Below are 70,952 nucleotides of genomic sequence, written 5' to 3' on the forward strand. Positions count from 1 at the left end.
GACAGGCAGATTGCAGATTCAAGGACAGCTTCAGCAATTTAGAGAGACCCTCAACAACTTAGCGAGACTCTGTTTCAAAATAAAAAATAAAATAGGACTGGAGAGTATAACTCAGAGGTGGAATGCCCCCGGGTTCAATCCCCAGTGCCCCTTCCCCCAATCTAAGATATAAACCCAAGATTTGAGGTTTAAGTTACAGTTTCTTTTACAATTCTTCTTTGGGAGAGGGGGATTTTAGGGAAATGAAATTGCAAAATCTAAAACTCGTCTGGACATTGTGGTGCCTGGCAGTAATCTCAGTACTTGGGAGGCCGAATCAGAAGTTTTGAAAGTTTTGAGGCTAGCCTTAGCAAGTTAGCAAAACCCCATTTCCAAATAAAAAATAAAATAGGACTCAGGGTATAGCTTGGAGGTTGAATGTCCTTGAGTTCAACCCCCAGAAGCAACCAACCAACCAACCAACCAACCAACAAACAAACAAACAAACACACTAAACTTGTGCTTGCGCTGACCTCTCGCCCTGCAGGAGCTGCAGGTATTATGTAAGTTTCCAGCTCCTGATTTCTTTGGTGGTCTGGGGGAAGACAGCACCTGTGAGACGGGGGCCTCCTCTCAGCTGCCCTCAGGGTCTGAACGTGTTTCCAGGAAAGCTCCTCTAGTGTTTCTTCCAAACTTGCCTTTGAGGTAAGAGGTGAGCAGTAGGTGCCATTTCAATTAACCAACAGACTTATCCCATGCTCGACACTGTCAAAGCAAGGCTTCCGGCTCGGATTCTTATTTAAACTTGAGATTCGTGTGGAGTTGTACACACAAAACTATGAACAGAGATCCCTACACAGAGTCGGCCAAGGCCAGCAGGCCACCACCCTCCCTCCCCCTCGCTCTCCTGGGGCCCCGGGGAACCAGCGGAGACCAGCGGGGACGCTGTCACTGAACCGATTTTAATCCTTTGATGGTGCGGTATTCGCTGACAAGGGGTCTGCTTCTCTAAGGCTGACAAGCCAATTTTGTGTTATGTTTTATTAAAAGTAATAGGCTTCAGGGCGCATAATCCTGTGCTTGGGAGGCTGAGATAGGAGGATGGCAGGTTCGTGGCCAGCCTCAGCCACTTAGTGAGAATCTCAGTAACTTAGACTCTGTTTCCACAAAAAGAAGAAGGAGGAGGAAGAGGAGGAGGAGGAGGAGGAGGAGGAGGAAGAGGAGGATTGAGTGTGTAGGTCAAAGGTAGAATGCCCCTGGGTTCAATTCCCAGTAACACACACACACACACACACACACACACACACACACACACGCATAATGGGTTTCTCTCACATAAACTATCACTTTGAAATATGTTTTGCTAAGATATTTTGCTCTAAACCAGAGAATATTGTAGTCTGGGGGAGGGGTAAAAAATTGGTTTAGGGAAGGGCCCAGGTAACGGTTGAGTGAGCACCAGGTTCTTCTGATAGACTTTTTTTTTTTTTTTTGCGGGTCTGGGGATGGAACCCAGGGGCATTCTACCTCCGAGTTACACCCCCAGCCCTATTTTTTATTCTTTATTTTGAAACAGGGTCTCTCTGAGTTTCAAAGGGCCTCACCAAGTAGCTGAGGCTATCTGTGAACAGCGATCCTCCTGTCTCAGCCTCTCGAATGCTGGGATTACAAGTGTGCGCCACCACACCTAGCTGATAGAATAATATTTTAATAAAGCATAAAATTTCACCAAAATTTTGGTCGGGTGTGGTGGCGCACACTTGTAATCCCCAGCATTCGGGAGGCTGAGACCGGAGGATCGCGGTTCACAGACAGCCTCAGCTACTAAGCTAGGCCCTCTGCAACTCAGTGAGACCCGGTTTCAAAATAAAGAATAAAAAATAGGGCAGGGGGTGTAGCTCGGAGGTCGAATGCCCCTGGGTTCCAGACCCAGACCCACGCATACAAAAAAAAATTCACCGGTTTTATCCTTGTTTCAGTAAGTAACACCTCTCACCTTTCTGTGCTACAAGCGCAGCACACAGGTTAGGGTCAGAAGAACCGGAAGATATCAGGATTCTGTAGATATTTTTAAGAGCTACATGCAACTGGGAAGGGCAGCGACAGATGGCCAGAGAGCCCCTCGTGTCCTGGGGAGCCGAGCAGATGAAGATGTACATGGGAGAATATTTTATGATGCCCAGTTCCCAAACGATGAAGAACATCCCAAGCTTCATCCTAACACATGTTCTCAAGACCAAGCCTTCTAAAAGGAACCGGGTCTTGCTCAGGTGCTGAGGGCTTTGCTAAGTTGCTGACGTTGGCCTTGAACCTGTGTTCCTTCTGTCTCAGCCTCCCAAGTACTGAGATTGCAGACATGCGCCACTGTGACCTGCAGAGAGCGCCCCTGTTCTTAACTCTGGCCCAGCTGCTCCAAGAGTAGCTCCTCCCCTGCTCACCCCACTTGCCTCCCCAGCCCACCACCTCCTGTAATCAACGCAGGGTGTGCCTCTGCTCTGTGTGGACACAGGGTCCAGCTTCCAAAGAGCTGGCTGTTTATGAAGTGCGCATGGGTCCTTCCTCCTCCTGTCCCCTCGGGTTACCTCTAAACCTCAACCACTGCTTGGATTGTTTGACTTAACATCAACAGAAAAAAAGAAAGAAAAGAGAACCCCCGAAAATGGTATTGATGAACATTGTTAAGTTTGGATTCTGATGTTTGTTTTGTCATAAACGTCATCTGGGTGCACTGAGATCGTTAGCCCCAGTGCAGTGGAGCATCCTTTTCCCAGCTAGGGGTGTGGGTGTTTGGGAGCACAGAAACCAGGCCCGGGGCCTGGCATGGTGGCATAAACCTGTAACCCCACGACTTAGAAGGCTGAGACAGGAGGATCAAAGATTCAGTTGAGGTCAGCCTCAGAAATTTAGTGAGACACTCAGCAACTTAGTAAGACCCTGTTTCAAAATAAAATAGTGCTACAAGCCAGGCATGGTGGCACGTGCTTGTAACTCAGAATTTGGGAGGTTGAGACAGGAGGATCATGGTTCAATGGCAGCCTCAGCTACTTAGTGAGGCCCTGTTTCAAAATGAAGACTAAAAAGTAGGGCAGGGGGTGTAGCTCAGAGATAGAATGCCCCTGCATTCTACCTCCAGTACCGCTCAGTGGCTCAGAGGTAGTATGCCTCTGGGATTAATCCTCAGTGATACACAGAAAGACAGAGGGAGAGAGAGAGAGAGAGAGAGACAGACAGACAGACAGACAGAGAGACCAGGAGTTCCAGAGATGGGACTCAGGTGCACAGCAGCAGTATTGAAGTAGTATTCCACTGAAAGCATGGGGGCCTGTTCTAAGCCCACCCTGCTTTTGACATTCCGGCAGTCTTCCCAGAGCCATGTCAGTGGAAGCTGGGCGCTCAGAAGAGCAGCTTCTCAGCTGAGAGAGTTGTGAAGCTTTAGCACCTTGGGGAAGACATCTTTTGGCTTTCTTGGTGGTGTGATCCTTCTCCCTGGCTTTCCTGGCAGTTCTTCCTGGCTCTTTGGGGCTTCAGATCTCCAACACATGAACTCAACAAGTATTTTTTTTATTTATTTTTTATTTTTTATTGGTGCACTCGGCTCGCTGCCCACCGCTCCTCTCTGGAGCCTGGTGGGCTGTTGAGTGCGTTGGTCTGTAGCCGTAGCCGTCCGGTGAACTCGCTGCTGCCGCCGGCAGTAAGGCGCTGCTGCTGCGTCCTCGGGCGTGAGGCCAGAGTATCTCCTCTGTGGCTCTGAGCTCCGTTCTGAGTCCCCCTCCTCTCTGGGGCTGGTGATTTTTTTGTTTCTCTGGTGATGGTGTTTTCTGGCTATGAAAGGCACTGATTTTGTGGTAATAGAGATTGGTTGTTAGCGGGGCTCTTAAGCCCCGCTTTTCTCGGTCGCCATCTTCCCAGAAGTCTCTTAACTCAACAAGTATTATCAGAAGGTCTTGCTGGGACCACGAGCCTACTAAAAACTTGGGATGCAGCCGTGAAGGATGCAGGACCAGCTTTGGCCTGATGGAGCTTGCACGTGACTGGAGATGGTCTTTATAACAATTATTGTAGACTGGGGGGCTTAAACAGATGCGTACTTATGTCCCATAATTCTGGAGGCTGGACGCAGGGGCTTGGGTGTTGGCAAGGTCAGCTCTTGTCTTCTTGGTCTCCGCATCACTGTGTCCTCACGTGGCCAAGAAAGGGGCAATTAGAGACCTTCCTCAGAGTTCTGACAAGAACACTGGCCTCATGCCGGCTTCTTTCATCCTGAAGACCTCAAATGGACCCACACTTCCCAAAGGCCTCACTACCAACCAAGCACCTCCACACTCAGTATCAGGACTCTGGGGGAACACAGGAACTCAGTCCATAGCTGGGCGGAGGGGAAGGCAGAGGAGGAGGGAGTGGAGAGATGCAAGAAAAGACCTAATTATAAATTGTGGTTAATGTTACTGAGAACTGAAGGTTCTACTGTGGCTCTGTTAAAATCCAGGAGACCAAGTTTGTGGAGGAAGCCAGGGTATTCAGAGCTTCCCTTGAACCTGTAATCCTAGCTAATCTGATCCTCTTCTCAGCAGGAGGATTGCAAGTTTGAGGCCAGCTTAGACAACTTAGCAAGACTCTGTCTCAAAATAAAAAATAATAAAAAGGGATAGGAATGTCACTCACTGGAAGAGTGCCCTGGGTTCACCCCTCAGTAATACAAAAAGAAAAAACAAACAAAAGTCAGCCTTGAGAAAGATAGAGACCCCCCCCCTTTTTTTTTTTTTTTGGTCTCAAATCTCTTTCTTTGGAGCTGGGCTTGGTGACACATGGCTATAATCCTAAGACTTGGAAAGCTGAGACACAAGGATCGCAGGTTCAAGGCCAGCCTCAGCAACTTAGGTCCTCTGCAACTTTGTGAGACCTTATTTGAGAAATTAAAAACAAGTCGGGCATAGTGGCACATGCTTGTAATCTTAGTACTTGGGATGCTGAGATGGCAGGATTACAGGTTCAAAGTCAGCCTTGGCAACTTAGTGAGGCTCTCAGCAACCTAGTGATACCCTGTTTCCAAATAAGATATTTTAAAAATCGGGCTGGGGGTGTATCTTGGAGGTAGAATCCTCTGGGGTCAACCAATAAATAAAGGAATAAGTAAAATTTAAAAAAAAATAGGGCTGGGGCATAGCTCAGAGCTATGCCCCTAGGTTCAATCCCCAGTAACAGGCACACACATACACACACTTTCAATCTTTGGGTGACCCTAACAGCTTTTCTTTTTTTCTTTTTCTTTTATATTTTGGTACTAGAAACTGAACCCAGGGGCATTCTACCTCTGAGCTCCACCCCCAGTCCTATTTTAATTTTTATTTTGAAACAGGGTCTCGCTAAATTGCTGAGAGCCTCCCTATGTTGCTGAGGCTAGCCTTGAACCTGCGATCTTCTTGTCTCAGCCTCCCAAGTTGCTGGGATTGCAGGTGTGTGCCACTGTGTTCAGCACTGAGCAGCTTTGCTAAGTGGAGGGGGCACCGGAGATACACATTTGTAGACTAGTTGGACTGTGCTAATCACAGACATGCTGCAGTTTGTTACCCTGGCTCCTGCCCAGGCCAGGGAGCGGAAGGAAGCCCCGGATGTAGAAAGGCGGGTAACAGGAAGTTGCTTTTATTTTTAAAGGGGCTGTGTTTCAGAGAGTGCTTTCAGTGGGAAGGACAGCAGGTCTTGCAACAGAAGATCAGGGGGGCTGTATGGGGATTGGGGGAGTCTGGGGTGCCTCTTCAGGAACGAGCCTTCTCAGCCAGGACTTGGGGTACACTAACAGTGAAATCACGTCAGATGCAGGAAGCAGCATGTTTGAAGAAGAGCTGTTTCCAGACAGGGTGTGAGGAGTAGCGGAGGCTGTCCTGGGAGGCCTGACCAGGAGGGAGCGAGCGGGCTGGGCTGGGCAAGGATTCCAGATTCTATTCTAATGTGCAATGGGAGCCCTGGAAGAGTTCCCCGCCCCCACATCCTTTCCCTATCATTAATCCACAGGAAAAAGATAATTTACACTTCCAACTTAGTCTGTTTTCTGTTGCTATAACGTAATACCTGAGATGATATCATTGATGAGGAAATTTTCTCTCCCAGTTGTGGACGCTGGGAGTCCAAGGTCCGAGGTCAAGTTCAAGGTCCACACCTAGTGAGCTTGCTGGTCCTGCACACTCTGCAGAGAGGGAGGGGAGGGGCTCGCAAGAGACCACCCAAGTGGCTCGTGCTCATTTGTCTCAGAAAACTCCAGAGGAGGTGCTGTGGGTGGGGCACTCCAGGCTCGGAATCCTGCTTTCTTCCACTGCGTTCTGAATCTCCATTTCTTTGTCCAGAAAATAGAAAACCATTGTGTCTATCCACTCTTGTGATAGCTAGCCCACTCCCTTGGTCACCCTCTGTGTGGGCTTGCCAGTGCTGTGACAAAACCCCAAGAGAATCAACTTGAAAGGAGGAAAAGCTTATTATTTATATTATTATTATTATTATTGTTGTTGTTTATTATTATTTTGGTGGTACTGGGGGTAGAATTCAGAGGCTTTCTACCTCTGGGCTATACTCCAAGATCTATTTTATACTTTATTTGGAAACAGGGTTTCACTGAGTTGCTGAGAGCCTCACTAAGTAGATGAGGCTGGCTTCGAACCTGTACAATCCTCCTGTCTCAGCTTCCCAAGTGTGGGGAATACAAGCGTGCGCCACTACGCCCGGTGAAAAGCTTATTTTGACTCAGTCTCAGAGGTCTTAGTCCGCGGTGGCTTGGCTCTGCTGACCTTGGCCCACATAGGCAGAGCACCGTGGCCCTGAGCAGGCCGCAGAGGAAACTGCTGTCCCATTGTGACTGGAGCGCAGAGAGAGCGAAGGGGTCAGTCCCACGTCCCTCGAGGGCATGTCCCCATGGCTAACTTCTACCACTAGGCCCCACCTAAAGGTTAAAGGTTAAAGAATACCCTACTTCCCAGTAGCACCAGAGGCCAGCAGACAAGACTTTTGAGTTTATGGCTTCTGGGGGACATTTAACATCCATACCATAATGCCCACTGACCCATTAATCCTTTAATCCATCAGTGGGCTAATCCTTCATCATGGCAGAGACCCCAAGACCCAGCCACTTCCCAAGGCCCCCCTCCATATACCATTCACGTATGACTTTTCTGGGGGTGTAGCTTTGTGGTACAGCCCTTGCCTTGCATGTGTGGGAACCCTGGTTTGATCCCCACCACGACTAACAAAACAAAACCTATGACTTTTAGAATTAAGTTTCTAACAGATACATTCTGGTGGACAAATATTTAAGCCAGCGCAGCCCCTACTTTTGTTTTTGTTATTTTTTATTTTTGTGAAACTAGGGATTGAACCCAGGGGCATTTTACCTCTGAGCTACATCCCCAGCCCTGTTTGATTTTTCAGTTTGAAAAACTAGGGTCTAAGTTACTGAGGCCAGCCTTGAAGCTGTGATCCTGTCTCAGCCTCCCAAGTATTGGGATTATAAGGCACCTGCCATGCCCGGCTCAGGAGCCCTACCTGTAAACATTATAAATCTGTGTTAAAGTGTGAAACAATTCTGAAACAACGTGTCTTCCAATTTGTAAACAAAGGAACAGAGTCTCAAACAAAGAGAAAGAGGGAAGGACCAGGATTCAGAGCCAAGTGTGCCCGGCCTGCCACACCTGCTCTGGACAGGGGGTGATTCCTCCCAGATGCCCAGCTTTCTTCATCAGGAGCCTCAGGGGAGAGTGTCTGGTGGATTTGAGTCCATCCTGGCTCCTGGAAGCAGGAATGAAAGGCCTAAAAGAATGGAGGGAGATTGGGGATGGAGGTCAGGGGCTTTGGGCACAGAATGCCAGGTAGCTCCTATCTAAGCAAAATTCAAATTTGTCTACTGGGGAATTTGCATACAATTGGGAAACGCAGGCTTTCGAGAAAAAAAAAAAAGAAATATTTTATTTGGAGTTTCAGGCCAGTGGATTTTGGAGCTTTATAGGACCAAGCCCCTTACCATCATTGCTGGCTTGCAGTGGGCATCTGAATGGATCCATCCCTCGTCCCCCAGGGTATCTCTGCAGGTTGGGCGGTCTTCTCGGTAAGCTGGGACCTCGCTCAGGCTGTTAGGTTTTATGGTCTGTCATCTTCTTAGTATGTGATTGTCCCTCACACACTAAGGAAATTGCACAGGGACGCCCAGCTTCTGTCCGGCTGAGCCCTGTGTTAGGTTTGTGAGCCAGATGCTGGCTGGCTGTGCATGTAAGTTCAGGCTGCAGCTAAGCACTTTGGCCAGCAGTCAGCAGGGTGTTTATTTGCTCACGGCCAAGTTTCAGCCCAAGCTTCCGTGGTGACTAATGTATTTTGTTCTAGCGCACTGCTTTTTATTTGACAAGCCCCAGACACTTTCTGCGTCAGTCCAAAGTGCCACCTCCAGGTAGCTTCCAGCTTCCAGATCTGCCCCTTCGACAGCACTTCCTTACGCAGAATCAATTAACCCTTCTGTGGAGGTCTAGGACCCGGGTTTCTGATGCAAGGATTTGTTGTCTGCTGCAGGCACTCCTTACTAAAATGTTTTTTTTTTACCGGCGCTTCAGAGATTGAACACCAAGCATGATGTTTTGGGAACTCAGTTTCTCAAAGCCTGGATCAAACCAGGAGAATGTCGATCAACAGCTGTAAATCGGCCCCAAAGGCACTGCGGGAGACGCACCATCAGCAGCAGTAGCTAAGCACTGCTTATATCAAGCACTTATACACAGAACGCTTTGAAAACTGAGAGTTGGGCTCTGGTTAGCCTTTAAAGGCAGCAGTTAATATGAATGACTTAGAGCAAAAGGAGGTGCTGGGGATGCAAATCTGAGCTCACCCACTAACAAACCTAGCAGGAGAGTAGGCGGCTCTCCCTCAGGGAGTCTGTGAGCTCTGGGGACGCACGTATTCTTCAGTGAGCGTGACGACGCACCTGCTGTGTGCAGTGAGCTGGGCCAGATCCATCCACTGGACAGCTTTTATCTAGCCTTCTGTATGTGCTGAAGGTTCATTGACTATCCAGATGGATGTCGTCTCCTATAGGCAGATGCTGGGCCTCAAAGATGGCCAGACAGAAGTCCTGGCCTGGACCACCATCCCGTGCCTCCTGACGATGCTCATCAGGTAAGCACCGCTGCTTACCCAGACTGTCCTAAACAAATGCTTGTTGACTCGCTGTCCCCTCACAGTGGTCCCACGAGGTAGGCACTGTTAAGATCTGTTTCACAGATCACAGACAGAAGCACAAGAGGGTCGTGCTGTTTGTCCAAGTCACACCGACAGTGATTAGAACCAGGTGGTGGAGAGCTATAGAGTCTCTTCCTCTGCTGACTGTCAATTAGGATGAAAGAACCCTCAGTTTAGGGAAGAGGTGCTCTGCTCCGAGAGAGCTTGGGGGAGAAGACTGTAGGGATTCCCAGTGCAGAGAGGGCTCGGGGAGCGACAGAGAGGTGGGACTCCGGTCCTTTCCCCCATTCTGACAGGCGGCAGTCTCTGCTGGGAGATGGGAGAAACTCTCAGCTGCGCTGGGGCTGCTCTAGCCCAAGGTAAGGGAAACCAGCAGTTGCTTTGGCACCGGGAGACCTGGCTGATAGGCAAGTCTCTGCCCTGCCGAGGGTCTCGGTTTCCTCAGCAGTAAAATGAGTATGCTGGGCAACATTGTTTTCTATTCTGAAATCCCAGCTGAGCAGAGGCTGGGCCTCCATGCATTCTGAGCAGGGGTTTTTGGCCAGAGACAGAGATGCTTGACGCAGAGGCAGGCGAGGCAGCCATTCAGCTTTCCAGAAGGGGCAGGCAGTGTTTGGCTGTCTGCATTTCGTCATGGGCCCACCCCAGTGCTTGCGTAGGCCGCGTGTGTCTACATTCCTTTCTTTGTGGGCAGAGGGGCGGGCACAGTGCTCTGGGGTTCAAATTATATGGTGCTCTCTCTTGAGAGAGAGAGAGAGGGGGAGAGATATTGAGAGGGATTGGCTGACTTTTATTTGCTTTGAAATTCTTAGTGATTGATCAAATGCTTCCAGATCCCCAAAGTTGATGAGTGTTAATGGAGCTTAAAAGTGGCCAATAATCATTGTGGCTTCATGTACCTACAGGATATTCTCCAGAGGGGACTGTCAGTAGTTTTCTGGTGTGGCAGAGGCATACCAGATGGAGCTTGTTTTCCAGATTAAGTTCCTTAACAAATTGAAAACAGAACAAGAAAAACAGAGGAAAAACCTCCTAAAATGTGGATTTTTTAAATTTTGGCACTGAAGATTGAATTCAGGATTATTCTACCTCTGAGCTGCATGCTCAACCCTATTTTATTTTATTTTTTATTTTGAAACAGGGTCTCGCTAAGTTGCTGAGGCTGACTGCAAATCTGGAATCCTCATGTCTCAGCCTCCCAAGCAAATATGTGGATTATGCAGTTGAGAAAGGAGGTCCCCATTTGAGTTGACCAATCATATGTGTCCCTGGGCAGCTCTATGATATTGAAAAAACTCTTGGCATGAACTTTCTGTTAGACTGCTGTTGGAATAGGTTAGTCCTGCCTCGCCATTCAATTTGAAGCATAACGGGGGCATACTGTTCACATCCTTAGCTTATCCCTAGATAGCTGAATGGTTCATGTCAATGCAAACAGCGTAACTGTCATCATCACTTGCAAAACTCCTCCTCTGAGAAGGTTGTGGGTTAAATTCACCAAAATGAATGTGATTTGAGAAGTAGCTTCTTCTTTTCTTCTTCTTCTTTTTTGTTCTCTCCCCCAATCCTCTCTCTAGAATCCAGGGGCATTTTATCTCTCAACTACACTCCCAGCCCTATTTAATTTTTTTATTTTTTTATTTTATTTATTTATTTTTTTAAAGGTGTCGCCCTGCCTAGGCCCTCCCTGAAAAGCCTGTGGCCTCCAAACTGTTTCTCCAGAAAAGGTTTGGAAGAGGAGTGTTGGTTTCCTGGGTCATCAGGGGAGGTCAGGGGTGTCCAGGCGCTGGGGTCAGAGAGCCCCCACCCTGCGCTCTGTCTTGGTGCATTCTCTGCCACATGTCTCAGCCTCAAGATCTGGGAACTTAAATATGCTCTCCGATGGCCTGACAGAGGGTCAGAACAGCCCTTTAAATTTATTTATTTATTTATTTATTTATTTATTTATTTATTTATTTATTTATTCTGGGGATGGAACTCAGGGGCATTCGACCTCTGAGCTCCACCCCCTCCCCTATTTTTTATTCTTTATTTTGAAACCGGGTCTCACTGAGTTGCAGAGGGCCTCACTAAGTAGCTGAGGCTGTGCGCGAACCGCGATACTCCGGGTCTCAGCCTCCCAAATGCTGGGGTTAAAGTGAGTGTGCCACCACACTCGGCTTTAAATTTATTTATTTATTTTTTTAATTTTATTTTATTGGTGCACTGTATTCATACATCATAGTGGGATACAAACTTTTGTAGACATACATGCACACATTGCCCAGTCAGCCCCCACCCGATCCCCACCCCATTCTCTCCCCATCCCTCCTTCCCATGCTTGGCTTAGTGGTTGACATCTAGTATTATAGCAATTTATCCAAAATTAAAAATGATAATCTCACATAACAGTTTCATTTGTCTGATACCAAGTGTTTGATGATTTAAAGATAGCATTTCAATATTTCTTTTTGCTTTCTTTCTTACTAGAGCATATTTTTTTCTGGTTTTTTAGGTGAAACTATCATATATTTATATATTTATTTTTCAGAAAAAAATCTATCCTAATATGGAATATGAATTCTAGATACCCAAAACGATCTTGAAAAAGAACAAAGCTAGCAGATATATATTTTCTGATTTCAAACCATATAAAGCTACAATAATTGAAACAGTGTAGTACTGTTCTAAAGGCAGATATATAGACCATTGAAGTTAAATACAAGCCTAGAGCTAAATTCTTCCCTATATTGTCAAGTTATTTTTGACAAGGTTTCCACGAACATTTGGTGGTGGAAATAATAATATTTTAACTAAATATTGTTGAAAAATAATAATTACATGGAAAAGAATAAAATTGGACCTTTACCTAATCCCATATACAAGTATTAACTCAAAATAGATAAAAGACCTAAATATAAATCTTAAGACTATAAACTTTTAGGAGAAAATCTGGGTCATAAAACCTCACAACATTGAAATTGGCAGTGATTTCTTGGATATGATTTCAATGGCACAGGCAACAGAAGAATATACAAACTCCCTAAAAAATAAAAGAAAATATTGTATATCCAAAGACAATGTAAACAGAGTTAAAAGTTACTAATAGAATTGGATAAAATATTTCCAAATGTTATATCTGAAGGTATATTAATATTCCAACTAGAAATCCTAAAAATTAACAACAATAAAGGCAAACAATACAATTTAGAGATAGGTAAAAGACTAACATAAATAATGAATCTCCACAGATAACCAATCTTAATTGTCTGTTGGATGGAAAATCTTGTTTCTCTGGTTCTGGTGAGTGTTACCTATTTCTTCTTTGTAGTTAATCTCTTTGAGTATTTTCTCTAGCGCTGGTTTTGAAGACATAAATTCCTTCAGTTTCTGTTTGTCATGGAAGCTTCTTATTTCTCCATCTGATAGAAAGTTTTGCTGGATAGGAAATTTTTGGCTGGAAGTTGTTTTCTTTCAGAGTTTGGAATATGTTACTCCAAGCCCTTCTGGCTCTCATGACTTGGTTTGGGAAGTCTGGAGTGATTCTAATTGGTTTGCCTCTGAATGTCAGTTGGCCCTTTGTTTTTGTTGCCTTTAAGATTCTCTGCTTGGCTTCCACAGTGGTCATTTTGACAATTATGTGGCGTGGGGATCCTCTTCTCGGATCCTGTCTAAAGGGAGTTCTATAAGTTTCCTGGATCTGTGTATCAACCTCTTGCTCTAAATTTGGAAAATTTTCTGCTATTACTTCCTTGAAGAGATTGTTGATCCCTTTGGTTTCACTTTCTTTTCCCTCCTCTATTCCAATTATTCTTAGGTTAGCTCTCTTAAGATGGGCCCATATTTCTTCAATGTCAGATTCCTGCTGTTGGATATTTTTTTCTAGATTAGAAACTATGCATTCATTTTTGGATTGCTCATCTTCTAAGAGTGAGATTCTGTTCCCCATGTGGTCTAATCGGTTGTTTGTGCTTTGAATTGAGGCCTTTACTTCATTAATTGCATCCTTTATCTCTTTTTGGCTCTCTCTGAGTTCTTTTCGAAGCACCTCTATTATTTCTACAGTTATTTTCCTGATTTGATCTTCTAGAAATCTCTGATTTTCTGTTTTATCAGGTTCTGATGTTGTGGGGTTGTGCACATTCATTACTCCAGTGTTATTCCTCTTTCCCATGATTTCGGAGGTTTGTGCCTTCTCTGGGTTCTTCCCTTGGGTCACTATGGCTTCACTTAAGGTGCTCTGGATCTCGAGTCTGTATTATCTCAGACCCCACTACTCCTTTACTGGGTTGTATCACAGAGTCTCCGACCCAGGGAGTCGATAGAGGCTGCTTTAAACTATGGGGGGTGCCAGGTTGCACGTTCTCCTATGGTGTGATATCTCTGCCACCACCACTCCCTCACTGGGTCAAGTCCCAGGAGGCCCAATACTGCGATTTCTCCTCTGTGGCCCGCAATTTGACTCACTGTTCTTGAGTACGCAGATGTAGCTGTACTGTATTCGGTGAATTCACTGCTGCTGCCGCCGCCGGTGGCAATATGGCGCCTCTGCCACGCCCTCGGCCATGAGGCTGGCGTATTTTTTCTTCTCTGGTTTTGATTTCCACTCTGAATCCCTGCAGCGTGTGCTGAGCTCAGCCACTGGGAGCTTTAAATGCTGTCTGCGCCGAAAGATCCCGCCTGGCTGTTCCGCAGCGGCTCACCTGGCTTGCTGTAGCCGTCCGTTGAGTTCGCCGCTGCCGCCGGCAGTATGGCGCTGCTGCCGCGTCCTCGGGCTCGTGTGTCTCCTCTGTGGCCCTGAGCTCTGTTCTCAGTCGGCTTTCTCTCTGGAGCCTGGTGGTTTTTTTTTGTTTTTCTGGTGATGGTGTTTTCTGGCTATGAAAGGCGCTCTTTTTGTGGTAATGGAGATTGGTTGTTAGCGGGACTCTTAAGCCCCGCTTTTCTCGGTCGCCATCTTCCCGGAAGTTCTCGGCTTTAAATTTCTTAATTTTTTAAAAAAATATCGTCTTACTAAGTTGCTGAGACTAGCCTCAAACCTGTGATCCTCCTATCTCAGTCTCCCAAGTACTGGAATTACAGGCATGTGCCACCATGGCCATTGAGAAGTAGCTTCTCAGAGGAGAATCCAGACACTATCTTCAGCAGTTATGGATATGTCCTCAAATTATGCTGGGGGTTATGGTCAAGTTGATGGAGCCAGAATGTTCTAACTGATATTTTGCTATCTGGATAATATCAACTCTGAGTTGAGCAAGCGCCTACTTGAGGTAGGCAGGGAATAGTGGTTTTAGCTTATTTAAATTTGATAAGTAAACTGCCAATCATATATTCCAGTTATCCAGGACTGTGATGGACAGAATGTTCTGGAAGTCCATACTGTGCATGACATGTTAGGGCTTTGCTGTAGATGTTGCTGGTTTGACTTTAGCAGAAGGCTGTTCCTTTAGCAGAAAGGGAGAGATCAGTGGTTCCCTTGGTAACTGTTTGGGAAAGAGTGAAGTCCACCTGTCATCAGAAAACCTGCGGGTGGGAAATCAAAATTAAAACACTGCTAGGAGCCGGGCGCAATGGAGCACATTATAATCCCAGTACTTGGGAGGTTGAGACAGGAGCATCACAGGTTTGAGGACAGCCTCAGCTCCTTAGTGAGGCCCTCTGCAACGTAGTGAGACCCTGTTTCAAAATAAAGAATAAAAATTAGATAGGACTGAGGGTGTAGCTTAGAGAGCTTGGAGGTAGAATGTCCCTCCCTGGGTTCAATCCTCAGTACCGCAAACAAAACAACACCAAAAACAAACAAACAGAAAACCACTGCTCAGAGCCCAGTGTTGTGGTGCATGCCTATAATCCCAGTATTGGGGAGGCCGAGGAGACAGGAGCATCGCAGGTTCAAGGCCAGCCTCAGCAACATAGCAAGACTCTCAGTAACCTAGAGAGACCCCTATTTCAAAACAAAAAATAAAAAAGAGTGACTCGGGAATCTCAGTAAGCCTCAGCTGGCGCCGCATCGCCAGCCCCCTGCCATGGCCACTACAAGCCGGTGCTGATCTGGCACAGTGAGAGTGCCTGGAACCTGGAGAACTGCTTTAGTGGTTGCTATGACGCCGACCTGAGCCCTCTGGGCCACGAGGAGGTGAAGCACACAGGCAGGCGCTGCGAGAAGCTGGGTATGAGTTTGACATCTGCTTTACCGCAGTGCAGAAAAGAGCAGTCCAGGCGCTCTGGTCAGTGCTGGAGGCCCTTGACCAGACCTTGCTCCCAGCAGTCTTGGCGCCTCAGTGAGCGACATTCTGGGGGTCTGGCTGGTCTAAACAAAGCAGAAACTGTTCCCAAGCACGGTGAGGCCCAGGAAAAGCTCTGGAGGTGCTCCTGTGATACCCCACCGCCTCCGATGCAGCCCGATCTTCCTACCTATAGCACTGTTAGCAAGAATGGCAGGCATGCAGACCTCACAGATCAGCTATCCTCCTGTAAGAGTCTGAAGGAATCTGCCCTTCTGGGATGAAGAACTCGTCCAGGGCAGCAGCCTTTGGGGCAGCGTGAAACATCTGGAGGGTGTGTCTGAAGAGGCTGGCGTGGAGCTGAACCGGCCGGCTGGTATTCCCCTGTCTATGAGTTGGATAAGAACTTGAAGCCCATCAAGACCACGCAGGTCCTGGTGGATGAAGAGACTGTCCATAGAGCCATGGAAGCTGTGGCTGCCCCAGGAAGGCCAAGAGGTGGCAGCGACAGGAGACTGTCCCGAGGAACACCCTTTCTCCATTCCTCTGCACTTCTCCTGGGCTTGCCATGCTCACCACCTCTGTAGACATCTTAGGCTGTAGCTGCCGATGGGGACCCGTGGCTCCCATCTGAATTTTATTTTTTTGTGTGTGGTACTGGGGTTCCTGGAAGCCCTTCTACCTCCGGGCTACACTCCCAGACCTATTTTTACATTTTTATTTGGAAACAGGGTCTCCTAAGCCAGCGCGCGCAGCTGGCTCTGAAACTGCGCGATCCTCCTGTCTCTGCCTCCCAAGCGCGGGGATTACAAGCATCCGCCACGCCCGGCTGAATTTTAAATAGTCCCTGTATTCACCAGAAAGTAAATCATTCCTCAGATGTTTACTGGGTAAGCTCCTTGGCCTCTCCCTACGGGCAGGAGTGCATCCTGCTGTGTATTTTACTGTCCCTCCTCTGCCTTGTTTTGCCGCGGTGAGATGCGTCTTGATCATAGCCATGCGCCTTTCACTGTATCTGGTTTCTGAATCACGATCCAGTGGTTTGGTCCTGCCACATGGGACCAGTGCCCATTTTAAGCATAACTGTACTAAATCTTCTTTTCCAGATCAGAATTATAAAGGATTAATGTGCAATAAAATTAAATAAATAATAATTAAGGGCTGCAGGTGTAACTTGGAGATAGAATGCCTCTGGGTTCAATCCCCCAAATAATAATTAAAAAACAAGCAAAAATTACAGTGCTCAGGGTCAGAAGGTTACACAGAGGCAGCTGAGCTGCAATATAAGATCAAGGACATGTTAGAATATTTGTAATCATGAAGCATTTCTTCAATATAGTTTTGCTTGAGATTCTTGGATTAAAAACAAAAACTACGCCGGGTGTGTTGACGCACGCTTGTAAACCCCGCGCTTGGGAGGCAGAGATAGGAGGATCGCGCAGGTTCGAAACCAGCCACACTGGCTTAAAAGACCCTGTTTCCAAATTTTAAAAAAGTGTAAAATAGGTCTGGGAGTGTAACCCAGAGGTAGAAGGGCTTCCAGGAACCCCAGTACCACCAAAACAAACAAACAAAAAAACAAAACAAAACCTACTCGAGAGTTGGCTTCGTTGACTTTTGCCCTGTACTATTTGGGGGAGTTGTTGGTTTTTCACTTTAGATTTCTTCTTTCAAACCGGTCCGTAAGTGGATTGCCTCCTCCTGAATCAAAGATAAAATAAACCTGCTCCCACCTTAAGCCCATAAGGTTTGTCTCGATATTTCACCAAGCCAGGGTGAGCTTTTGACTTATTTCTGGGTGTGCAGGAAGCGCCTGGCCTCTGGGGTGAGTGGTTTTTGTTGTCGTTGTTGTTTGGTGGTACTGGGGGTCCTGGAAGCCCTTCTACCTCCGAGCTACACTCCCAGACACCTATCTTTTATATTTTTATTTGGAAACAGGGTCTCTTAAGCCAGAGAGGCTGGCTTCGAACCTGCGCCATCCTCCTGTCTCCGCCTCCCAAGCACGGGGATTACAAGCGTGCGCCACCACGGCCGGCAAGTGGGTTTGGTTTTAATGAACCATCCTTTAGTTGAAGGGGCGCTCAGCATTTTCTTTCTATGCCAATGGGATCTTTGAGTTAAAAGTCCTCAGTTCAAGGTACTTGTTGAACTCATCCTCTAATGAACGCAGTGGGTTTCTGTGTTATAGCAGCCGCAGTCCTGCGAGGGGAGGGAGAGGCCTGTGGCGAGCTTCCTGGACCGGACGTCTCCTCCTGCTCTGCTTCCAGTCATACTGGCCTCAGACAATCACTCACCCTCTTGGGCCTCAATTTTCTTTTGTCTAGAATGATTATATCAGTCAAAACGTTGGGCAAGGTTGTGCCACGGTGACAGGTCATGCAAAAACCTCAGCAACTCAAACAGCTGTGGCTTATTTCTGGCTCACACTGTATCTATCCATCACAAGTATGCACGAGGCACCCTGCGCTGGAGTCGTGTGTGGCCTGGGCTGACGGGCAGCCACTGTTTTCCATAATGCCAGGAGAAACAGAGTCACCCATAGGTAAATGGCACACGGGGCTCTGAAGCTTCCCAAGTAACTCCGTGTGCTTGGGCCCACATTCCAGGAGTCAGGGCAAGGAGGGAGGGAAGGGCAGTCATCGGGCTCCTCGGAGGAACACCTGAGCTGTTTAAATGTCACAGGTGGCCTTCCAGGAAGGGGTGGGAAATTCTGCACAAACTTTTATTGGTCAGTCAAGTTTGGTCTCATAAGCCACTCCTTCCTGTGAATTTAAAATCATTGGCCTTTTCTGGGGCCACCAAGATTCCTGAGCAGCAGACTGTTTGAGAACTGACATCTCAGGATGGGGAAAGAGACTGGGGAGAGAGAAACTGGAAGGGGCTGAAGCAGATGAACTGGGCCAGATTCCAAAGCTGGCCTTGCTTTGCTTTACATTTCCCCTTGTTTCCAACTTATGCACAGAAAGCATCCGCAGCAGAAAAACTTGCAGAATCGCCGGACTCCATCGAGCTCACTGTTTAAAAATAAAGAAAAAAAAATTAAACCTTGGATTGTGACTCTTAAGTAGCACCTGCTACGTCCTCAAAGAATGCTTTCTGGAATCGGAATCAGATCCACTTGGAATTTTATCTGCTGCTGTTGCAACACCAGTTTATGGGAACTGTGCCGTTTATTTTGCAACACATTTAAGAGAATGAAACAAGGTCTCGCTAAATTGCTACGGTTGGCCTTAAACCTTCAGTCCTCCTGTCTCAACCTCCCAAGTATGTTGTTAAAGAATGCTTTCTGGAATTGGACTCAGATCCCCTTGGAATTTTATCTGCTGGTGTTGCAACACCAGTTCGCGGGAAGCGGTGTCATTTTTTTGCACACGTTTAAGAGGTGAATGGTGGTTCCCATCCATTGGGCATCTTAGAAAAGAGTGAAACCCGCCGGGCGTGGTGGCACACGCTTATAATCCTAGTACTTGGGAGGCTGAGACCGGAGGATCACGGTTCGCAGACAGCCGCAGCTACTTAGTGAGGCCCTCTGCAACTCAGTGAGACCCTGCTTCAAAATAAAGAATAAAATTAGGGCTGGGGGTGTAGCTCAGAGGTAGAATGCCCCTGGGTTCCATCCTCAGAACCCCAGTACCCCAAAAAGAAAGAAAGAAAGAAAGAGAGAGAGAGAGAGAGAGAGAGAGAGAGAGAGAGAGAGAGAGAGATTAATCAGAAGGCCAGTGTGGTGATGGGGAATGATTTTCTTGAGATCCTGCTTCTTGGGCCAGCTCTCAGCAGTTAGAACAGAGGCCAAATTCTGTGGGCTTGTCCTGGGAGCAAACAGCAATGTTCATCCTCGAGGCAGGGGGGCCTCTGCACTCGGGCACTGCTCAAGAATTTTGCACAGAACAAAGCAGTTCTTGCTAAACTGGACTGTGCTTGTTTTCCCCAAGGGCAGACTGAGGCGATGTCTGTTCGTGTGGTGGGGTGTATTCAAAGAACACACCAAATAAGGGACGCCATGCTGGGTGGGTGCAGAGAACGTCTGGCCACTACTTGTGTTTCTGAGGTATTCGGAGTCTGTATTCCTCTGTGTGTCTCAACTGAAATGCCCTAAGAAAGAGGCTCTGAGCACGTGTTTCTGTTATCACCTACTGCAGAGGGTGCCCGGTGGCGCAGACGCCTCAGTGATCGCTGTGACCGGGGCCCAAGGGTGCCCTCGGAGAGTGGGACCCACGGGGCCCTGCATTTCCCCTTCCACGCGGGTCCCTTCACTCAGGCCCGTCTCCCTGCTCTGCTGCAGCTCTGAGGGCACGGAGCGGCCTCGCTTTCCTCTCCTGTACAGCAGCAGCATTTGACTCTGCACTGGAGATGAGAGCGAAGATGGAAAGATTGACAGTGACCGAGGATCTGCTGCATGCAGCCCAGGCCTAGACACGCGTGAACGCGATCCTGCCAGCAACACGCTGAGGAGGGATTCTCGCTTTGAGGAGATGGAGGCGAGAGAGGCCGGCAAACTTGCTAGTAACTGGTTAAAATGACTTATAACCTTACAAAGACTGATCCTCCTCCTTCTCCTCCTCCTCCCCTTCCTCCTCCTCCTCCTTCTTCCCCTTCCCCTCCTCCTCCTCCTTCTTCCCCTTCCGCTCCTCTTCCTTCTCCTCCTCCTCCTCCTTCTCCTCCTCCTTCTTCCCCTTCTTCTTCCTCCTCTTCTTTTTCTTCATCATCATCTTCTCCTCTTCCTCCTCCTCCCCTTCCTCCTCCTCCTTCTTCCCCTTCTTCTCCTCCTCCTCTTCCTCCTCCTCCTCCTTCTCCTCCTCCTCCTTCTTCCCCTTCCCCTCCTCCTCCTTCTTCTTCTCCTCCTCCTCCTCCTCCTCCTCCTTTTTCTCTTCCTCCTCCTCCTCCTCCTCCTTCTCCTCCTCCTCCTCCTTCTCCTTCTCCTCCTTCTTCTCCTCCTCCTTCTTCTTCTCCTCCTCCTCTTCCTCCTCCTCCTTCTTCCCCTTCCCCTCCTCTTCCTCTTCCTCCTCCTCCTCCTTCCCCTTCCTCTTCTTCTTCCTCCTCTTATTTTTCTCCTCCTCCTCCTCCTCCTCCTCCTCCTCCTCCTCCTCCTCCTCCTCCTCCTTCTCTGGGAATTGAACCCAGAGACATTCTACCTTAAAGCTACACCCCAGCCCTTTTTGTTTTTTATTTAGAAACAGAGTCTTGCTAAGTTGCTAAGGTTGGCCTCAAACTTTTTGTCCTCCTGTCTCAACTTCCCAAGTACTGGGATTACAGGTGTGTGCCTCAGTGTGTCCCTGTTTCTTGCAGCAAGGAAAAAAAAAAAAGCTAGCAGCCACACCAACAGCCCCTGCACACAGGCAGCAGGAGTTCCCTCCTTGCTAACTTGCTAACAGTCGGGGTTGAACTCAGCTGAGGACGGCTCTGGAGTCCTGCCTCTGACCCTTATGTTATCCTGCCTGGCACAGTATGCGTGAGGCGTCAGGTCAATGCAGTGCTCGTCCAAGTGCTCAAGGTCTCTGTCATCATCTCTGCCCTGCGGGGCCCCTCAGAGCAGGCTGGCCGTGGGCAAGAGCTCAGCCCACCTCTGCAGAAGGAATGAGCAAGGTCACAATACCATGAAGACGTTTCCACGGCCCCTCAGGTCAGGAAGGGTACAATGCTGTCTGAGGACTTAGCTTCTGGAGGCTGCTAGCAAGGCACTCGGATTTGCTGGGGCGGGCCAGGCAGGCAGGGTCAGGACAGGGCTTCACTGAGAGCCTCTCTCGGGCTCCGGGAACTGCCCGGGTGCAGAGCGTCCTAACCGCAGCGTGGCACCGAGTTCCGCCCTGTAAAAGGAGAAGCAGGTGGAGCAAAGCCCAGTGAGTCGGTCAGAAGTCAGCTTGTGCAGCTCAGAAGAGGACCTTGGCGGTGACAAAGAAACACAAGATAAAGGTTAAAAGTAAAAAGATAAAGCGAATGCTGGGTGGTGCATGTGGGTAATACTTGACTCTCTTGTGTTTTGTAGTACTGGGAACTGAACCTAGGGGCATTATACCACTGAACTACACCTCTGGCCCTATTTTACTTTTTATTTGGCAACAGGGCCTCACTAGCTGAGAACCCCACTAAATTGCTGAGGCTGGCTGCAAACCTCCTGTCTCAGCCTCCCAGGTATTACAGATGTGTGCCACCATGCCTAGCTGATACTTGACTTTTTTCTCTAAACTTTGCTGCTTTTAATTTCAAACTTTCTATAGTTACCAGGTATTGTTTTTATACTTAGAAAAAAAGTTATTAAAACATAGAAAGGACATCTGGCGAATATGTTCTATAAAATGGTTTTTATCTCAGCATCTCCATCCTGAGGAACGTACAGCTCCTCTCAGGGTGCGTTGGGGTAGTGGAGAGGAAAGAAAAGCCGGGGATTGCAAGTTTAAGGCCAGCCTCAGCAACTTAGGTAGGGCCTCAGCAATTTAGCGAGACCCTGTTGTTTCAAGATAAAAGATAAAATATGATTGGGGGCATAGCTCAGAGGTAGAATGCCCCTGGGTTCAGTCCCCAGTACTGAAAAAAAAAAAAAAAAAAAAAGAAAGAAAGAAGAAAGAAAGCCAGAAAAAAGCGGAGTCCTTGAATTATTACTGTCTAATATAGTACATTTGCCTATTACAAGGACACACTTGCAAAATGTTTTCTTAATACATTTTACATTGGTGACATATGAAATAATATTTGAACATATTGAGATAAATATCCTAAAATTAATTTCACATACCTGAAACCCTAGTACTTGGGAGCCTGAGACAGGAGCTTGGCAGGTTCATGGCAAGCCTCATCAATTAAACAAGACCCAATTTCCAAAATAAAAACAAAAAGTAAAAGCAGCTGGGCGGTGGCACATGCTTGTAATCCCAGAACTTGGGAGGCTAAGACAGGAGGCTCTCCAGTTCCCCGCCAGCCTCAGCTACTTAGTGAGGCCCTCCAGAACTTTAGTGAGACTTTATTTCAAAATAAAGAATACAAAATAGGGCTGGGGTGTAGGTTGGGGGTAGAATACCCCTGGGTTCAATACCCAGTAAAACACACACACACACACACACACACACACACACACACACACTTATTCTTACTTTTATTTAATGTGGCTACCAGCAAATAAAAAATTCCCATAGGCTTATATTTTATTTCAACTAAGCAATATTTTCTACTGTCTTATAGAATTACTCTCTCCTTTCTCCTTTTTGCCTTTCACTGTCTGCCTCCCTCAGCCCTCCCTCCGCTTCCGTCAGAGTGGCTCTTCTGGTCGGTTAGTCCTGAAGCTCCAACTGCAAGATTAGACTTGGGTACCAACTCCACAGGGAGCCTACAGAGCTGTCTTACCCCGGGGATTTTCTTACCCTGGGAATTAATTAAACCTCTGGGGGCAGATCAGAAAGGGCCGGTATGGCGGTGCACACCTGAGGTCCAGCTCTCGGGAGGCTGAGCCAGGAGGATCAGTGGAGCCCAGGAGCTGGAGACCAGCCCGGGCAAGGCAGCCAGACCGCATCCAAAGAAAACAAAACACGCCCGAAAGACCGGAGGTGGAGGAGGTGCCTTCTGCACCGCCCCCTCCGCACTGCCAGGCTCCACCCTCTGCTGTGCTGGCCTTAGCCCCTCCGCATCTTGGCGGCCTTACTCCTCCACCTGGGGACTGTCATTCTGCAGTGGGCCTTAGCTTGTCCACCTTCATGGCACCGTCTGTGTTCAGAGATCTATGGATTGTTTTTAGCTCAACAACAATCATTTTAAACTCTCGGAGGTCTTTTTTATCTCTCGGAAATGTATGGACTTTCCTACCGGAGTAAGGAATGCAGCAGTTGAAATAAGGCCCTTCTGCTTCCAGGATCATTTCTCAACACACAAAGATGACCAAAGAAGTAACTTAAGGAGCTTTGTTGTTGTTACAAAGAAAGCAAATTGGTGCAATTTGGAAATAATTTGGACAAACCCAAGGTATTTGTAATACTCAAAAGTCTTGGGTCTGCGATCCTGCCCAGACTGGAGGCTCAGCACGTGTGTGAGGTTTCAAGGGTTTCTGCAGAGAGGCCTCTGCTGGGCATCAGGCACTGTGAGCTCCACCCCAGTAGCCCAGTTGTGTCCCCAACTCCACACAGGGCCCTCGATTCCCCTCCCTTCCCCGTGGTGCCTGCATAGAACAGATTTATGAGGTCTATGGAGCTCCATGGCTCAGCCCGAGGGCAGTAGTGACCAAGACACGACCACCCCCAGGCTCCTTGGCTCCGGTCACCATGCGAGACCTCATTTTATACCATTTTGTGTTAGGCTCTATCCCATCAACCCAACAGTTCCTCTGTCCTCAATTCTGGTTCTGGCTTAGAGGATGCAGAAACCTCCAAACCCAGGTAAACTTTATATAAAAGAATACATCTTTCCATCTCAATCCCAAGCTAGGATTGAGGCACATTTTTGCTTAAAAAGAAAAGCCAAGCATTGTTGTGCATGACTGTAATCCTAGTGCTTGGAAGATGAGACAGAAGGTTGAAGGCCTGCTATAGCAACTTAGACCCTCAGTGACTTACCAAGACCTTGTTTCAAGATAATAAATAAAAAGAGCTCAGAGGTAAAATCCACTCAGTCCTCAGTACCAAAAAATAATAACAATATTAGTAATAATAAAAATAACTATGAAGCTGAGTGTGTTTACGCACGCTTGTAATCCCAGCATTCGGGAGGCTGAGGCAGGAGGATCGCGGTTTGAGGACAGCCTCAGCTACTCAGTGAGGCCCTCTGCAACTCAGTGAGACCCTGTTTCAAAATAAAGAACAAAAAATAGGGCAGGGGGTGTAGGTCGGAGGTCAAATGCCCCTGGGTTCCATCCCCAGACCCGCAAATAAATAAATAAATACTTAAGACTAAAACATAGGATTGGGGGTGTATCTCAGAGATGGAATGTCCCTGGATTTCATCCCCAGTACCACACACAAAAATAACTATGAAGTTTTTCTAAGCAAGAGTTGGAAACCTTTTGTCACTTTCTCTAGCAATGTAAAAACACAAGCAAACGCAATTAAATTATGGTGTGTGTGTGTGTGTGTGTGTGTGTGTGTGTGTGTGGCCATGTGGCTGGGGATTGAGCCCAGGGGCATTCTACCTCTGAGCTACACCCTCAGCCCTTTTTATTTTTTTTAATTTAATTTAATTTAATTTAATTTTTGCAGTACTGGGGATGGAACCCAGGGGCAGTCTACCATCAAGGTACATCCCAAATCCTATGTTTTATTCTTTATTTTTTTGAAACAGGTTCTTACTGAGTTGTAAACGGCCTCACTAAGTAGCTGAGGCTGTCTAGGAACCATGATCCTCCTGTCTCAACCTCCCAAATGCTGGGATTACAAGTGTGCACCACCGCGCCCGGCCTTTTTATTTTAGTTTGAAACAGAATCTCACTAAATTGCTGAAGCTCTCACTAATTTGCTAAGGGCTTTGCTAAGTTGTTCAGGCTGGCCTTGAACCTGTGATCCTCCTTTCTCAGCCTCCATAGTACTGGGGTTACAAGTGTGCTCTCCCACGCCCAGCTGTTGTATATTTTTAATGCATCTCAGATTAAAGTCATAATAAGCCTTGCTTTCCGTGCTCTGAGTAGAGAAACTGCTGGGACGGGGGGCTTTTGCTTGTTTGATGATTTCCTTGATGTCCTCAGGGGCTGCTCTGAGAGGCAGGGGTCGCGGAGCGCGGGCCCTGCGTGCCTATTTCCCTCCTGCCGAGAAGACACAGGTGGCCCAAGATGAAGTTGGGGAGAGTGACTGCTTGCTGCTTTGACTATGGAAAAGAGGGGCCACGATGAGATGGACGTCGCCCCATCCGATGCACACTCCCACATTAAGTTGCTGAGGACCAACCGGGAGCTCCTGGTCACTCACATCCGAAACACCCAGTGTCTGGTGGACAACCTGCTGGAGAACGACTACTTTTCTGTGGAAGACGCAGAGATCGTGTGCGCCTGCCCCACCCAGCCTGACAAGGTGCCGCCCCAGAGGGACTCAGCCACTTCTCCCTCTTGGCTGGGAGTTGAGTCTGCTGGGGTCTTGCCAGGACAAAAGTGCCTTAGTTACTGGCTTCTCACATAGTGGAGCCTTTGCTTCTGCATTGGTGGCTGGAGTAGGCTTTGATCTTGGCTCTCATGGTTGAATATTGGCTCTCAGACAATTTTTTTTTTTTTTTTTTTTGGTGCTGAAGGTTGAACACAGAAGCATTCTACCTTCAAGCTACAGCCTAACTCCTTGTTTTCTTTTTATTCATTTATTTATTTATTTATTTATTTATTGCAGTACAAGGGATGGAACCCAGGGACATTCTACCTTTGAGCTACACCTCCAGCCCTATTATTTATTCTTTATTTTGAAACAGGGTCTCACTAAGTTGCGAAGGGCCTCACTAAGTAGCTGAGGCTGGCCTTGAATGGTGATCCGATCCTCCTGTCTCAGCCTCCCAAATACTGGGATTACAAGCGTGCGCCACCACGCCCGGCCCTCTTATTTTCTTTTTAAGTTTTGAAACAGGGTCTTGCTAATTTGCTGAGGCTGTCCTCAATTTTGTGGACCCGTACTACTCCTGTCTCAGCCTCCCGAGTACTGGGATTACAGGCGTGCATCCCCATAGCTGGCTCAGACAATTTATTCTTAAATCCGCTGTAAATAAGTGGGAGGGAAGAAGAAAAGGAGCCTAAAACACCAGAAGTAGTGGTCATCCAGGCTCTAAACCCAGGAGCTCCTCGTGGCCAGCCACGACTCAGTGTGGGCCTTGCCCTTTGCTTTAAAAATCACTGCAGTTCCATCCCCAGTACTGAGAAAAAAAAAAGACTGCAGCCCGAGGTGGGTTCTTGATGAAGACTTTTCCAGCGCCACTGGAATTCCACGGGTGGCCCCTTTGTCTCTAGCTTCCTGGAAGCCCCCTGGCTTCTTTGAGCTGCGCAGTGTCATGTCTCGCGAGGGAGGTGCATCAGAGCTCCGCGGTCTCTAACTCATCAGGTGCACGCGGGCTGGGCAGGTGGTCAAGGTGCCGGCCTTAGTACGCGCTGCACTGAGCCCACTCGGGGTCTTTCTGGCAGGAAGACCCCTCACACCAGCTCATGGCCTTGTGCTTGTGCCACCGTCAGGTCCGAAAGATCCTGGACCTGGTCCAGAGCAAGGGCGAGGAGGTGTCCGAGTTCTTCCTCCATGTGCTGCAGCGACTCAGAGATGCATACGTGGATCTCAGGCCATGGCTGTCCGAGATCGGCTTCTCCCCGTCTCCGCTCATTCAGAGCAAAACTGTCGTCAACACCGACCCAGGTAAGAGTCACCCCAGGGTGGGTGGGGGCTGCAGGAACCTGCAAGGAAGGCCGGGCTTTGGAAATGGTGTGGTGCTGGGGCCCGGGCAGGCATAAAAGCCACCCTCATGTACAGCCACAGGGCATGGCACCGGCTAATAAAAAGAGCTTCATTCTTGCTGAGTGTGGTGGCGTGTAAATAATCCTATTTATTTGAGAGGCTGAGGCAGGAGGATTGCAAGTGTGAGACCAATCTAGGCAACTTAACAAAACTCTGACTCAAAATAAAAAATAAAAAGGGGTGAGGTGAGCGGGCATGCTTGTAATGGTGCACGCTTGTCATCCCAGCATACGGGAAGCAGAGACTGGAGGATCCAGGTTCAAGGACAGCCTCAGCTATTTAGCAAGGCCCTTCGCAACTCAGTGAGACTCTGTTTCAAAACAATATAAAGACTAAAAAATAGGACGGGGGTGTAGATAGGAGGTAGAATGGCCCTGGGTTCCATCCCCAATACTACAAAACAAAACAAAACAAAACAAAAAAACGGGGGAGGGGGTGAGGTAAGATGTAGTCCCATGGTAGAACACCACTGAGTTCGATCGCAGCACAGCATCCCCCCCAAGATTTTACAATATTGTTCACTCTAACAGGAAGATACACAGAAAGGACCACATCCACATTGTATGATACAGTTTATATGAAATGACAAGGAAAAGAAAAACAATTTTTTTGGTATGTGATACTGGGGATATAATTTCAGTATTTGAACCCAGAGGCATTCTACCTCCCAGGGGCTTCACCCCCAGCCCCATTTTTTATTCTTTTGTTATTTGTTTATTTATTTATTTATTTTTGGTGGTACTGGGGTTCCTGGAAACCCTTCTACCTTCGGGCTACACTCCCAGACCTATTTTATAGTTTTATTTGGAAACAGAGTCTCTTAAGCCAGCGTGGCTGGCTTTGAACCCGCGCGATCCTCCTGCCTCCGCCTCCCAAGCACGGGGATTACAAGTGTGGGCCACCACGCCCGGCTCCTATTTTATATTTTGAAATGGTCTTCCTAAGCTGCTGAAGCTGGCCTCAAACCTGTAATCCTACTGTCTCAGCCTCCCCAAGTACTGGGATCAGAAAAACCAAATTTATACAGAAAGAAAGACCAGGAGTTGTCTCAAGTCCAGGGTGGGTGTGGGGAGTGCTGCAGGTAGACCTCAGAAAACCTCAGGAGCATGGGGGAGATGTTCTAGGACCGGATTCTGCTGTTTGCACACTGATAGTGAGCTCCGTGGCACGTAAATTATACTTCAATAAAGCTGTAAGTAAAATACAATTCACTTGGCAAATTTTTATCAGGCAACCAAACTGGACTAGGTTGATGGGAAAAGAAATTCTAGATGAAGCACGCCCGGGGATCCGAATTTTGCTAATTGAATGATAATTAGAGCTATTTTAAAGGCGTGCGTGGAGCAGACTTCTGTGTCGGGAAGAACACCTCCCTTGAGTTTAAGTTGCGTGTCACCCAGGTTCCCTGGGAGCGTGGCGCCCAGGTTAGGGTTGTTTCTTTCTTAACAAGAAGCCCTTCAGTGGGGACTGGCTTGTGCCATTTGAACGGGGCTGTGGGCGTCGGGCAGGGCAGGAGGGATGCCTGGCCTGGGGCTTCAGGCAACACTAATAGCATTCAATGTCCAAGGAGCCCCGACCCAGACCCGGATCCCGGTTGAAGTATGTCGCCCTCTCGTGGGCTGAACCTGAAGTGAGGCTCCGGGAGCCAGGGCTGGGGAGAGGGCGCCGAGCATCCCTGTGGGTGTGGTCCCTGTTGGACGGGTTTCCACCTGTGCCCCTCTCTGCCTCCGCCTCTCTCTCTCTCTGTCCAGTGAGCAGGTACACCCAGAAGCTGCGGCACCAGCTGGGCTGCGACTCCAAGTTCATGCTGTGCTACGCCCAGCAGGAGGAGCTGCTGCTGGAGGAGACGTACACGGACACCATCATGGAGCTGGTGGGCTTCAGCAACCAGAGCCTGGGCAGCCTGGGCGGCCTGGGCGGCCTCCTGGACGATAGCTCGGGCGTCCTCAACGAGCACGGCGAGACGGTGTTCGTGTTCGGGGACGCGGGCGTGGGCAAGTCCACGCTGCTGCGGCGGCTGCAGAGCCTCTGGGCCTCGGGCCGCCTGGCGGCCGACGTCAAGTTCTTCTTCCACTTCCGCTGCCGCACGTTCAGCTGCTTTCGGGAGGGCGACGCGCTGCGCCTGCAGGACCTGCTCTTCAAGCACTACTGCTACCCGGAGCAGGACCCCGACGAGGTGTTCGCCTTCCTGCTGCGCTTCCCGCAGGCGGCCCTCTTCACCTTCGACGGCCTGGACGAGCTGCACTCGGACTTCGACCTGAGCAGCGCGCCCGACAGCTGCTGCCCCTGGGAGCCCGCCCACCCCCTGGTGCTGCTGGCCGGCCTGCTCAGCGGGAGGCTGCTCCGGGGCGCCGGCAAGCTGCTGACGGCGCGCACGGGCGTCGAGGTGCCGCGCCAGCTCCTGCGCAAGAAGGTGCTGCTGCGGGGCTTCTCCCCCGGCCACCTGCGCGCCTACGCCCGGAGGCTGTTCCCCGTGCGCGCCGTCCAGGACCGCCTGCTGCAGCAGCTGGAGGCCAACCCCCACCTGTGCAGCCTGTGCGCCGTGCCCCTCTTCTGCTGGATCATCTTCCGGTGCTTCCAGCACTTCCACGCCGCCGTCGAGGACCCCCCGCAGCTGCCCGACTGCACCGTGACCCTGACCGACGTCTTCCTGCTGGTCACCGAGGTGCACCTGAACAGGACGCAGCCCCGCAGCCTGGTGCAGCGGGACACGCGCAGCCGGACCGAGACCCTGGCCGCCGGCTGGCGCACGCTGCGCGCCCTGGGCCGGGTGGCCCACCGCGGCACGGACAGGAGCGTCTTCGTGTTCAGCCAGGCCGAGCTGCGGGCGGCCGAGCTGCAGGAGGGGGACCTGCAGCTGGGCTTCCTGAGGCCCGTGCCCGAGCCGGGCCCCGAGGGCGGCCAGGCCTACGAGTTTTTCCACCTCACCCTGCAGGCCTTCTTTACGGCCTTCTTTCTCGTGGTGGACGACAAGGTGGGCACCCGCCAACTGCTCAGGTTCTTCCAGGAGTGGGCGCCCCCTGGGGAGGCGACAGCCACGTCCTGCCACCCGGCCTTCTTCCCTTTCCAGTGCCTGGGGGGCGGCGGCCTGCCAAGGTCTGACCCCTTCAAGAACAAGGATCACTTTCAATTCACCAACCTCTTCCTGTGCGGGCTGCTGTCCAAAGCCAGGCAGAAGCTCCTGCGGCACCTGGTGCCCGCCGCCAGCCTGCGGAGGAAGCGCAAGGCGCTGTGGGCACACCTGTTTGCCAGCCTGCGCACCTACCTGAAGAGCCTGCCCCGGGTCCAGTCCGGCGGCTTCAGCCAGGTGCAAGCCATGCCCACCTTCCTCTGGATGCTGCGGTGCGTCTACGAGACGCAGAGCCAGAAGGTGGGGCAGCTGGCGGCCAGGGGCATCTGCGCCAACTACCTCAAGCTGACCTTCTGCAACGCCTGCCCGGCGGACTGCAGCGCGCTCGCCTTCGTCCTGAACCACTTCCGCAAGCGGCTGGCGCTGGACCTGGATAACAACAACCTCAACGACTACGGCGTGCGGGAGCTGCAGCCCTGCTTCAGCCGCCTCACGGTGGTCAGGTGAGGCCGCGGCGCGGGCAGAGGGCGGGACGGCGCCAGGGACCCGGATCCCCGGCTCTGCCGCCCCCAGGACGCATGACTGCTGGTCCTGGGACACCTGGGCCCCGTCTGGTGGCAGAGGGGGAGACCAAAGCCAGGCGGGTGGGCCTGGATCAGCTCCAGCTGGGCGCCCTTGTACAAACCGAGCAACCCCTTTGGGTCCCCAGGTCTTCATTTGGAAAGAGGAGATGCTTGTCACCCTGGCAACCGTGGTAATAACAGTGTTTTTGAGGATGCATGATTATCGATACCACCTCATTTAATGTTCTTTTGTGTGTGTGGTACTGGAGGGTGGACCCAGGGGCTTTCTACCTCCAGGCTATACCACATCCCTATTTTTTAAAATAATTTATTTGGAAACAGGGCCTCACTAAATTGCTGATAGCCTCACGAAGTGGCTGAGACTGGCTTCGAACCAGTGGGATCCTCCCGTCTCAGCCTTCCAAGTGCGGGGATTACAAGCGTGCGCCACCACGCCCAGCCTCAGTTGTCTCTACCTTGGCAAATGAGGAGGCCAAGGCCCAGAGAAGCTGATGGCTCCCTCCAGTCACGCAGCTGTTCCAGGGCCAGAGCCAGTATCAACTCAAGCTCTAGCTGAGGCTTGGAGATCCCCAGGTTTCTGGCACGTAGGAGGAGCTTTTATTACTGCGGAAAAAGCCACCCTTGAGTCCCCTGGCCCCTCCTCCGCCTCGTCTTTCTTCTCCTGGTCCTGGGGTTGAACTCAGGGACATTCTACCTCTGAGCTACAGACCCAGCCCTTTATATTTTTTTTATTTCGAAACAGAGTTTTGCTAAGTTAGCACTCACCCATCGGCCTCCAACCTGCCTCCTCCTGTCTCAGCCTCCCCGGTCCTGGGATTGCAGGCAGGTGCCGCTGCACCCGCAGCAACGTTACTGTCTATGATGGAGCCAGCAGCTGTGCACATCCCGGGGGCGCTCAGTGTAAGCGCCGCCACACCCTTATTTCCCTGTTTGACAGTTTAAACAAAAAGGAGGCCAATCTGCCCCCTTTTTCATACTAGAGACTCAGCCCAGGGATGCTCTACCTCTGAGCCATGCCCCCAGCCATTTTCATTTGTTAACAGACTTTCACTGAGTTGTTGAAGGTCTCACTATGTTGCTGAGGCTGGCCTCAAACCTGCCGTCCTCTGTCTCAGCCTTCCACACACTGGGCTGTGAGTTGTGCACTCAATCTGCCCTCTGCAACTCAGTGAGACCCTGTTTCAAAATAAAGAATAAAAAATAGGGCTGGGGGTGTAGCTTGGAGGTAGAACACCCCTGGATTCCATCCCCAGTACCGCAAAAGAACAAACAAACAAACAAACAAACACTATGGTTTCTCCCTCCTTGCCAGTTTGTCTCCTGTCTAGGTATTATTTTAATTTTTTCTCTCCTACCTCAACATCATGAGTCCTGCTCTTGAAAGGATAGACGCTCCTCCTTCCAGTTACAGTGACCTCTAGAGGCAGCTCCTCGTGGTCCCGAGCACAGGCCCCGCAGGACAGTACGGGCTGGCCTTCCGCGGCCGTGTGATGAGATGCTCCAGGATGCTGCTGTGGCCGCGGGGCCCAGGGACAGCCAGGCTTTTAGGGGCCCTTTGCCTGACATCACCACCCATTCTCACAGGGGTGCTGGTAGCTGCCTTTGGGGCCTGTAGGCTTCTGGATCCTTGAGGGTTGACAGCCGCCACACAAGGGGTGCCATCCTGACTTGTGATCTTCTGTGCTACTGTGTTTCAGACTCAGCGTCAACCAGATCACTGACATTGGGGCGCAGGTGTTGTGTGAAGAGCTGACCAAGTACAAAATTCTGACGTTTTTGGGGTACGTCTTCCTCAAGAACTCTGGGCCCAGAGCAGCAGGAAGTTGCCGTCCACGCAGGCCCTGGCTGATTGGAAGCGACGGCCAGGGCGGGACGAGTAGCCGGGGCCACGGGTTCTGCTCTTGGCTCAGCCAGGAGCCTACTTTTTGAGCGAGTCCCCTAGTCTCCCCAAACCTCAGCCTCCTCACTTGGAAAATGGGGATCTTCATGTAGATGAGTGATTTTATGCCTGGTTATTGGTGGATGCAAAGAAGAAATACACAGGGCTAGGTTTTGTAAAGGTAAGATGCTGTTTGTGTAGTAGACTAGGACTGCAGCACCAGAATCCCCCTCCCTGCCTTGGGGCCAAGCCGCGCTGAGTCAGGACTCGGTCACGCGCCGGGTACCAGCGGCAGGGCCAGGGGGCTGAGGGCAGCACCCGGTCCCCAAGTCCTTCAGTATTTCTGCAGAGAGATGTGTGAGTATTCAAACCGAGTGGGGCAAGTTGAGACCTTAAATATCTCCGCATCAGTTGCCAAAACAACCATGAGAAATGTCGGGTTTTTCGACTTAGGGAGGGTGGAGCTTGCCTCCCCTGTAGGCTGAGGACACTAAGCAGGTGAGCCCGGCTGCCTCTCCACGCCCTGCGGCAGGCAGTGGAATGTTAGTTCCAGCTGTTGAGTCTTCTCTGCCTTATCACTGATTGGAATTGGGTACAAAACGACCACAAGGCACAGAGGAGGTTTAAGTCTTTTCCCCTCAAGAGGCTGATGGCGTTAACTGACGAACACCCGTGAGCTGCCGTGTGTAGCCGCCAGCTCGGCTCCTTCCAACCTCGGCTCGGCTCGGCGGGCGGCATGTCAGGGGCGGGCTCCATGACACTGGGGTCACAAGTGTCGCGCTTTTTCTTGCTTTCTCTCCAAGTTTATACAACAACCAGATCACGGATGTGGGAGCCGCGTATGTCGCCCGGATCCTGGAGGAATGCAAAGGCCTCACACACTTGAAGTAAGCGAGGACGGGCTCTCTGGCTGGGCTGAGTGTCACTGGACAGGGCTTTGACCCCAGAGCCTTCTGCCTGCCCCGGGCCACGCTAGCCAGATTCAGGAGACCCATGTGTGGACGGTGACCTTGCTGTGCTGAGGAATTGGGGGCTGGGGAGCCAGGTTGGAAGGGCCACCCGTCGTGTGGGGGGGGAGGGCATGACACCTTGACTTTATCAACTACTGGCTGTCCTCGGGGCTTCATATGTGGCTGCTGTGTCCCTGTACTGCAAGAGGGCCGGGAGGGGTTCTGTGCTGGGGTGGAGGGTGGCTGTCACTGGGGTTCCTGTCTGTTGTGTGGGAGGCTGACTGTGTGACTCTCTCTGTAGGCTGGGAAAAAATAAAATAACAAGTGAGGGAGGGAAACGTCTTGCCCTGGCTGTGAAGAACAGTGCGTCCATCTCTGACATTGGGTGAGTGTGTGTGGGGTGCAGTGGGCCACACACCTGCTGTGGGGGTGCATGGTGATCCTCGTACACCCCTGTGCTGGGGCTGGCTGAGAGGGGAGAGTGGCAGAGACGCATGGCGGCTTCTGTGTAGAAAACGGTATGGGAGTCCAGGACTGATTACAGCTCTGGTTGGACAAACTTTCACTGACTTTATTTATTTATTTTAGCACTGGGGGTCGTGCCAAGGAGTGTTCTACTTCTTGACCTACATCTCCAGCCCTATTTTCTTTTTTACATTTTTATTTTGAAAGAGGGTCTCACTAAGTTGCTGGAGTCCTCTCTTAATTACCGAGGGTGATAGCAGAGCTTTGATCCTCCTGTCTTGGCCTCCCAAGTACTGGGATTACAGGTGTGCACCACCACCCCTGGCTTGCACAGACTTTTAATTAAATCCTGCAAACCCAGTGTTACCACCACCCACAAACACAGACAGATGGTCTTGCTTTTAAGAATATCCATCCTCCCGAGACTTAGCTTTTCTGTTTAATCTTTTAAATTGTGGTCAAATACACATAACATAAACTTTATCATCTTGACCATTTCTAATTATTGGGCTCAGTGATATTAAGGACATTTATAGTGTTATGTAACCATCACCTCCAGCCACTCCCAGACGCTTCATCTCCAAAAATGAAAGTGTACCCGTTCAGCACTAACTCCCCCAGCTCTTAGCAGCCATCCTTCCACTTTTTGCCTCTATGAATTTGACTACACTGGAAACCTCTTGTAAATGAAATTATGTCATATTTATCTTTTTACGATGACTTAGTGTAATATCCTTAAAGCTCGTTATGAGCCGGGCGTGGTGGCGCACGCTTGTCATCCCCGCGCTTGGGAGGCAGAGACAGGAGGATCGCGCAGGTTCGAAGCCAGACGCGCGCGCTGGCTTAGGGGACCCTGTTTCCAAATAAAAATGTAAAAATAGGTCTGGGAGTGTAGCCCGGAGGTAGAAGGGCTTCCAGGAACCCCAGTACCACCAAAAAAAAAAAGCTCGTTATGTTATAACATGTCAAAGTTTCTCTCTCTCCCTCTCTCTCTCTCTCTCTCTCTCTCTCTATTATTATTATTATTGTACTGGAAATTGAACTCAGGGGCAATCTACTTCTGAGCTACACCCCCAGCCCTTTTTATTTTGAAACTATCTCTCTATGTTGCTGAGGCTGACCTTGGACCTGTGATCCTCTGGTCTCAGCCTCCCAAGAATTGGTAGTGCATGCCTATAATCCCAGAGACTTGGGTGCCCGAGGCAGGAGGATTGCATGTTGAAGGCCAGCCTGGTGACTTTGCACGACTCTATTTCAATATAGAATTAAAAGGCAGGCTGGGGATGTAACTCGGTGGTAGAATACAATCCCTAGTCCTTAAATAAATAAATAAATAAATAAATAAATAAATAAATAGCAGAGGTAGCTTTATTTAGAAAATATGAAAAAGAATTAGCTTTTCAGAAATAATTTTTTGTTAGCATTGGAGGTCATTTACGCACTACTACTTTTTTTTTGTCTTTTTCTATACTGGGATTTGAACCCAGGGCACTCTACCTCTGAGGTACACCCTCAATCCTCTCTTTTTAAATTTTATTTCAAAACAGGGTCTCACTAAGTTTCTGAGGCTGGCCTCAAACCTGTGATCTTCCTGTGTCAGCCTCCTAAGTACTAGGATTATAGGTATACACCACCATATACAACTAAATTCGACTCCCCTCCCATTCCAATTATTTATTTATTTATTTATTTATTTATTTATTTATTTATATTTTTGGTGGTATTGGGGTTCCTGGAAGCCCTTCTACCTCCAGGATACACTCCCAAAACTATTTTATACTTTTTTTTTTTTGAAACAGGGTCTCTTAAGCCAGTGCAGCTGGCTTCAAACCTGCGTGATCCTCCTGTCTCCGCCTCCCAAGCGCGGGGATTACAAGCGTGCGCCACCACGCCTGGCTTTATTTTTTATTTTTAGTATATAGAGGTCAAACTATATGTGCAGAATTTTATCTTCCATTTTTCACTTAATCTCAGGTTATGAGTAGTCTGCCACTTCATTAAGAATTTGATGCTATTCAATTTTATAGCACATGCTTTTTTTTTTTTTTTGGTGTTGGCAATGGAACCCAGGGACCTCTACCTCCAGGCTACACCCCCAGTATTATTATTTTTTTAATTTGGAAACAGGGTCTAACTAAGTTGCTGAGAGCCTTACTAAGTTGCTGAGGCTGGCCATGAACCAGTGATCCTCCTGTCTCAGCCTCCCAAGTACTGGGATGACATGTGTGCACCACGACACCCAGCTTAGTACACACCTTTTTAAGTGAAATGATGAAAACCCTTATTCTGGGGCTTCAGCGGGCCACTCCTGGAGAGCCACAGGCAAGCCGCTGCTGGGTGCAAGAGCTTGCTGGGGCGGCTCAAGCCCTGCCGGGCTGATTGTGCTGCCTCTGTGGACAGAGCTCCTCATCCTCTGAGGATGAGGGCCAGGAGGTGTGCTCAGTGCTCACAGAATCTCTGCAACCACCCTTGCTAAACCCAGTCTACACACAAGGAGGCTGAGGTCCAAGATGCCATGGAATTTTCCCAAGGTCGCACAGGTAGCAGGTGGCAGATCCAGGATGGGAGCCCAGCATCCTCCCTCACGGGTAGCCGGGTCTTCTCGGATCATCTGCTCCAAGGGAGAGAGGTTGGCTTCACCCTAGCAGCTGTCCACATGGATTACAGCAGTCCAGTGCCTGGCCTGGTGATGCCCTTCCATTTACAGGGAATGTTGCTGGGGTGGGGGTCCACCTGCACTTCCAGCCTTTACCCCCTGGAAGACCGGCTGTAGGAGCAGCTCCCGCCCTGCCCAGAATCCCTCAGGGCCTCCAACCCGGTAGCCGCCGCCTATGGCCTTCTTTGAGGACAGCACAGACCTTTGCACTCTGCAGATGTGTTAGGTTGTTCCTTTCCCAGACAGCCCCCAGCTGAGGCTCTTGGACTGACCATCTCTGGGTGCGCAACTCGCTGATTGGCATCTGTTCAGCCCCCACCGCTCTTTATTCTTTTACGATTCCCTTTGGGTTGGCCATTGGAGCAGCCCGCCAAGGAGCCAGTGTGAGAAACAGGTTTCCAGGCAACGGTTTCCCAGACTGAGCAGGACATCTCCCTGTTGACTAAGAATCCAGCTGTGGCCACTGGCAGAAAATACTGGCTGTTAGGGGGAGCTGACTCTGACGTTGTTGTCTCTGCCCTCAGGATGTGGGGTAATCAGATTGGGGATGAAGGAGCAGAAGCCTTCGCGGAGGCTCTCAGGAACCACCCCAGCCTGGCCACCCTGAGGTGAGCACCCACGGGCCCCAGGACCAGCACGTGACTCGGGGCCCTCCTGGTTCACGAGGGTGGGACGTGCCTTTCCTATAAGGGTAGGGATGTGGGTCTTTTCTTTTTTTCTCTCTCTCTTTTTTTTTTTTTTTGGTGGTACTGGGGTTCCTAGAAGTCCTTCTACCTCCGGGCTACACTCCCAGACCTATTTTTACATTTTTATTTGGAAACAGGGTCTCCTAAACCAGCGCGCGCGGCTGGCTTCGAACCTGCGTGATCCTCCTGTCTCTGCCTCCCAAGCGCGGGGATCACAAGCGTGCGCCACCACGCCCAGCCTATTTTTCTCTTTTTGAAAAATTGTTTCCCAGTGCACGAGAGGCATTCAGTAAAGTACATTTTGGAGGGTTATTTGGGATTGAAACCAGGGTTATCCTACCTTTCAGCTTTACCTCAGCCCTATTTTATTTATTTATTTGTTTGTTTGTTTATTTATTTTGCCGTACTAGGGATTGAAACCTGGGGCATTCTACCTCTGAGCTACTGCCTCAGCCTTATTTTTTATTCTTTCTTTCTTTTTTCTTTTTTTTTTTTTTTGGTGGGTCTGGAGATGGAACCCAGGGACATCGACCTCCGAGCTACACCCCCTGCCCTACTTTTTATTCTTTATTTTGAAACTAGGTCTCACTGAGTTGCGGAGGGCCTCACTAAGTAGCTGAGGCTGTCCGCGAACTGCGATCCTCTGGTCTCAGCCTCCCGAATGCTGGGATTACAAGCATGCGCCACCAGGCTTGGCACTTTATTCTTTATTTTGAAACAAGGTCTCACTAAGTAGCTGAGGCTGGCTGCAAACCTGAGATCCTCCCGCCTCAGCCTCTCAGGTACTGGATTTACAGATGTGCGCCACCATGCCTGGTGTGCCTGGCTAAAGCACATTATTTTGAGAAGTTCTGTCCGCAAGTGCACCACCAGCGGATCAAGACCTGGACGTTTGCAGCCATCCTTTCTGAGCCTTGGCGTCTTCCAGGCTCTGCCACTGTCCTTCCTGCCACTGAAAGGGACTTCAAGATGGTGGGGGCACAAGAACAGGGCAAGGGCAAGGTTTTTATTTATTTATACATTTTTTTGGTGCTGGGAATTGAACTTAGGGGCATCTTTTTGTGTGTATGGTACTGGGGGATGGAACCCAGGGGCTTTCTACCTCTGGGCTACACCCCCATTCCTATTTATATAACTTATTTGGAAACCGGGTCTCACTAAGTTGCTGAGAGCCTCACTAAGTAGCTGAGACTGGCTTCGAACCTGTGCGATCCTCCCAAGTGCGGGATTACAAGTGTGCACCACCACGCCTAGCAAGCTCAGGGGCATTCTACTTCTGAGCTATACCCCCAGCCATTTTTATTTTGAAACAGGGCTTTGCTAAATTGCTGAGATTAGCCTCAACCCTGTAATCCTCCTGTTTCCCAACTACTGGGTTTATAGCCATGTGCCACCAGGCCTGGCCTCTTTTCATTTTATTTTTTTTAACTTCTTTTTGTTGATGGGGCCCCTTGAAGCCAGGAGTGAATTGGAGCTGCTGGCCTCCTTGTGTGAAACCTGAGTGCGGGTTCCGGTTCCCTCGCTCCTCTGTAGGAGCAGTGGGTCTCCTGCGGGTCCTGGGTCCATGCTCAGAGCGGTGACAAAGCCCGGCGCTCCTGCTTCTGGCCTCGAGCGGCCTGGCGAGGTGCCATGGCTTCCCTGCTCTGTGGTGTTGAAGCCAAGATGTCCCTACTAATGCTCAAATGTTTCTCTTTTCTAGTCTTGCATTCAACGGCATCTCCACCCAAGGAGGGAAGAGCCTGGCCAGGGCCCTCAGGCAGAACACCTCGCTGAAGATATTCTGGTAAAAGCCGGAGTCGTGTTGGAGGGTCGGGTCTTGGTGGTCATTCCAGGGGCTGCACACAGCTGGGATGGTAACTGAAAAGGTGCCTCTCAGCCGGGCGTGGTGGCGCACGCTTGTAATCCCAGCATTCAGGAGGCTGAGATCAGAGGATCGCGATTCGCGGACAGCCTCAGCTACTTAGTGAGGCCCTCTGCAACTTAGTGAGACCTGGTTTCAAAATAAAGAATAAAAAGTAGGGCAGGGGGTGTAGCTGGGAGGTCAAATTCCCCTGGATTTCATCCCAAGACCTGCCAAAGAAAAAGGAGGGGGGCCTCTCAACTGGAAAGGCTAATTTAATTTCCTTCTAGAGAAGAAAATAGCCATTTTCAGGATCAGGAACTGGAGGAGGAGGTGGGCCCTAAAGTTTGGTTAGAGGCCTCGTCCTTCTTTGGCACTCCAGGTAACAGGAGCACCAGGAGGCCGGCCACAGCCCCCCAGAACTTCTACCCCTCCCTCCAGCCGCAGGCACCTCACTCAAAATGTCCTCCTTTTCTTCTGTAGAACAGCCTCTCTCCAGCAGCCTCCTCCCACCCTGAGTTTCCACACCAAGGTGTGGCCTTCGGTGCCCCAGTCCACTCGGCACCCACCGCCTGTCCTCTCTCCCTCTGCACACCAGAGCACTCACAACTGGGTGTTGCTTGTTCATGTTTTGTTCCTTTTTTTCTTTTCTTTTTTTTGTTGGTACTGCCCAGCGCGCATGGCTGGCTTCGAACCTGCGCATCCTCCTGTCTCTGCCTCCCAAGCGCGGGGATTTACAAGCGTGCGCCACCACGCCCGGCCTTGTTCCTTTTTTTCTGTCTTTTTTTTTGTCATTTACTTTTTTCTTTTTTGTGGTACTAGGGATTGAATCCAGGCGCATTCTACCTCTGAGCTATATCCCAGCCCTATTTTAATGGTTTATTTATTTATTTATTTATTTATTTTGTGATACTGGGGATGGAGCCTAGAGGCATTCTACCTCTGAGCTATACCTCCAGCTCTATTTTTTTTTACTCCAGCTCTATTTTTTTACTCTTTATTTTGAAACAAAGTCTCACTGAATTGCAAAGGGCCTCACTAAGTAGCTGAGTCTCAGCCTCCCAACTGCTGGAATGATGAGGGTGTGCCACCATCCCTGGCTTTTTATGCTTTATTTTGAAACAGGGTCTCACTAAGTTGCAGAGGGCCTCACTAAGTAGCTGAGGCTGTCCGCAAACCTGTGATCTTCCTGTCTCAGCCTTCTAAGTACTGGGATTACAAGCGTGCGCCACCACGTCGGCTTACTCTTTCCTTTTTCTTTTCTGTATTTACTTGCCTGTATTATAACTCCCTCATGGACAAGCAAGCTACACTACACCCTGCTGTATCACCCACTCGTGGCCCAGAGCTCATTAGATTTTGCTAATGCTGTACTAAAAATAATGAAAATGTCATCTTTATGGCATTAGATCTGCTGGCCAGTAAGTACATTTTTTAATTCTTTCTCCTCAAAAAATATCTTTAATATTTAGAAAGGTAACATTTAATTTTTTTAAAAAAGTATGATTGAAAATGTAAGATAGAAGTAGATGTAAGATGAAAAGTAGAAAATGAAAACTACTTTCTCCCATATTTTCCAAGTATCATATTTTCCTTCTAGCCTTTTTTCTGACATTTATTCCAGTATATGCAAAATATAATTGCACATACCAAGTAGCTTTTTAAAATATCTTTTTTTTATTTTGGTGATACTGGGGATGGAGCCCTTCTACCTCTGGGCTACACTCCCAGACCTATTTTATATTTTATTTGGAAACAGGGTCCCTTAAGCCAGCGCGGCTGGCTTCAAACCTGCTCTATCCTCCTGTCTCCGCCTCCCAAGCGCGGGGATTACAAGCGTGCATCGCCACGCCCGCTAAAATATCTTTTGTGCATGTGTGTAGCATTGATTATTGAACCCAGAGGCACTCTACCACTGAGCTACACCCCCAATCCCTTTTTATTTTAAGACAGGGTCTCACTAAGCTGCTTAGTCTGGCCTCAAACTTGCAATCCTTCTGCTTCAGCCTCCTGAGTGGCCAGGATTGCAGGCACGTGCCGCTGTGCCCAGCTATTTAAGGGTTTCTCTATCTGGATGCCATTGACATTTTGGTTCAAGTATTTCTATTTGTCTGTGGCTCTCCCGTGCAGGGAGGATGTGTAGCAGCATCTCCAGCCTCTACCTGTTCTCCGTCATCAACACCCCTCTGCTGTGATGCTGCAGAGTGCCTGGCCCATGGAGATTCAGAGCCCCAGCTCTGTGTGGATAATAATAATATCAACACCCAGAATTTGAGCGATGACTACATGCCATGTATCACTCTCTACCTTGTGCATGTGCTAAGTGAACCTCACAGCCACAAGACTGCACTATTACTATTTCCATTTACCCATGAGAAGACTTGGACCCAGAGTGCTCGGCCTCCTGCCTGAGGCCGCCCTGCGAGTTAAGTGATGTTAATAAGTCTGACTCTAGAGCACCCCTGAACACTGTGCCTCTCCTCATCCGAGGCCACACAGGCTCCCACTGCATGCATGTTCACTATTTTATCAGTTGTTTCTATTGATAGGCACGCTAAGTATTTTAAATTGTTCAGATTTGGGATGACGACGGAAGATGCTGCAAGGTAGTAAACTTGTACAGTCTTGCCTATAGGGTAGATTTTTACAAGTCTGACTTTTGTCTTAAATTGAAACACATCGAAGCTCTGGGTTAGCCAGGCGTGGTGGCACATGCCTGTAATCCCAGTACTTGGAAAGCTGAGACTGGAGGACCGCACTTTCAAGGCCAGCCTCAGTAACTTGGTGACGCCCTCAGTAACTTAGGGAGACCCTGCCTCAAAATAAAAAAATATATAGCCAGGCGTGGTGGCACAAACTTGTAATCCCCATGCTTGGGAGGCGGAGACAGGAGGATCACGCAGGTTCAAAGCCAGCCTGGCTGGCTTAAGGGACCCTGTTTCCAAATAAAAATATAAAATAGGTCCAGGAGTGTAGCCCAGAGGTAAAAAGTTTCCATCCCCAGTACCACCAAAAAAAAAAAATAAAAATAAAAATAAATAAATAAATAAATAAATATAAAAAGCTGGAGGTTTTGCTCACAGGTAAAATGCCCCTGGGTTTCATCCCCAGGACCAACAAACAAAATAATAAAAATAGATCTGGATAGAACCTAGGTCAGCGGCACATACCTGTAGTCCCAGTTGCTTGGGAGGCGGAAGCAAAAGTGTTGCAAATTCTAGACTAGTCCGGGCAACTTAGAAAATTAAAATTGTCTCAAAAATAAATTTGAAAAGCTGGTGATATAGCTCACTAGTAGAGCACCCCCTAAGTTCAATCCCCAGTATCACTAAACAAAGCTTGGATAGACACATGCAAACTGCCCTCGGGGAATGATCTTTTTTGTGTGTGTGGTACTGGAGATGGAACCCAGGGGCATTCTACCTCTGAGCGACACTCCAGCCCTACTTTTTATTCTTTACTTTGAAACAGGGTCTCACTGAGTTGCAAAGAGCCTCACTAAGTAGTTGAGGCCGACCGTGAACCCCGATCCTCCTGTCTCAGCCTCCCGAATGCTGGGATGACAAGCGTGCGCCACCACGCCCGGCTTGGGGAATGATTTTTAAAATTATGTTCTTCCCATTGCTGTTATTCTTTCATCTGGTAGAAGAGGGTCCAACCTTGCTCCACCTGGAACCTGTGCTCTGCCCAGGCTACCGCTGCCGGCCGCGGGAGTGGTCCAGGTGCTTCTGCACTGTGTCACTGAACTCCGGCCCTGAGCTCTGGTCTCAGAGCAGAGCACAGAGCACCTGTACCACTCGGGCAGCAGGGTCTGCCAGGTCTTCACACTGACTTGGATAACACACCGTCAGCGGTGTCCAGAGGTCTGGGGTGCTGGAGGAGGCCCTAGTTTTCTGGGGCTCCACCTTCTGTGGAATCTGAGAGCTTAGCAAGGGTGGGGAGTGTGGCTCCTGTGCAGGCAGGAGGCCAAGGAAACGGAGCTCAGGGCGGATGCGGGTTCCTAGCAGGTGGGTGCGTGAAGAGGCTTCGGGGAGCCTGGCCCTTGCTGGGTTCTCGGCAGGTGCCTCCCAGCCCTGTGAACTCGCACCACGTCTGCAGACTCAGCCATCCCACTGAACGCTTCTTCCCCTCCAGGCTGACCAAGAATGAACTCAACGATGAAGTGGCAGAGAGCTTCGCGGAGATGCTGAAAGTGAACCAGACGCTGGAACACTTATGGTAACTCAGAGAGGCTAAGAATTTCAGGCCCGGCTGCTTTGCTCATAATATATATTTTTTTGGATTAAATTTACATACCACAGAATTCACCCTTTTGAAGCATACATGCAGTTTAGAGGCTCTTAGTACACTTACAAGGTGGCACAGCCGTTACCCTCTAATTCTGGAACATTCTCACCACCTTCCCTTCACACACACAAGATATAACTGTATGCTCTTCCTTAGGCCGTTGTTCCCCATCCTCCGTTCCCAGCCCCTGGACAACATATAATCTATACTCTGTAGATTTTCCGTCTCTATAGATTTCCTATCCTGGGCATTTCATATAAACAGAATTGCACAGTACATGGCCTGTTGTCTTTGTTCTACTCACATAATCTCCAAGTTAACCTACATCGCAGCATGGATCAGTACCTGGTTGCCCTCCTGTGGTGAAGGGACGTCCTGTTCGCCCGTCAGTTGGCGGCATCTGCTCGGCCGTGCCTGCTTTTCACTCTTAGGAGAACGCCGTCACGAGCATTCACCACGTGTGTGAACTCAGGCTCTCCTTTCACTGGCGTGTGTACTTAAAATAGAACTGCTGGCTCAGACAGCAATTCTGTGTTAACTCACGCACGCACGCGACCTGGGGATTGAACCCAGGGGCACTCTACCTTCAAGCTACACCCCCAGGCTGGGTTTGTTTTGTTTTGTTTTGAAACAGGATCTAGTTAGGTAGCTGAGAATCTTGCTTAGTAGCTGAGGCTGGTCTCAAACCTGTGATCCTCCTGTCTCAGCCTCCCAAGTACTGGGATTACAGGTGTGTGCCACCAAGCCCAGTTTATATTTAAATCTTTGAGGAACCCTCAGACTGTTTTCCAAGATGGCTGTACCTCCTCCTCCTCCTCTTCCTCCTCCTCCTCCTCCTCCTCCTTCTTCTTCTCCTTCTATTACTATTATTATTATTATTATTATTATTATTATTATTATTAATTTTTTGGTGGTACTGAGAGTGGAACCCAGAGGCTTTCTACCTCCGGGCTATACTCCTAGACCTTTTTTATATTTTATTTGGAAACAGGGTCTCACTAAGTTGCTGAGAGCCTCACTACGTAGCTGAGGCTGGCTTCGAACCCATGCGATCCTCCTGTCTCAGCCTCCCAAGCGCGGGAATTACAAGTGTGCACCACCATGCTTGTAATTTTTTAATATTATTTTTTAATATTATTTTTGCTGAGTATTGAATCCAGAGGCATTTTACCTCTGAGCTATACACCAGACTCATTTATTTGGAAACCAGTTGCAAGTTGCTGAGGGCCTCACTAAACTGCAGAGGCTTGGCTGCAAAACTGTGATCCTTCTGTCTCCCTTACAGGTGTGTGCTACCATGCGATGCCCCTAGTCCCATTTTGAAGGACTAGGGTCTTACTAGATTGTCACAGCCAGCCTCAAACCATGGTCCTCTTGTCTCAGGCTCCCAAGTACTGGGATTCTAGGCATGCGCCACTACTCCCAGCCTTATTTTATATTCTCCTCGGCAGTTTGTGTGGATTCCAGTTTCTCCACGTCCTCATCAACACCTGCCCATCATTCGAGTGTGCCCATCCCGCCGGTGTGAAGCACCAGCGCACGGGTTTACGTGCATCTTTCTGCTCATGGTGGAGCGTCCTCCAGCCACTTATTGGCCACCTGCCTTTCTTTGGAATGTCTCCATATCGTTTGCCATTTTAAAATTGGGTTATTTGTCTTTTTATTGCTGAATTGTAGGAGTTCTCTATCCTGGGTACTTGAATTTTATTGGGTCTATGATTTGCAAATATTTTCTCTTGTTCTGTGAGACTTTTTCTCTTTCTTAATAGTGACATTTAATCTTTTATGCAATTTTTTTATTGGTGCACTGTATTCATACATCATAATGGGATAAAAAATACTTTTGTAGACATACATGCACACATCGTCCAGTCAGCCCCCACCCGATCCCCACCCCGTTCCCTCCCCATCCCTCCTTCCCATGCTTGGTTTAGTGGTTGACATCTAGTATTATAGCAATTTATCCAAAATTAACAATGATAATCTCACATAACAGTTTCATTTATCTGATACCAAGCTTTTGATGGCTTAAAGATAACATTTCAGTATTTCTTTTTGCTTTCTTTCTTACCAGAGAATATTTTTTTCTTTTTTCTTTTTTTAGGTGAAACTATCATACATTTATTTATTTTTCAGAAAAAAATCTGTCCTAATATGGAATATGGACTCTAGATACCCAAAACGATCTCGAAAAAGAACAAAGCTAGAAGATGTATATTTTCTGATTTCAAACCATATAAAGCTACAATAATTGAAACAGTGTAGTACTGTTATAAAGGCAGATATATAAACCATTGAAGTTAAATAAAAGCCTAGATATAAATTCTTCCATATATTGTCAAGTTATTTTTGACAAGGTTTCCACGAACATTTGGTGGAGGAAATAATAATCTTTTAACTAAATATTGTTGAAAAATAATAATTACATGAAAAAGAATAAAATTGGACCCTTACCTAATACCATATACAAATATTAACTCAAAATAGATAAAAGACCTAAATATAAATCTTAAGACTATAAACTTTTAGAAGAAAATCTGGGTCATAAAACCTCACAACATTGAAGTTGGCAGTGATTTCTTGGATATGATTTCAATGGCACAGGCAACAAAAGGGTAAACAAACTTTCTAAAAAATAAAAAATATTGTATATCCAAAGACAATGTAAACAGAGAATAGTGAAATTTAAAAACAGAACTTTTTGATGTTGATGAAGTCAACAGTTTGCCTACTTTCTCTTTGGTTGCATGGACCTTCGGAGTCTCATCTAAGAAACCAGAACCTAATCCAAGGTCACAAAGATTTACAACTAAGTTTTTTCTATTAAGTATGTTTTGCTGGGTGTGGTGGTGCGCCCTTGTAATCCCACCATTCGGGAGGCTGAGACAGGAGGATCGCGGTTCTCAGCCAGCCTCAGCTACTTAGTGAGGCCCTTTGCAACTCAGTGAGACCCTGTTTCAAAATAAAAAATAAAAAAATCAGGCTGGGAGTGTAGCTTGGAGGTAGAATGCCCCTGGGTTCCATCCCCGGTACTACACATAAATAAATAAATAAATAAATAAATAAATAAATAAATAAATAAATAAATAAAAATACATTTTAAGTATGTTTTGCCCTCATATTAGGCCTACAATCTCTTATGAGTTAATTTTTATATAAATTGAGGTGGGACTCTAATGTCATTCTTTCATATATGGATATCCAATTGTATCATCTGATAAAAAAGACTTATTTTTCTCTAGTTTTTTTCTGATACTGGGGATTCAAACCAGGGGCATCTACATCCCAGTTAGGTTAGGCGCATCACCGCCGCCCAAGCCAGCATTTCAGAAAAGATCCGGCCTCCCAGGTACTCAGCACCATGGGCGCACTCTGAGAGCCCCATTATCGGTGCTTTCCCGCCGGTCCCAGCACCAGCAGCAGCAGAACAGCTTCTCTATTCTCCTTTGTGGGGTGGGGAAGAGGGCACCATCTTGGAAGCCTCCACCTCTCCCAAAGAAGAGACAACCAGTCAATAGCAACTTGACGTAAACTGCCTTGCTTTTGCCTAGCCACCCAGGTGACCTTGGGTGGCCCGTTCCCCCAGGAATGTTTCTTGAAATTTGTTGTTCCCATTGGTGGCCTCCAAGCTTTTCTGGTTGGGTGCCCCGTGATAAAAAAAAAAAAAAAAGGTCACACCCATCTGTGCATTACACCGTCTACATATGAAGCTATCAGGTATTTTATGCTCACTGAAAAACCTTTTTTTTTCCTTTTTTTTTTTTTTTTTCATGGTACTGGGGATTGAACCCAAGTGCATTCCACCTCTGAGCTACACAAGCCCTTTATTTTTTATTTTGAAACAGGGTCTCACTGGGTTGTTGAGAGCCTTGCCACTATGTTGCTGAGGCTGGCCTCGAACCTGCGATCCTGCTGTCTCAGCCTCCCAAGTACTGATATTATAGAAATGTTCCACCAGACCCAGCTCAAAAACAAACATTTATAGGCTGTCCATTATTATACATCTGAGATGCTCTCAGCCCAATGAGGAGTCACGAGGACCTGGTCCCCACCTGTAGCCCGTCTTTGATCCTGGTCCCCACCTGTAGCCCGTCTTTGATCCTGCCGTCCCTCCCACTCCTTGCAAAGGGGCGGATTGGACCTGGGTTCCATACAGGACACGGGGTGTGTTCTTCCTTCAGGCTTATTCAGAACCAGATCACAGCCAAGGGGACTGCCCTGCTGGCAGAGGCGTTACGGATGAACACCGGCATAACGGAGATCTGGTAAGGCCACCACGTGTCACCCCGACAGACTGTTGACCTGGTACAGCGGGCAGTTCCAGCCATGGCTCCAACAACCCTGGAGAGTGCTGTCTTCACCACACGGGTGTAGGAACCGAGGTCCACACTGGCGGGTGGACCTTGCCCAGGGTCACACGCCAGGGCAGAAGTAGAATTCAGCTCAGCCTGCCTGACTCCAGGGTCAGTGCTCTCCGGCCCGGCCACCTCCAGCCACCCTCACGCCATGGTCCCTGCCCTCTGCTGCTAGGGAGGGGCTGGCGGAGGCCAGAGCAGTTTGTTGAGTGCAGTCAAGCCGGTTAGGACGACGGTGGCCAGGATCCACAGCCGCTTCGCTATTGTCAAGCTCAAACATGTGCTTTTTCCCCCTCTACCATCCCTACACGAGGAGCTGTCTGAGCAGGGGTGCTGTCGGCTTGGGGACACGCTGCCCAGAGCCTGTACTGAGCACTGGGGTCAGCGTGGAGAGGAGGCAGGCGGCCGGCGTGCTGACCTTGGTGTCTTCTGTTTCTGGCTTGTCCTGGGAGCTGCCCAAAGGTGTTCCTCTGTGTGACTTCAGGGGACTGGGTGCTTGGGAAGGTCTCGGCCTCGTTGGCCCTGTCCAGGGGCTGTGCTGGCCAGCAGGGGTGAGGGGTGAGGGCAGCTCTGCGAGGCCCCATCGCTCGCATAGATGGATCATCTTCTTGCGCTCATTTTCTACTAATACTTATTTCTGCCTCATTCTTCTCCTAAAAGAACTAGAAGTCTGAAGTCTCTTGGTGAGTTCTTGTCTTAAAGATGGCGCTTCCTGTCAGGCTTCCTGTCATGGAGCTCCTTAGGGTAGGGCTGCGTCCTGGTCCCGCTCCCAGCTGGGTTCCCAGCAACTTGTGCGGTGTCTTCTTCGTTCATTTATTGAATAATGCTTGAGTGTCAGGTCCTGTGCTAGCGCTGAGAGGTGGTGAACAATACGGTCTCACCCTCTTGGCTTCAAGTAAGGGGGATGCAGGGTGAAGGGGAAACTCATGCTAGGAAGTATTTAATTATGGCTGTGAGGGGACATCAGGAGGGAATCTTGTATACAGGAGATTCAGGGACATCTCCTAAGGACATGGCATTCATATTAAGCCATGAGGGCTGGGCATGTAACTCAGTACTAGAGCGCTTGTTCAGCGTGCTCAAGGCCCCGCGTTCCAACCCTAGCACTGTGAAAACAAAAACAAAAACAGAGGCATAAAAAACCCTACACCATGAAGAATGAACAGGAGTTCATCCGCTGGGGTGGGAGGGAGAGTAGCGTCTCAGAGGCTCTGAGCAGGAGGGAGTATGGTGTTCCTATAGACTTCCTGGCACGGAGGACGAGAGGAGGTCGGCAGAGACCAGACCACAGAAGACCTGTGGGTCACATCGGGTGTTTTCATCTCAATCCTGACAGCACTGAAAGGGCTTTTGTGTTTGTGGTGCTGAAAATTGAACCCAGGGGTATTCTACCTCTGGTCTACACCCCAGACCCCTTTATTAACTTTGAAACAGGGTGTTGCTAAGTGGCAGAGGCTAGCCTCCAATCTGCGATCTTCCTGTCTCAGCTTCCCCAGTACTGGGATTACAGTCTGTCCCCTGCTACCCCCCCAGCTAATGGATGATCACTGAAGGGCTTAAAGCGGAAGAGGATATAATTTAATTTTCAAAGGCAGGCAACTATTCTGGGCCCTTCTGGGAAGCAGGATCCGAGGAGGCCTGAGCCAGATACAGGACCTGTCAGTGCGACACCACAGTGTTCAGAGCAGAGCAGGTGGGGCTCGGCGGGCTCGGCCCAGAGAGGCGTGTGGGAGTGTTTTGGAAGTGAAATAGAACTGCAGGATTTTCAGAGAGAGAGTATGCGGATGGGTGGAGGGTGTCAGTGGGCTCAGGGCCCTGCCCGGCACAGCTGGGTGAGGAGTGGGCCCGCTCACTGCGCTAGGGAACTCTGGGGCAGACCGGCTCCCTGAGGTGCCTGGAGCCATCCAGGTGAAGATGTCGTGTGGCAGACAGTACCGCTGACCCCTGAACGGCACAGATGAGGTCGCCTGTCGAAGGACCTGGCCCCAAGCCTGGGAAATTGAGCAGTGAGAGGTCACGTGGAGGAGAATCCAGGAAAGGAGACTGAGCTAGAGCTCCAGACGTGGGGGAAACACTCATGAGCTTCATGTCAAGCCATGGGAAGGCAGTGCTTCCAGGAAGCGCACACCCGCGATCCCAGCACTCAGGAGGCTGAGGCCCACGGCTCACAAGTTCAAAGCCAGCCTGGGCAACTTAGTGAGAATCTGTCTCAAAAGAAAATAAACATGGCTGGGAATGTGGCTCAGCATGCTATATTCCCAACCTTCCTATACAAGGCCCAGGTTTTGAGCCCCTAGTACTACAAAAAAAAAAAATTAAAAAGGAAGAAGAGCTCAAGCCAGCCAAATACCTGTGAAGGCTTAAACAAAAAATAAAACCTGAAAAATGTCGCTAAATCCAGGTGTTTGGAGGCTCCTGGTGACCTCAGTGAGCCAGTTAAGATAGGCATGGCAGCCGGAGATGACCACGTTATGGTCAAGGGACCACTTTAAAAGGGTATCCGCCTTTCCTCAGGGTGCTCTGATACACAAGAGGGTGTCAGGGACGTGTTGGGAAGGAGTGTTCGATGTCGCTAACACTATTTTTTTTTTTTACCAGTCTCAATGGAAATCTGATAAAGCCCGAGGAGGCGAAGGACTTTGAGGAGGAGAAGCGGATCATCTGTTTCTGAGGATGTTCAGTGCCTGGCTCTCCATGCTGGGAGGCTCTGCTGCTGTGGGTGTGGCCTTGCAGGCTGCGGCAAGGGATGGTTGGAACAGACGCCCTCCCTGGGCAGCATCAGGCTGTTGCAGAAGCGCAGTGTGTCTTGGGAGCTGCCGTGGTCCCTGAAAAACAGGACCATGGTTTCTGTACAGTGAAGAAACCTAACTGCACATCCATGACTATTTTCCTGAAGCTGGAGGAGTAAGACTGGAGGACGGAAGAGGCCCGTGTGAGCGGGTGCAGAGGCCCGCCCCAAGGGCCAGGGAGCAGGTGCAGAGACCCGCCCCAAGGACCAGGGAGTGCGCCGTCACTGCTGTCTCATGGAAGAGTTGGAGGCAGAGCGCAGAGTCGGCGCCAGGCTTCTTGGAAAGAAGATGCTCAAGGAACCCGAAATCTTCAAGCCTGAAACACTCCCCTCTGCAGCTGCAGTTCTCTACCATGATAGTGTACACTTGTGGCTATGGACACTAAGCGGGGATCTGGCTCATCCATGGTCCAGTGGGGAACTGGTGTCGAGAGCTCATCATTAACCGGGCATAGTGGAGCATGATTGTAAACTCCGTACTTGAGAGGCTGAGACTGGAGGATTGCAGGTTCAAGATCAGCCTCAGCGACATACTGAGACCCTGTCAAAAGGCTGGGGGTGAGCCGGGCATGGTGGCACACGCTTGTAATCCCAGCATTCAGGAGGCTGAGACAGGAGGATCGCGGTTCGTGGCCAGCCTCAGCTACTTAGTGAGGCCCTCCACAATTCAGTGAGACCCTGTTTCAAAATAAAGAATAAAAAGGAAGGCTGGGGCTGGCTCAGGGTAGAATGCCCCTAGGTCTAGTCCCCAGTATCACAAAATAACAGAAATCACAAGCTTTGTTTGATCCTGGGAGCCATGTGTACTGACAAAGCCAGAGGGTGCTTTCTTAGCTGGTTAAAGAGAAAACCCAAAGACTTCGCCCCAGGAAAGAGCGGCCCCGGCTTGCCTTGGTGGACCCAGCTTCCAAGCAGCTTTTCAAATCCTTGTCTCCGGACAAGGGCAGTCTCCCACTGCCCTGGAGTGGCTGGAGGGTGACTGAATAGGGCCCAGACTTGGGAGCCCCCTGGGGACCCAGGCAACCACCCCAGGGTGGGCCCATGCTGGGCAGGGTGGGGATATTACTGCATAACTCATTCTTGTACCACCTCATTTGCTAATAAAATACTAAAAATGCTCACTATTTCTGATGGCTGGAGAGCAGGGTTTTCTGGAGGGATGTGGCCTGGGAAGCACTGTGAGCCATGACCCCCTCCTGCCTGACTGCCGCGTGCTGGACGGAGGGGCCGATGAAGGGGCCAGAGGCGTCACCAGATTGCTCTCTGTGGCCTCCCCCTTTTCAAGGAGCAGGAGAAGCTTGAGGCAGCAGCTAAAACCATACAGGGGGCTTCTTGTGCGTCGAGGCTGGCTTGGTTCAGGAGAGTGGAGCCAGTTTCACACCCTCACCACCATGCGCAGTAGGTCCCGTGGGCTGGCAAACCAGCTTCCTCTGCTGCTCAGGGATGGGTGGGGGGGGGCAGCTGGGCCTACGGCAAGAAGCCCAGAGCTGCAGGGGCAGCATGTGACAGGGGAAGGGTGCGGGTCCCTCCAACGTCACCAGAGTCCCCAAAACTCAGGCATGGGAATCCTGCACCCCAGACCTGGGAAATCATCCCCCTGAGGCCACAGCTCTCTCCTCGGTACACAATCTGGGCAGCAGATTTGCAAATAGCAGGATGTGTTGAAGGCTCAGGGGGATCTGGGACCAACTTTATTCTCCACGCCTCACCTGGAACCATCCTTCTCAGGAAAAAATTCACATTTTATTAAACAACTAGGTCAACTCTTAAATTTATTCAGAAACTATGGAATATTATTGCTTTTAGAAACTATGAATAGTAATATCACAGGCTCTAGGGGATTAGAATTTGCATAGTTATCACCTTGAATTCTATTTGTACTACATTGATCATATGGGTGATGAAAGGTAGATATATCTTCTCATAAAACAAAGTGGGCTCCTAGTTTTCTGGAAAAGTTCTGTACTGCACAGGTTAGCTTCTGAGCAGAGCTGTGGAGGCCTCTCCTGATCAAGACAATGGGAAACTTTAAAATGAATGCTAGGAGCTGGGCGTGGTGGTGCATGCTTGCAGTCCCATTTGGAAGGCTGAGACAGGAGGATTGGGAGTTCAAAGCCAGCCTCAGCTCTTCCTGAGGCCCTCCACAACTTATTGAGACCTTGTTTCAAAATAAAGAATAGCTGAGCATGGTGTAATCCCCGTGCTTGGGAGGCGGAGACAGGAGGATCATTTTGGAGCCAGCCACGCTGGTTTAAGAGACCCTGTTTCCAAATAAAAAAGCATAAAAATAGGTCTGGGAGTGTAGCCTGGAGATAGAAGGATTTCCAGGAACCCCAGTACCACCAAAATAATAACAATAATGATGATGATCATGATGATGATATGATGATGATGATGAAAGAAAGAATAAAAATAGGGCTGGGGGTGTAGCACAGAGGCAGAATGCCCCTGGGTTCCATCCCCAGTCCCCCCCCCCCCCCCACACACACACAAAAAAAAAAAAAAAAAAAAAAAGGACAAACGCTGGGAACTTAGGACATGCCCTGCCATTCCTTTCGGTCACACATCCTAGCTGATTTGGGGGAAAACTGCAGCTCGCCTACTTCATATCTGCATTTATATCACACCCATGCTGATTTGGAACTTGTTTTTAAAACTGCATAAAGTCACTAGGTGGCCAAGTGGAATTAGCTTTGTGGAGTTCCTACGCTGTAGCCGCCTGGCTAGACGGCTTTGTCCCAGGCCAGGTCTACTGTGACCAGGGATTTACCCCTTGGAAACTGGGACTCCAAAGCTAAGTGTGGTGGTGCACACCTGTAACTGCAGTACTTGCGAGGTTGAGGCAGGAGCATTGCAGGTTGCGAGGCCCTCTGCAACTCAGTGAGAACCTGTTTCAAATTAAAAAAAAAATAGGCTGGGCGGGGTGGCACATGCTGGTAATAGGCTGAGATGGAGGATGGCAGGTTTGCAGCCAGCCTCAGCAACTTAGTAAGTCTCTCCATCACCTAATGAGAGCCTATTTCCAAATAAAAATAAAATAGAACTGGTTGTATAGCTCAGAGGTAGAATGCCCCTGGGCTCCACCTCTAGTAAACACACACACACACACACACACACACACACACACACACACACACACACACTAAATAGAAAGGGCTGGAGGCATAGCTCAGAGGTATAATCCCCTGGGTTCAATCTAGAACAAAATAAAGGTGGTGGTGGTGGGTGGTGTCTTCCAAAGTGCTGACTCAGGAGGTCGCTGAGAGGCGAGATGTCCTGAAAGCAGTTAACAGTGCGGGGCCTAGGGCTCTACTTCACGTATACAGCCGTCCTTTCCTATTTCCACTCCAGCAGAGCTCCTAGCTGTTCCCTTCTTGCTCCTACATTTTGGGAGTTCTCCAACAAGGCCAAAGATGGCACTGGAGATTCTCAAGGTAAAACCTGAAAATACTGGACATCAAGCTTCCTGCAGCATCTTAGCTTTGTAAGTGAAAAACAGATCACAATAGCTCTTAGTCTTCATTATTATGACAGAACGCAGCCCCTTAAACGTGAGCTCCCGGAGCACAGGTGGGACTCGGTGACCTGGCTGCATGGTGGAGAACTGGGCAGCGCTGACACCGCCCGCCAGCCTGGCCGTGGGCCTGTGCCGCGGCTGCCCAGCTTCCCTCTGGAACCAGGAAGGAGCGTTGATGTTTTGGTCCATTTCTTCCAGGTGTGCCATATGTCTGCTTCTAGTAACTGCAGAAACAAAACAAAAGCAAACAAAAAACCTTGTTCTGGAGCTAAAGGCAAAACCATGATCATTCTCCCGATCCATGGAAGAAAATTTGAATGAAAATAAAGTTGGCTCACTAGGAGGCCAAGACTCGTGTTGCCCCACAGATGGGTACCACGTGGCCTTGTGGCAGACCTGAGGGCTGGGCCCTCCCAGTACTGTTCTCTGCAGTGGAAACCAGAGTGAACTACACCTATGGACACCTTAGGACTTCCAGAGGCATTCAGCACCAAAATGGTGATCTATAAGAAAAAAAGACTTAGGATAATAGTAAATGATAAAATAAGCCCAAGAATGCCTAACACACTTGTGACGCCCCTCTACACTACTTGGGTGCTCTTTGGAACTGGTAATACGTGTCAAAATATCTCAAAACATTTTCTTTTTCTTTTTCTTTCTTTCTTTTTTTTTTGGTGGCACTGAGGGTGGAACCCAGAGGCTTTCTACCTCCGGGCTATACTCCCGGACCTATTTTATACTTTATTTGGAAACAGGGTCTCACTAAGTTGCTGAGAGCCTCACTAAGTAGCTGAGGCTGGCTTCGAACCCGTGCGATCCTCCTGTCTCAGCCTCCCAAGCGCGGGGATGACAAGCGTGCGACACCACGCCCGGCTAAAACATTTTCCTCAAAACGTCCTGCTTCATGGTGCATTTATTTTTGTCGCGAAAGCAGCATCACAATGCCAAAGGAGACGTCTTCATGACCATGTACGATATGGCAACACTAATGCGTCCATTTTAATTCTGCATCTCATCTTTCATGCTGGACAGCTTTTTCCCTAAGTATAATTACAGTGCACATTTGCAATTCTTTAATCAAACATTTTCCCCGCATTGTTAAACTCTTTACAATTATCATATGTATCCTGTGAGTTTGAGAATTTGCTTAATTATGTCCCAATTGTTAGACATTCATGTTTCCAGATTGTAATTATTATAGATAGTATTTTGGTAGAATTAAAAAATTCTTTATAGTTTTATTTTGCAGTGGGATGATTAAAGTTCTTACTATGAAAATTCGTTTCTTTTTCAATCTACGTAAAGGGTAGTATGATAGTTCAGGAGCAGGTGAAGGTTGGGGAGTGATGTGACATGAAGCCATCAGTGTCTCCTTGAGGGGGGATAAGACTTACTCTTCCTGCCCCTCTGCCTGGACAGTGTCCAGGGACGACTCACCCATGGGTGTGTGAGGAAAGGCGAGCACAAGCTGGGCATGTGGCGCATACTTGTAATCCTAGTACTCGGGAGGCTGGCATGGGAGAATAACAGGTTTGAGGGCAGTCTCAGCAATTTAGTGAGGCCTTGGGCCCCCTCGTTCAATCTCCAGTACTGTAAATAAATTTTAAAAAAGCCCTTTATATGTGTGTGTGTGCAGCCTGACTTTGCCCAAACAACCTGGCCTGACTGAGCCCACCAAACATCCAGCCAGATATAGACAACTGCTTCCCACAACTTTATAAAGCAGGAATTATTTCATGAATGAGGAAATGGGACTGGTGGTAGGAAAAGGTATCATGTTTTATTAACTAGGGTGTTAATAAGGTGAAAAAAATCTAAGAAGGCAAAAAGCAAACCCTTCAGGAAAGGGGAACTCAGCAGATAGAAAGCTGCCCCTGGCCCTGTTCAGGACCTCCCATCACTCAGTTCACTCTACCCCAACACACACTTTCTCTCTCTCTCTCTCTCTCTCTCTCTCTCTCTCTCTCTCTCTCTCTCTCTCTCTCTCTCTTTCTCTCTCTCCAAGAAAACCGGTGGCAGAGAGTGGAAGCAACTTGCCAAGGTCACAGCGTTCAGGACGCTGAGCCCCCCAGAAGGTTTACTTTCCCCTGATCTGATGGGTGGGCAGCCTTCAGTTCCCTCCTCTGCTCACCTTTCTGCCCGGCCTGTTCAGTGTCATCCCAATGGGCCAGGGCAGGGCAGGCAGAATGGACTCTTCCCCTAAGCACACAGTGGGGATTTTGTGTTCCTGGAATTCCTTCATAAGGCCTCATCTCTTCCCTGAACTCACAGAGTCATATCTATGGGTGGGCCAGAGCACCCTCGGGGAAGAGGAGGTAAGGGTTTTGATTCTACAGAGCCAACAGCTTCATTTTTGGTCACAAAAATGAACCTTTAAGTTCATCAGTCACAAGTTTTAGAAATATCTGTACACACCTAGTTAAAAGACATGATGGCCATTCATACTGCCACTCCCAGGTTGTTTCCTGGACCACGTGGGACAGGGAAATGGTGCGTCCAGACAGCTGCAGAGGGCCGCGTGGGAGTGACTGGCCTCACAAGAGGGCAGCGCGGGCCCGCTGATTAATTCTCTTCATAAAGTGGCCCAAAGGAGCCAGCTGCAGGTGGGGTCTGGGGATCGGTACCTTATTCTACTTAGAGAAGACGGGAATCAGAGTACATTGTACAAATGTAGCATTATCGTGAGCCCATTCACCAGACACACCAGTGACTGCAGAGACATTAGCATTTGGCGAGTTCTCTGGAGACTCGGCCGAGAGGGTCTGGGTTCAGATCCCCGTGCTGCTAGTGGCTGTGTGACCGACCCTAGACAAGCCACTTCTTCCTGTACCTGAGTTTCCCTTTTGTAAAACAGGGTTGGTAAAATAGTGTTCCACTTGCAGTATTGATTAGAAGTAAACAAGTTAAGAGCTAGGTGTAGTGGTGCATGTGCACGCTTGTAATACCAGTACTTTGGAAGCTGAGACAGGAGGATCGTGCAGGTTTGAAGCCAGCCTCGGCTACTTAGTGAGACCTTGTTTCCAAATAAAATATTAAAAAGGTCTGGGAGTGTAGCTCGGAGGTAGAAGGCCCCTGGATTTCATCCCCGGTACCACACACACACAAACACACACACACACACACGAAGTAAATGAGTTAATATAAACAAATACAGGGCAATTCAGCGCAGTGGTGCAGGCCTGTAATCCTAGCTACTTGGTTGGCTGAGGCAGGAGGATTGCAAGTTCAAAGCCAGCCTGGGCAACTTATCAAGACCATGTCTCAAAATAAAAAATAAAAAGGGCTGGAGGTGTAGCTCAAAGGTAACATGCCCTTAGGTTCAATCCTGAGTACTGCTGAAAAAATAATTAATATAAACTGCTTCAAAGAATACCTGTAGCCAAGTGTGGTGTCCCATGCCGGCAACCCCAGTACTTGGGAGGCTGACACAGGAGGATGGTAGGTATGAGGCCAGCCTCCGTAACTTAGCAAGACTAGGTTTCCAAAAACAAACAAACAAAGCTGAGGGTCTAGCTCAGAGGTAGAATGCCCCTGGGTTCAATCTCCAGTACCTTTTGTCCTACCCCCCAAAGAAAGAAATACTGCCTATATGCAGTTAGGATTCCAGAGGTAGCAACCTTTTCATTGCTGTGGTAGTACTGCAAACGGAAGCCAAGGCCATTCTGCCTCTGAGCTCCACTCCAGCCCTTTTTATTTTGATTTGCAAAAAGAGTCTCACTAAATTATCCCATGTTGGCCTTGAACCTGCCATCCTCCCGTGTCAGACACCCAAGGACTGGGATTACAGGGCTGTACCACCACAGAAGTAGAGGCTGCTCTTACCCAGCCAGTCCTTTCTCCTCCATCCTGCCTTGATGGGAATCAGGGATGGCCGAGAGAGCGGAGAAGAGGCACAGGGCCACCATCCCGACCGTGAGAGCGCGGCCAAGACAGCTTCCCTGTACCAGCATTGGGAAGAGGTTTCAAAATGTATTAATGTACCAGTATTGGGAAAGATTTCCAATTTTAAAAATACATCTTTGGTAGCAAAGAAAGCCAGGAATGTCAGGAAGAAGGGTCTTCTTACATTTCTGAAGAAAAGTAAAGAAAGCCAGGAGCCAGAGAAAAGGGCTTCTTTACATTTCTAAAGAGAGACAAACTGCCTGAAGGATGGGAGGAAATCCCAGATCCCAGAGACGCAACTTAACACATTTTGGGAGTACAGCAAAAGGTGCGGGGTCTGCGCTGAGACAGAGCTGCCCCCCACTGCCTCAAAGGATCTGGCTGGACTAGAGGTAGGGCAGCATATCTACACATCAAAGGACCTGCCGCAGACTTGGTCGGGCTAAGAACACTCAGCATGCGGGGACTGTGGGAGTCTTCGCTCAACCCCCACCATGCCATTTCTGAACGTCATGGGGCTTTAACTGTCTTCTGTATTTCTATCTCTTTATTAAACTTCTTTAAATCTTCGGCAAGTGTCTGAGCTATGTATACTTATCCTTAGCTCAGGACAAGAATCTGCGCTTTTTATCTTTGTGTGGTTGTGTTGGGGGAATTGTTTCTCCCCTCACACACCGCAACATATTTCACCGTAACATTCACCATTTCAAACAGAGAGCAAAGTCCAGGCGTTTAGGCCCAGAGACCAGGGCTGTATCCAAGGCTGAATACCTGTGGGACTGGAAGCAACCACTGCCTGTTATGGAAATTGTCTTAGCGTGATGGCGCACGCTTGTAATCCCAGCACTGGGGAGGCTGAGACAGGAGGATCACAGGTTCTTGGACAGCCTCAGCTACTACTTAGTGAAGTAGGGTTAGGGTTAGGGTTAGGGTTAGGTTAGGGTTAGGTTAGGACTACCTCTAGTCCAGCCAGATCCGCCCCCTTTGAGGCAGTGGGGGGCAGCTCTGTCTCAGCGCAGACCCCACACCTTTTGCTGTACTCCCAAATGTGTTAGGTTGCTTCTCCGGGATCTGGGATTTCCTCCCATCCTTGAGGCAGTTTGTCTCTCTTTAGAAATGTAAAGAAGCCCTTTGCACTCAGTGAGACCCTGTTTCAAAATAAAGAATAAAAAATAGGGCTGGGGGTGTAGCTTGGAGGTTGAATGCCCCTGGGTTCAATTTGTAATACTGCAAAAAAGAAAAAGAAAGAAAGAAAGAAAGAAAGAAAGAAAGAAAGAAAGAAAGAAAGAAAGAAAAGAAAGTTGACTTTACTTTTATTTTACAAAGGCACCATGTGTCTAGATGAACAAGTTATATCCAGAAGCATGGATTGGGAACACGAAAGTCTATCTGAATTTTGATGTGATTTCCCTGATTAGCGAATGTTATCTAGCTTTCCACACTGAATTTATTTGGCTGAAGGCTCTTTCTTTCACCTCTGTGGGTCTGTTTCCAGCATTCTTCTTATTCACTCCTTGACATTCTACTGACCCCCTGCCTGTGACAAAAACAGATGAGAGCCTGACGGTAGGAGGGAGGCCGAGGAGTGGGGCAGGAAGTGTGTGGGCCACTTCCGGAGCCTGACTTCCGCCCATCTCACCTCCCTCGGTGTGCAGGGGCTGGCACACCCGAGGCCATCAGCCTGGCGCAGTGAAGCCCCGTGGGGCCATTAGCTCCTCGCCTACTGGGCAGGCCCGGGGCGTGCAGCAGCTCACTCTGCCCCTAGGTTCCCAGCTGGATGTTCTAGGTGCTGGGCCATCTTCTGCTGAGAGGGTGCACTCCTTTCCAATCCACCTTCCAGGAGGACACGCTGGAGTCAACAACAGCCTTCTGCTCAGATCTCTGGCCAGCATTTCTCAACTTTCTCTGACCCCTCAAAGAGACTTTTCAGACATTTTCTAATCCCTTCCCATCAGTAATTTTGTGTGTGTGTGTGTGTGGTACTGGGGGTGGAACCCAGGGGCTTTCTACCTCTGGGCTATACTCCCAGACCTATTTTATACTTTATTTGGAAACAGGGTCTCACTAAGTTGCTGAGAGCCTCACTCAGTAGCTGAGGCTGGCTTCGAACCTGTGCGATCCTCCTGTCTCAGCCTCCCAAGCGCGGGGATTACAAGCGTGTGCCACCACACCTGGCCCATCAGTAAATTTTAATCCCACACCTACACTGTATTTCTGTTGCACCTCCGCAGGGCTAATTGCCGTTGAATGTCTAAACTCTGTTTTGTTTCTGCCTCCCGGGGTGTCACCGCCCATGGAGGACACTGCTCTAACCTAACCCTGGTGTACCCCCTGTACCAGTATTGGGAATGGCCTAGAAGATTTGAGAAAGCTCTGATTATTCATATATTTCAAAAATTGGTGAAAGGACTTGGTTTCTGCTCAAAAAAGCAGGCAACTATTCCAATGTAAATTAACCTAGCTAAAGGTAATTAGCAAGTCTATAGGAGAGGGGAGTTAGGACTTTCTCATCCTCATTCTAAAGCTAGCTAGGTAGGATGGGAGGAGGGGTCGACCTTCGACCTTCATGAAAGGAGACACCTTGGTGGGGGAGGAACCTTACAGGGTTCTTACTAGTCAGAATTATGTGAACAAGATGGAGGGTGTCGTGTATAAAAAGTCTGTTCCGTGTTTTGTACTTCGGTGAATTTGTTTGAACCCCCCCCCACACACACACACACATACACCACTCCTGAATGGCACAGGGCTGTAACTGTCTTCTGTATTTCTATCTTTTTAATAAACTCCCTTAAATCTTCAGCAAGATTCCAGGCTATTGCATATATATCCTTAGCTCAGGACAAGAACCCGCGCTTTTTATCTTTTTGTGGTATTTTTTGGGAATTCTTTCCAGGGGTCTAACAAAGATTCCTGGGGATGGTTCCCCCAGACGGTAACCCTCACCCCCAAATCGTAACACCCCCCACGATCTCCACAGTCCTGCTGCCACCAGGACTGTGCTCCTTACCACACACAATTCGACTCTTCGCTCAGTCTCAGTACCTACACATCTTAGGTCTTCACGCTTTCTCTTTACCCTTCTGTATTCCTGAAATTAGCTGCTACCTATGCTTGCGGCCAGGCACGGCTGATGAGGTAGAATACAAGAAATAAATGTGAGATAGAGACACATTGGGAAGGAAAGGAAAATATGGTTTTAAAATCTAAAATCTTCAGATTCAGATTAGTAACAGAGCTTGGTTATTCTTTTTTGTTTGTGTGTGTGTGTGTGTGGTACTGGGGTTGGACCCCAGGGGACTTCTACCTCTGAACTATACTCCCAGACCTATTTTTATATTTTATTTGGAAACAGGGTCTCACTAAGTTGCTGAGAGCCTCATTCAGTAGCTGAGGCTGGCTTCGAACCTGCACGATCCTCTTGTCTCAGCCTCCCAAGTGTGGGGATTACAAGCTAGCTCAGAGCTTGGTTATTCTTAAAAAAGCCAGGCCCATACTTTTAAATCATAATGGGCTGGCTCAGGAAATTCCTGAGGTTATTAAACCTGAGAGAGCTTCACCTTTTGTCAAAGTTCTTCTGCTTCCAGGAAGATCTCCAGAAAAGTCACACCTTTTGTTAAAGATCCTTGCACCCACTTCTTGTCTCTGTTTCCTGGGAATATTTAAAATAATTTTCTACCTTTTGTTACCCTAAAGCTTCAAAGAAGGAGCCACCATCCCATGGTGAGGGTGGGCCCTATAAGAAGGTATAGATCTGAGGAGCTCTTGGCCACTTTTTCTGGCAGCTCATGGACACACTGGGCAGTGTTTTGCAGCTTTTGGTCTCTCTCCCTACAGCCACTCTCACACTTTTCCCTGAATGTGTGTGGGGAGCCATTAAGGCTTTCCCCTAGATTAATATCTCAGGACTCAGCTGACTGTCCTTCACCCAGAGTCAACAAGGTTTGGAGTCATGGAAAGTTCAAAGTAAAAGGTCTGGGAGAAGATCAGATGGTGATGGCATGGGCGTACTGATTAACCTATCTGTAATATATGTGCTTTGGATTGGTCTTTATTGTATTCTGGTGGTGGTAGCACGAGGATATTGATTGACCTGTGACTGTATAAATACCTCTGGAAAAACAAACCCAGTGTTGGTGCAATAGAGAATACTGACCCAGGAGCAGTCATCGACCAGTAGAGATACTGACCCAGGAACAGGGGTCGGCCAGTACAGATAGTAGGCTGGCGGGCCTCCCACATTAGAATAAATTAAATATTCTGAGAATCAAATTCTTAGAGTTAAATTCTTCATCCTCACGCCTCTCTTCAGAACCCGTACTTTTGCCGGCTGGCTCCGGCAAACGTGTATCTTTACTTCACTTGAATTAAAACTTCTGCCATTATCTCTGACTAGGGCGTGTTGAAATTCTTTTCCCACCAGAGCCAAGAACCCACAGAAGTTACCGTGCCGACCCATGACGCGATGCTGCGCACCTATGATCCTAGTACTTGGGAGGCCGAGACAGGAGCGAAACGGTGGAGATGAGGCTGCAGGTTCTTGTTCTTAGCTATTTGTAGAAAACAATAGACAGAACTCCTTTTTGCTATAAGCTTAAGCAATTTTATTATTACAACGACAGAAAGACAGGACAGAGTTAATAAAGCCCTATACCAGAAGGGACAAAGGGAAAATAAGGTACTGAAATTTTTGGATACAGAACAGTTTTTATAAAGAATCTTTTAATGGACTAGATCCACCCCTAGATCTGCCCCTTCTCGGGGCAGGTCTTTTGATGTAGGGATTCCTTCCAGAAGGCCTGCCTTGTCTCTGGTACAGACCCCAAGCCTTTTGTTATACCCCAAAATGTGTAAATTGATTACTGGAGCCTGGGATCTCTTGAAGGCTATGGCGTCCTCCCACATCCTTGGAGAATTTTGGCTTGTGTTTAAAATGTAAAAGGGCCCTGTGGCTATCTCTGTGGTTCTCCTTGATGCTGGGAACGCTGCAGGGTCCCTTCCCTGTCTGAGTGCCTGCCCTACCCAAGCTCTGTCTTTCTAACACCAGAGCTATTTTAAAATACATTTTGAAGCCCTTTCCCAATACCAGCAAAAGGGGGCTTGCAGGTTCAAGGCCAGCTTCAGCAACTTAGCAAGACCCTATTTCAAGATCAAACGTGAAAAAAAGCTAGAAGGGTGGTATAGCTCAGACATAGAATGTCCCTGATTTGATCCCTGGTACCAAAACTAAAACCAAAAGAAAACAAACACTTGGCTAATTTTTTTTTAAAGCCATTTGTGAAGGGGGAACCATCCTTCCTGACAGCTGTTGTCTGAATGCTCTGGTCTGGCAGCCTCACAGAAGGATCTCTGTGATGTGTCCCCAACTTCTGCACAGGCCTGTGGGCAGGATTTGGGGCCACATGTGCCTTGCTGCTGTCCCACTTCCCTTTCTCACTTCCTACATCCCCTCCCCCTCCGAGAGACCCAGGGATGGCCAGAATTCCCCTTTTGCAAAAGGAACCAGCCCTCTGCCCGCCCCAGGCTGGCCACCTCCCAAGTAGCCCTCCCCACACATCACCACTAAGCCGAGCTGTTAGAATGTGACACCATGTCAAGAAATTTGGAACATATGACTGATGAGATGACTCCTTCAGAAACTTACATATCAGAAGGGACTGATTTAAAAAGTCCCAATTAGGCACATAAATTGCAGCGACTTCGGGTCAAAGCAATCTTCATGTCTCCTCAAAATTCTTCCCACACTGCCAGAACGATTCCAGAACACAGGTGGCATTTTTGAAAAGGTTTGATCCCTGTGATGCCTTCAGTGGAGGTGGGAAAGTCCATCTATCTATTCGTCCATCCTGCAAACCAGCCCTGAGTACCTACCTCCTGCCCGGTACTGTGTGCTGCCTGGGGACAATTGCTGGTGTCTCATCTGGGACTTTCTAACATTCTTAATGAATGTTAGTTAATGAGCTAGACTGTTACAGTTTCATGGACAGACACAGACACAGCCTCCTGGGTCAGGGGCACAAGACTCACTCATAGAACAGCAGACAGCACAGGCACCAGCTCCCATATCCCTTCACCCACAGGGATGGAGTGATGGGTCCAGGTGGATGCTGAACGTGGATGCTACGGTGGCTTTGCTGGGAACACTGCGCGTGGGGAGTCAGGTGTGCTGTAGCAAGCAGGAAGCACCGCAGGAGGATGATATTCACACCTCAAGGCTGTCTACTGCAAACAGAATATCTGCTGAGGAACAGCCTGGGAAGAGAGTGGTCAGGGCCTAGCACTGTTTATATACCCAGCTAAAATGTGCAAGGATTCCCAAGGTACATGGCAGGTGCTGGAGGAGAGTGCAAGGCCCCTGGGAGCCTGTCATAAGGGGTACTAATCTCCCTTGGAATCAGGGGGCCAGCGGTCAGGACAGCTGGGCAAAAGCCTGTGGCTGCTAAAAGCCACGGTGCTGCACGCCTGTAATCCTAGTACATGGGAGGCTGAGACAGGAGGATCACAGGTTCAAGGCCAGCATGCACTAAGTTAGTGAGACTCTCAGAATAAAAACTGAAACAGGGCTGGAAGGACTAGCTTGGAGAGAGAATGACCCTGGGTTCAATCTCCAGTACCAAAAAAGAAAATAAAAAGTCTACATGAAAGCTGAAAGTGGTGCTACTGCACACCTGTAATCCCAGTACTTGGAAAGCTGAGACGGGAGGATGGGTAGATTTGAGGCTAGCCTCAGCAACTTAGCAAGGCTGTGTCAAAACAAAACAAAATAAAATAAAACAAAATAAAATAGGGCTGGGGGTACAGCTCAGAGGTAGAATGCTCATGCATTCAGCCTCCACTCCAAAACAAACAAACAAATAATCCCCACAAACATGGAGCAGGATCAATATGGCCGCACTCTCCTGGAAGGCGCTGTGATGCCTTCCAGTGGCACCTTCTTAGTTTCACTCTATTGTTATTCAAAGTTCTGAGGAACACAGTCAGCGGAGCAAGTTCAGGTCACAGGCCACCAGGAGATAGGTCGGGAGGGTGTGGTTCCTCCAGCACTACCCACAGTGCGGACCTCCCAGAAGAAAAGCGCTGGATCACGCAGAGGCAGAACGTCCCTGGGTTCAATCCCCACACTAAAAGGAGACGTTTGTATTCTTTTTATCCACATGACAGAACAAAGTCAAAGCTCCTTTTATGTATTCATCTACGCTTTGTTACTATAAGGAAGTACTAAGTCCAGATAGCTGTCTAAAGAGAAGGTTATTTAACTCACATAATTAAATAACTTCATTCTGGATGTTCAGCTCCAGATGGTGTCTTCATGGCCGGAGCGTGGCCAGGAGGTAGAGACCATGTGGCCAGAGAGGAAAGCCAGAGAGGCTGGGGAGCGCCGGGCTTCTACAAAAGGCCTCTCTGAGAGGGAACTAACTCAGGGGTCCCAAGGCCCTCCCAAGGGCACACCCCCAAGGACCTAAGGCCCTCCTGCTAGGCCCGGCCTCTCAAAGTCCCCATCGCCCCCAGGAACCAGTCTCCCACCCAGGAACCCTAGGAGGCAAATCACATCATGCCATGAAAAGTGGTAAATATCTTCTAATACACTGAGCTGCGAAGTAACTTAATAAAATCAATATGGCTTTCATTACTTCTAATACAATTGATATCAGAACTTGACTCAGAAGATATGAAAAGACTCAGACTAGACCTTATTATCAAATCTACAACTAAAATGTTGCCTTTGGGGAATGACTTACCTCATTTGTGCATTTATTATGATTAAGTACTGGGGATTTTATCTTTGAGCTATATCCCCATCCCTTTCGAGTTTTTATTTTGAAACAGGCTTTCACTATATTGCTGAGGCTGCCCTTGAACCCGCGATCCTCCCATCTCAGCCTCCCATACTAGGGCTACAAGCACGTGTCACCACACCTGGCTTGCATTTATTTTATAATACGCAGGCTCGATCGTTGCAGTAAATGGTCCTTGATAAATAAAATAAATTTGCATGACTTGCACCAGATAATGGTACGTTAGCAAATGCAACACAAGCAAAATCTCAAACAGTATTTGCAGACTGGGGCTTGCCTCTTGGGCTGCTGGGATGCTTTGCGCTGCCGTGTGAATAACCCCAGGCAAGCCCGTGGATACCCCGTCCAGCCAGTTCGTTTCCAGACTTGCCAGTGAGGTAATGCTAGCCCAACCGGCCCCCACGGCGGCTCAAACAAGTACAAGCAAGACTCCCCAAATTCTGACCCACATAATCATGAGTGAATTAAGACAGGACTGCGGTTTGAAGCCATGAAATGTTCAGAGTCCTCTCTTAACCAGCCAAGGGATTGTTGAAATAGCACACAGAACTTAAGGAAGGCTAACTGCTCTAATAAATAGGCCCTTAAATATTTAAAGGCTCTAACACAATAGCATCGTGTCTCCTGCTCATATGCAAAGTTCAAGGAGGTTTCAGGTGGGTGCGGAGGGTCTCAGCGCCACACAGTCCGGAGCTGGGGAGGTCAGTCTTTGCCATCCTCAATGTGTGGTTTCTGAGGTCATTTCAGGTGATGTCAGCCAGATAGCAGAAGCAAAGAGACCGGGGCACATGGGGAGTTTTATGTGGCTCAGCCAATAAACAGGATGTCTCTTTCCCACTCCCCTTCCACAGGCTAGAACCCGACCGGGCATGAGACTAGCTGCAGTGCAGGACTGCAGGTGTGCAGGTGTGCCTAGGTCTTTGTGAATGACAAACAGGCGCTACAGAATTAGATCAATTTTTTTAGAAAATAAAATCACACCCACAGCTGGGCTTAGTGGCGCACTCCTGTAATCCCAGTACTTTGGGAGGCTGTGACAGGAGGTTCAAAACCAGCCTTAGCAACCTAGCGAGACCCTGTTTCCAAATGAAAAATCAAAAGGGCTGCAGGTACAGCTTGGAGGCAGAACGCCCCTGGGTTCAAGTCCCACTACCATGAAAATAAAGAAAAGAAAATGAATACAAGAAAAATCACGTCTGCAGAGGCGGCTTTGCACAGAGGGCTGAGGCTGGGAGGGTCTGAGACCACAGGAGGCCCCGGCACGCGGCATTGCAGGCCCACACTTACTGCCATGCAACTTGGGAAAACTGCTACTGCAGACGGACCTTCATTTCTTTATTTGCAAGACAGGGAAATTACTGTTTTCACTGAATTTCTGTAAGGATTAAATGTAATTTAACCTCTAGTGTGTCTGGTGTGTGATAGGCACTAACAGCTGTTGACATAACTATTATGGCCGAGTCGAATGGTAGAAACAACAAATGAGAGCCTACGGAGAGACAGAAAGACAACGCAAAGCCGTCCAGGTCTCGGCAGGTTTGGCCACGACACTTCCAATTATTAATCGCCAAGGTGACACTTGGGAGGCTGAGGCGGGAGGATCACAGGTTCATGGCCAGCCTCAGCTAGTGTGTCTCAGAAAGCTCTACTCAAAACAGTATGATCCAAAAAATAAAAATTTAAAAAAGTTAAAAAGAAATGGGGCTGGGGATGTAGCTCCGTCATAAAATGATGACTCAGACAGTGAGAAGCCCTAGGTTCTATCCCCAGCACAGAAAAAGTACACAAAAAAGAACAACAGACCAGGGCTATGCCTGACGGCTAGAAAGCTCAGGTGCGGCTCCCACCACGGGGGGGGGGGGGGGCGCCCACGGGACTCTCCCCCAGCTCTTGTTTTCATTCCATCCCAGTTCCATCTTTGGTCCATCCTCTCCAGTCACGGCTTCTGCTTGTTTCCACGGCTGCAGAATTTCTCATCTTTAAGTGTATGATAATGGTATTGTGGTTATGTTTTGGAAAAAAACCCTTTCTTCTGTAGATATATATTGAACTATTTGTGGATTTGAAATTACATCAGAGTTTTGCTTTAAAGGAATCCTTTTTTTGAACTGGAGATTGAGCTCAGGGGCATTCTGTCTCTGAGCTACATCCCCAACCCTTTCACAGGTGCATGGCCAGCCTCAGCTACTTAGTGAGACCCTGTTTCAAAATAAAGGATAAAAAATAGAGGTGGGGTATAGGTCAGACATGCAGTTAGGAGACGGGCGTGTGGCACTTAGCACTTGAGGATACGGTATTCTTTACTTCTGCAACATTTGAAAATTTCCATTAAAAATAAAGAACACAAAAACCCAGGGATCTTGGCCTAGTGATTTAAGAAAAAAGAGGGTGGGTAGAGCTTGGTACAGGCAGGTCAATTTTTCAGCTATAATTTTCTGTCTGGATGAAACTTGAATATAAATAAAATGTTGCAGTGAACATTAACTTTGATTTGGCTACCATCTAACCTGCTTTTGAGAAAAGTGGCTAAGATGAAACAGAAATTGGGAATTTAACAGAGCTGGATGAACTCACGATACCTTTTTTTTTTTTTTTTTTAGGTACTTGGGATTGAACCACCCGGGGACATTCTACCTCCGAACTACACTCCCAGACTTTTTTACTTTTTAACTTGAAACATCGTCTCACTAAGCTGCTGAGTGTCGCACTAAATTGCTGAGGCTGGCCCCGAACCTAAGATCCTCCTGTCTCAGACTCCCCAGGACTGGGATCGTAGGCGTATGCCTCTCCTCCCAGCTACCACATCCTTGTTTTCCTTTTTTTTCCTTCTTCTTCAGGTTTAGGGATGGAACCCAGGGGCATTCCACCTCCAGGGCATTCACTCTATTTTTTATTCTTTATTTTGAAACAGGGTCTCACTAGTTGCGGAGGGCCTCACTAAGTAGCCGAGGCTGTCTGCGAACCGTGATCCTCCAGTCTTAGCCTCCCAAATGCTGGGATTACAAGAGTGTGCCACCACGCCTGACCTTTTTTTTTTTTTTTTTTTTTTTCTGATACTAGGGATGGAACCCAGAGGCATTCTACCTCTGAGGTATACTCCACACCTATTTTTTTTTTTTACTTTGAAACAGGGTCTCACTAAGCTGCTGAGGGTCTAAGTATCTGAGGCTGGTGAAGAACCTGAGATCCTCCTTTCTCAGTTTCTCAAGTACTGGGATTACACCCCTACATGCTCGAACACTTTCCCATCTTTCTTGCATCCTGTTACCTGAAGAAAGATGGAGCTCTGTGGTACTGGTTGGCTCAAATACCATTCCATCTAACAGTCTCGAGAGAACGGAGCACAGAAAGAAGCACCGGGGGTGGGAAGGTTGTGACTGTTCCTCCTAATGACGGTGACAACAAGCCCTTGGGAGGATCACGTGTGTCCTGGAGGCATCTAATGAGACTGCCAATGCCCAAGAGATGCTCTAGCCCAGAGCACAACATAAGAGGGGAGAGGCTGAGAACCAGTCACTATTTATCATAGTAACATATTGTCTAGCCAAGGATGGTGGCACATGCCTGTAATTCCTGTTCTTGGGAGCCTGAGACAGGAGGATTTCAGGTTCAAGGCCAGTGCATGGTAACTTAGCAAGATCCTGTTTTAAAATAAAAATTAAAAGAGCTAGCAGGCCGGGCGTGGTGGCGCACGCTTGTAATCCCTGCACTTGGGAGGTGGAGACAGGAGGATCGCGCAGGTTCAAAGCCAGTCTTGCTGGCTTAAGAGACCCTGTTTCCACATAAAAATATAAAAATAGGTCTGGGAGTGTAGCCTGGAGGTAGAAGGGCTTCCAGGAACCCCAGTACCACCAAAAAAAAAAAAAAAAAAAAAAAAAAAAGTTAGCGTATAGCTTGGAGGTGGAATGCCCTAAGTTCAATTCCTAGGACAAAAGAAAAAGAATGAAAGAAAAGAAAGAGAAAAACAAAGAAATGTATTTTCTGAAGGAGGAAAAAAGTCGATTTCTCTTTATTACCTTCAAGGTGGGCCTAGGTTTGGTAGTCTGTTCTATACGCTGGTAAACACAAAGAAAATAAGGACCATGTATAGAAAGGTCGCAATAACCATAGAAAGTCTAGAGATATGGAAATCAAGTCTTTCTTGGCTACAGCCTAGTATATTTTTTTTAACAATTAGGCATCTTTGCTAATAGGTCAGGTTGTTTTATTCAAATAAGATTTTTAATTTTGAAAGTCATGCCAAATTGTCCTTTCCAAGTCCATCTCTGAAATATACACACACACATTATCGATCCCAATGCACATGTTTCTCTTGCTGTGTCAGCCTGACCCTCCGTCCCTCGGGCAGGTGCATCTGTCTCCTCCCTGTGAACCTGGGCAGAGCTTTGCGTCCTTCTCCACCAAGAGGGCACCGTGGGAACGACTGACCCGGGAGACAAGATCCTAAGCCAGGAACTCCTGACCGTTGCCCGGGTTACCTGCTCTTGGGACCGGCCACCTCTGTGTGGTGATGAGCATGTACACGGAAGCCGGGTGCGGGTGTGTCGGCGTCCTGACAAACAGCCCAAGCGGAGGTCCCACTGCCAGCCAACGCCGGCCATAGGCGCTGGCCAGCCTCCTGGCAGCTCCAGCCTCACCCGCTGACTCGCCGCCAGGCCCAGCTGAAGCTGGACGGGGCGCAGACAAGCCGCCCTGGCAATCGCAGTCCAAAATGCGGATTTGTGAGTGGGATAAGCAATGGCTGTCAGTTTCAGCTACGAGGCAAAACAGTGGAAGACTAAATATGACATCATCCAACTAGTAAAGCTTGTGACTTTGACACAGGAGAAGAGATAAGTAAAACACACTAGAATGCTCCTGGGTTCAAGCCCTAGTGTGTGTGTGTGTGTGTGTCTGTCTGTCTGTCTCTCTCTCACACACACCCTAAATAAAAATGAATAAAGTGGAATATTTTGAAGGAATAAGAGAATGAATTAGATTTACAAGTAGCAACACAAACCTCCAAAATACGACGCACAGTGATAATCAGAGTATTTGGATAATAAACATATATTTAAAAACATACTCAAGCCGGGTGTGGTGGCGCACGCTTGTAATCCCCGCGCTTGGGAGGCGGAGACAGGAGGATCGCGCAGGTTCGAAGCCAGCCGCGCGCGCTGGCTTAGGAGACCCTGTTTCCAAATAAAAATGTAAAAATAGGTCTGGGAGTGTAGCCCGGAGGTAGAAGGGCTTCCAGGAACCCCAGTACCACCAAAAAAAAAAAAAAAAAAAAAACATACTCAAGCCGGGCGTGGTGGTGCACGTTTGTAATCCCCGCGCTTGGGAGGCAGAGACAGGAGGATCGCGTAGGTTCGAAGCCAGCCTCAGCTACTTAGTGAGGCTTTCAGCAACTTAGTGAGACCCTATTTCCAAATAAAATATATAAAAAAGGTG

At 48.7% G+C, this 70,952-nt stretch overlaps 1 protein-coding gene and 1 pseudogene across 3 annotated transcripts; both read left to right on the forward strand.

Annotated features, from left to right (window-relative positions):
- Positions 1-9,019: 9,019 nt before the first annotated feature.
- LOC308267257 (phosphoglycerate mutase 1-like) lies at positions 9,020-19,796 on the forward strand (annotated as a pseudogene). Its single transcript has 5 exons — positions 9,020-9,120; positions 9,480-9,542; positions 10,906-10,910; positions 15,177-15,881; positions 19,666-19,796. The product of its transcript is annotated as a phosphoglycerate mutase 1-like (transcript).
- Positions 19,797-25,159: 5,363 nt separating this feature from the next.
- On the forward strand, positions 25,160-50,384 carry NOD1 (nucleotide binding oligomerization domain containing 1; the record flags this gene model as incomplete). 2 transcript variants are annotated; one of them, XM_080701585.1, is made up of 11 exons in its annotated part: positions 25,160-25,360; positions 26,494-26,668; positions 28,519-30,340; positions 32,119-32,202; positions 33,104-33,187; positions 33,552-33,635; positions 36,896-36,979; positions 38,757-38,840; positions 43,032-43,115; positions 47,366-47,449; positions 50,138-50,384. In XM_080701585.1, 11 exons carry the CDS (start codon positions 25,160-25,162, stop codon positions 50,208-50,210), a joined length of 2,859 nt encoding a protein of 952 aa, XP_080557711.1. In that variant the 3' UTR covers positions 50,211-50,384. The 2 variants fall into 2 exon arrangements, with proteins under 2 accessions (XP_080557711.1, XP_080557712.1); XM_080701586.1 differs by lacking the exon at positions 36,896-36,979.
- Between the last annotated feature and the right edge of the window lie 20,568 nt (positions 50,385-70,952).

This window comes from Muscardinus avellanarius (assembly GCF_963383645.1).
Source record: "Muscardinus avellanarius genome assembly, chromosome: 9".
NCBI classification, from domain to species: Eukaryota; Metazoa; Chordata; class Mammalia; order Rodentia; family Gliridae; genus Muscardinus; species Muscardinus avellanarius.